At 33.9% G+C, this 72,089-nt stretch overlaps 1 pseudogene; it reads left to right on the top strand.

The window, feature by feature from the left end:
• The first annotated feature begins 27,063 nt into the window (after positions 1-27,063).
• LOC123233092 lies at positions 27,064-57,820 on the top strand (annotated as a pseudogene).
• Positions 57,821-72,089: the final 14,269 nt, after the last annotated feature.

Raw genomic sequence — 72,089 nt, 5'->3', positions numbered from 1 at the left:
ATGGACCAAATGGTAAAAGAAATGGAAAAATCCATTTAAGACAATTCCTTAAAAAGTAAAATTGGCTAAATGGAAAAAGAAGTACAGAAATTTATAGGAAAAATAAACTGTTATAACAGGTAAATTTTGCCTAGTTAGGAGGAAAGAGGTAGAAGAGCTCACTGAAGAAAATAATTCCTTAAAAATTAGAATTGGGCAAGTGGAAGCTATTGACTCCATGAGACCTCAACAAAAAAATAAAGCAAAGTCAAATGAAGAAAAAAAATATAAGAAAATATGGAGTATCTCAATAGAAAACAAAACAAATTTGGAAAATAGATCAAATAGGAATAATTTATGAATTATTGGACTATATGAAAGCTAGTATAAAAATTAAAAGTGCCTAAGATAACATATTTTAAGAAATTATGATGGAAAATTGCTCTAATATCCTAGAACTATGGGATAAAATACTAAATTAAAAGAATCCACCCATCACCTCATCAAAGAGATTCCAAAATGAGTATTATGGCCCAATATAGGATCTTACAGATAAAGGAAAAAACACAGCAAGCAGTTAAAAAGAAAGAAAAGTATTATAAAACCATAATCAGAATCACATAAGATTTAGAGTCTTCTATATTAATGGAGTAAAGGTTTTAAAATATCATAGTGTAGAAGTTAGAGGAGCTAGAATTACAACCAAGAATAATTACTCAGCAAAATAAAATATAATTGTCCAGATGAAATTAAAATGGCTTCTTAAGGGGGATACTCAAGAATTCCTTATGAAAAGACCAGATCTGAATAGAAAACCTGAGAAAACAAGACTCAAATGAAAATTTAAAAAAAAGATAAACATGAAAGAGCAATCATATGAATTGATGGATTTCTATAAGAACTAGAAAGAACTACACGAACTGATGCATATTGAAATAAACAGAACCAGGAGAACATTATACACAGAGACTGTAACTTCATGGGACAATCAAAGGTAATTGACTTTGCTACTAATAGCAACACAATGACTTGGGACAATTCTGTGGGGCTTATGAGAAAGAATACTATTCACACCTAGAGGAAGAATTGTGGGAGTAGAAACCCAGAAGAAAATATATGATTAATCACTTTTTTATTTATATGGGTATATGATTTGGAGTTGTGGTTTTAAATGATTTCTCTTTTACAAAATGAATAATATGGAAATGGGTTCAAGTTGTGTATATATATATATATATATATATATATATATATATATATATATATATATATATATTCCCCTGGAATTGCAACTCCAGGAGAGGAGAGGGATGAGGGGAGGGAAAAAACATGAATTTAAAACTGTTCATATGTCTACCTGTGAAGATAATATATACAATTCCTAAAGACTTTATCACTATTTGGACAGATAATTGGAATTTACATAGGCAGAGGGCATGGGAATAAGTTGAATATGTTGGAATGTTCTCCAAAGAAATTGAAGAGAAAGGCAGTGTGGTACAATGAAAGAAAGGGGAAGATAGAGGTTAAATGAGGAAAATTTTGTAATACAAAGAGTCATTCAAAGTCCAGCTTTTATAATGGTGGAGGAGGAAATGAGAGGAGGGGTGAACATTTTTTTTTAAATTTACTCTCCTCAGAATTGGTTAAAGAGGAATCATTATACATAGATTCAGGAAATGTACCTTAACCATTAGAGAAATAGTAGAGGAAGGGGATACAAGAAAATGGAGGAATGACAAAGGGAGAGAGCATTAAGAAAGGTTGTGTTAGAAGCAAAATAAGGATAGGGTAAAAGGAGAGAGAAAGGAAGAAATGGGTTATTGGGAAGTACACAGTAATCATAGCTAAGAATATGAATGACATGAACTCAATCAGAAAAGAAAGCAGATATAATACTGGATTAGAAACCAGAATCCAAAATTTTGTTATTTACAAGCGACATACTTGAAACAGAAAGACACAAAAAATGTTAATATAAAACAATGAAGCAGAAGTTCATATTCTTCAGAAGAAGTTAAAAAGGCATAGGTAGCATGACAGCATAGTAGCAGTCAAAACAAAACAAAAAACAGGTTCAATTAAAAGAGATACTCTGGTTAACTACATTATGCTAAATGTTACCATAGGCAGTGAAATAAAATTAAAAAAAAATTTACAGTAACTTTCTATGATAAATTCTTCATTTCTCAAGTATATAATGATAATAGAATTGAGTCAAATCATAAAAATAAGAACCATTCTCCAACTGATAAGTTGTCCAAGGATATAAACAGAGTTTTCAAAAGAAGAAATTCAAGTTATCTAATCATATAAAAAAGTTCTAAATTACTATTGATTAGATGAAGGTAAATAAAAACAACACTGAAGAACCATCTCAAGACTATAAGAAATGACAAGAGCTGGAGATGAGGGGAAATGGTATAAAGTAATGAATTGCTGATGGAGCAGGGAATTGATTCAACCATTCTGGAAACAGTTTGGAACTATAGTCAAAGATTTATAAAACTATTCATATCCTTTGACCCAACAATCCAGGTGCTAGTTCTATATGTCAAAGGGAGCAAAGGAAAATGAAAATCAACTCTATGCTCAAAATTATTTGTAGCAGAACTTTTTGCGGTGGCACAGAATTATAAAATTGTGTGGATGTGGAATTAGTTGGGGAATGGCAGAACAAGTTGTGGCATGTGATTGTGTTAGGGTTATGTTGTGTTATAAGAAATGATATGGGGAAAGTTTCAGAAAAAATATGGCAAGAATATATGAACTCATTCAAAGTCAAGTGAGAGAAGAACTTCGAGATTATTGGACATAGCACCAAGAATATTATAATAATGTTAAACTATGAAAAACTTGAATACTCTGTACAATGATGCAAGATAATTACAAAGATGTTGTAATGAAAAACAATGATATTTGCATCAAGAGAACTGATGAATTCAAATGTTATTTTCTCACATTTTTTTCCTCATTTTTGAAATGTAGCTAATATGGAAATCTATTTTGAATGATGTATAATTGATAATATATTGTTTGCCTTCTCAGAGTGTTTGGGAAGGAGACAGGGAATTTGAAATTCATAATTTAAAAAGAAAATAACTTAAAATAACTAAATAAAAATTTAAAAAAAGAATAGGTTAGGAGAGTGAAAAGGGAGAAAATCCAAAGTCATCTTTTACCGCTGCTACAAATTTTAAATGAAATAAATGGAAAGTGGATTAAAAAATAAAACAGACAAAAATTTAAAAAAAGTAAAAACATTAATATGATTCAATCAGCATTCAGATTCCATTATCTTACTCTGGTGCTGGATAGCATTTTTCCTAATAAGTTCTTTGGAATTGTCTTGGATCACTGTATTCATCATAATAAACATGCCATTTCCAATTGATCATCATAAAATATTGTTGTTAATAGCTATAATGTTTCCTAACTTTACTTTTCATCAGTTCATATAGGTCTTTCCTATTTTTTGCCACCATAAGAGTTGCTATAAATATTTCCATACAAATAGATCCTTTTCTTTTTCCTCTGATCTCTTTGGAGTACAGATATTGCAATGGCATTGTTTAATCACAGCATAGGCACAGTTTTATATGCCTTTGGTCATCGTTTCAAATTGCAGAATGTTTGAGTCAGTTCACAACTCCACCAAGAGTACATTAATGTCTCGATTTTTCCATATACCCACCAACATTCATCATTTTCCTTTTCTGTTATGTTAATCAATCTGTTAGCTGTGAGATAATACCTCACTCAGTCTTATTTTAATTTGCATTTCTCTAATGTAAGGTAGGAATTTTGTAGGACTCTTTTGCCTATTTTTTCAATTAATTCATATACTATAGGAACTAAATGTTCTTTAAATGCTTTATTGAAGTCGCTTTTGAATCCATTTTTTTCTAGAGCTTTTTTATTAGGGAACTCATTGATGTCTTGTTCAATTTCTTTTTTTGTAAAATAAGGTTGTTTTCTATTTTTTCCTCAGTTAGTCTGGGCATTTTAAAAGATATTCATCCTTTTCATTTGAATTGTTAGATTTAGAGACAAATACTTGAATACAAAAGTTCCTAAATATTTCTTTAATTTCATAACAATAATGGTGATCATTGTAATTTTTTAAACTGGAATGTTTTTCTTTTTTTTATAAATAAATTAGCCTGTGGTTTATTTTTTTATTTTTTTTTTTAAATCCAGTTTCTGGTTTTATTTATTAGTCCAATACATTTCTTATTTTTAATTTTATTAAATTTTCATTTGACATTTGACTTTCAGGATTTTCAATTTAGGGCTTAATTTGTATTTAATTTTTTTTCTGTTTATTTTAATTTGCATGCTCAGTTCATACATCTGCTCTTTTTTCCCTATTTCATTGATGTAAGTTTTTAGTGATATAAATTTTTCTTTAAGTAGTGCTTTGGCTGAATTTCATGAATTTTCATATGCTAGCTGATTGTCATTTTCTTTCTTTTTAAAAAAAACCTTTAACTCCTATGTATTGGCTCTTTGGTGGAAGAGTGTTAAGGGTGGGCAATGGGGTCAAGTAACCTGCCCAGGGTCACATAGCTGGGAAGTGTCTGAAACCAGATTTGAACCTAGGACCTCCCATCTCTAGGCCTGACTCTCAATCCACTGAGCTACCCAGCTACCCATGTGTCATTTTCTTTAATGAAATTATTTATCATTCTGTGATTTGTTCTTTGAACTACTCATTCATTATTATCTGAATATTTAGTTCCCAATTAATTTTCATTTTCAGAGTGTCCTTTTTAATGTAATTTTATTGGATTAAGTTCTAAAATGTATTGATTTACTATTTCTGCTTTTCTATATTTGATTCTAAGGTGTTTTTACCCAGATATATGTTAATTTCTGTGATAATCCCATGTACATTTGAGGGGAAAATGTTATATTCTTTTCTATTCCCATTGAGTTTTTTTCCAGAAATCTATCATATATAAATTTTTCCAAAATTCTATTCCTCTCCTTAACTTCTTTCTTGTTTATTTGATTTTCAGATTTATTGTAGTTTCAGGAGGGGAAAGCTAAGATTTCTTACTAGCCTATTCAGGTGGCATAGTGGATAGAGTGTCAGGATGGAGTCATGAAAACCTAATGTCAAATTAAGTTTTACATATAAGCTATTTGACTCTGGACATAAATCTGTTTCCTTGCCTATAAAATAAGCTGAAGAAAAATATGGCAAATGATTTTGTTATCTTTGCCAAGAAAACCCCAAATAGGGTCTCAAAGTGTTGAAAATTTTTGAAATGACTGAAAATTAATGAAGAACTAAACATTTCCTCCTTTTCTTGTCATTATTTTTAACTTTTCCTTTAAGAACTTGATGCTCAGCCATTTGGTATATATAGAAATATATATACTAAATGTTGATATTACTTCATTGTATATATTATTGCTTCCTTGAAATGTAGTTTCTCTGCTTATCTTTTTAAATTATATATATATTTTTGCTTTGTCTGAAATCGATTGCTACTTGTTTGTTTGTTTTTTCCTAAGTTGAAATGAAATAAGTTCTCCTACAGCTCCTAATTTATTCTCTTTGTGAATATTTCTGTTTTAAGTGTGCTTCTGGTATACAACATATTGGATTCTTTTTTTTAATCCATTCTGCTCTCTGCTTCCATTTCATTGGTGAATTCATTCCATTCACATTTATGAATACTTTGTATTTCCCTCCATCTTATTTTTGTATTCATCCTTCTCTCTTTTTACTCTATTCCTCATCCAAATATTATTTAGATAAAAATTCAACTAAAGTATTGACAAAAGTGAAATCAAAGTTTTATATTTTGTTTTTTTCTAAATTAAATGAAAGGAAATAAGTTGAGAGATATGGATTTTAACTTGATAAAATGATACCATTTATATATTTATATATACATATACCTCCACAGATGAAAAGTAGATGATAGCTAGCTAACTAGTTAGCTAGATATTAGATGAAGAACTTCCTACAACTGATTCACTGCAGAATGAGACATGTATGATAGAAATTGAGGCCTTGAGCATTTAAATGGCTTGTCCAATGCTATATCAATTCCTATTGAACAGGCTTTAATTGTAAGTGCAAGTATTTGAATAATAACCCCATGAATAAATTCCATCACACCATAATTCCTTGAAGTTATCCTATTCCAAGAAAGGACATGAATGCAATCACTATGTTTTGGGAATTATTGGAAGGAGTGCTCTTAAATTAGCTCAACCTTGTTTAGATATGTCACCTTGATCTCATTTTGTTGTTCTGTCTTTGGGCACTATCTCCCTATACTTTGTGCATTTGGATTGTTGCATAATTCCTCTAGTGTTTAACCCAGAATACATTTATAATGAAGGGTTTTTGACTTTTTGAATTATCTCTGACTTCCTGTCTGCTTTTAGACTTTCCTAAGTATGACTATGTATACCTTACACTTTTGTTTGAAATGTTTACTATATTGTTTTCATCTTTCATAGTTATCATTGTGAGTACTGTATCTTTCCTATCTTGTCATATTATCAATAATCGTCCTAGCATGTGGTATTGTACCATTATCTATGCATGCTGGTCTTTGAATTGTCATGTTGAAATGGTTGCCATTTACAGTTGGCTAGCCTACTGGTAATAAGTTTCTTCATTTTTAGCTTGTGGTTATTGGGGAAGGAATGAGATGGAATCTATATTTTTTGCACTTTTAAATCATTCAGGAGCTCCAAATCATCATCTCACAATGAGGTGCCACAGTAAGAGGTAAAACTGGTGCACAGCCTAGATGTTCTACCCATATCTTCTAAATGTTAATAGGAATCAAGGAAGGTCCAGGAAGAAGGAACAGATGTGTAATACATAATGATCTAGAACTGGAAAGGGCCTTAGAGACCACTTACTGGAACTGCAGTCCATGCAGGTTGTGGTTTTCCCAAGATCACATTGATAATAAATGTCACACACAGAATTTTTAACCTAGGTACTTTGAGTCCAAAGCCAGTAATCATGACTATACCATGCTGCTTCTTTGGCCTTTTTAAGTAGTGTCAATGGCAATGGTTTCATGTGAAACAGCAAACTAGAATCACAGAAATTTTCTCTCATTTCTAATTCTCTTAAAAAATAAGCACTTCTTCCCTTCTAGGAGTCCAGATATATCTCTATTGCTATATCCTCAAATATGTCCTTCTTGAAACAAGGATAAACATTAAGCTAAGGAATTTCAGATATAAAAAGGTTTGTATAAATCATCAAATCAATTCTTTCATCTTTGGAAAAATAAACAAACATTAAACAGTAAACAACTCCATGAGGACAGTAGGGTGAATCATTTTTTGTCTTTCAATCTTCAAGGTCTATTACATTGCCAATAATCTTGCTGAATTTTATACTGAATCCAGAAAATATGAGGCATAGTAATCTGACTCTGAATCCTTGTTTGGACAATTAATATATGACATTATGCAAGGCAAAATCTCTGGCCCTCAGTTTTCTCATCTATTAAGTATAAAGGTGAATTGGATTATCTTTAATATCAGTTACAGATATAAAAATCTATGAATATTTGATCACTTCTAATCTCCAAAAGCCTTAACTGGCAGAGGTTAACCAAGAGCAAGCTTGTGGTGGAAAACTCTGGTGGTTGGGGCAGAGAATGGAGATTTCTCTTTCTTGCAGAAGCAGCCAAGAGACAACTAAATGGCCTGCTTTTAAATGTATTTGTTGACAATATTTGCAAAGTAATCAAAATTACCTTCATCTTAGCTATTTTTGTTAGTTTCTTCTTGGCTTTTCCAAAACAAAAGGACATCACTACTGATGAGTTTCTTTTAAATCATTGCTTTCTCAGGCTGTGTTTTATAAATGGATGTTGCATCAAAGAGTAAATGAAACTTCCCTGAAGAACACACCCCAGCATGCCTTTAGTGTCTTAACTGACATAGCTTTGAAGACAGATGGACCCTAAAGAGCTAGCTACAAACTCAGCAACTCACATTTGTCTCCTTGGAATGTTTTATAGGCTGCAAAATGTGACAAAGGCCATTACAAAGATTACAGTTCCCAGCAATGAATCCCCTGTTCATCCTCTGTCCTCCACAATACAGCAGTGTTTGCCCAGGAAGTATTGCAGATCTTAAAAACAACTAGATGATGGAAAAAATTCCTAGAATTTAATTTTTCTTACTTCCCTCCATTTTGCGTAGTGAATCTCCAGTCAAAAACGATGGATTCTTGATTTTTGTTGTTGTTGTTGTTGTTTTGTTTTGTTTTTTTTTTTGCATAGAAAAAGGATAATAAACAAATGAGAGAGCACTTCCAGAATTCTTAGGAAACCTCTCCAATATGTCCCTGTTTTCTTAATTTGGAACCAACCTTCTCCCTTCTTCTCAGAACTCTGTTACATAAAAATAATGGTGACTTTTTAAACTATGGATTTTATAGTTCATATCTCCCTCAAAGGGTAATCTAAGCAAGTCTTGAGAGAAACAAGTTGGGGAACAGAGAAATGTGGAGAATTTCTCCTATGTATCTGCTTTCTAAAGTCTTTTCTTTCTTTCTATGGGTTTCTCCCTCAAGAGAGTTGAGAACAGTGTTGGAGAAGTATTGGCACACCTGCCAGGCCAGCAGGGTGGGTGGGCTGGGTGGGGGAGGTGTAGCTCCTTCATTTTCTCTCTTCCCAGCACCCAAAGACATTTTTGAATGCCCCACCCATCTGTCCTGCTGCCCAAAATGAGCACTTTCTTCCTCTGATCTCCAAAGTAATGTGGGGGTGGCCAGGAGGCTCACAAATAGCTTGAAGTTGCAGTTTGGGCATACGAGCTCAAAAACATTCACCAACACTTGTCTAGAAGAAAGAGTGTGTATTTTCCTTAACAAAGGAAGGAAAACATATAATTTCTTTATGGAGTGTTTGTGCCAACTGCACCTCTCACCTATGCACACTGCATCCAATCAGTGTTCTAGGAATCTAAAATTAGGCTCTGTAGGCAGTAAGAAGTAAAATGTAGGTAGCACAACTTTGTCCCTCTCCTACCAATTTTGATTGGAATTATCATTTTCTTACTTAAAAATCTTTCATGCATAACTCTGAAGAGAATATGATCTGCTTTTTCTATTTTGAAGATTATACAGTTCATGATATTAGGGTCATGTTTCCTCTTTGTTTTTATCATAGAATATGATATATTATTTTGCTTATGTTTAATTCCTAAAGATTGCTTTCTAGTTTTCCTAGGAGGCCTTAGTGAATAAGGATGCTTTCCTAGGCAATTTGTTTTTTCAATTTTTATTCAACACTGGATAACTGAGTTCCACATTTAATATAATTGATGATACACTTTTGTAGAAATATAATTGTTATGTTCATACATTTTCTTTTTCATATTATAAGTGATTTTTATTCTGCCTTGCTTCTAGAATCATATAGATATGGCCAAGGATTCATGCATAAATATGTAGATAGATAGTTGAATATATTTTTTATTTTGTTATGCAGAGATGGAGCAGTCTGCGACAGAAAAGGAGAGACTCCCAAATAGTTAGTGACTTGCTCTAGGTCACACAAATCATGGAATCAGAATTTGAACTCAAGTCCTTCAACTGTAAAATTAAGAATCCACTCAATCACACAACCTCATGAAATGATTCATATTTGTTTTAACAATTATATATAATTTTAAAAACTCACTGATCATGCTTTTGAAGGCCTTTTTCATCCATTATTTCTTGTCTTCACATGACTTTGCTAATGGATGGTTTTAAATTCATAGTAATAAAAGGAGGGAAAATATTTCATAAAAATTCCAATTTCTTCAAATTTGTATCACTTGCAATGATGATAACCATTACCACTCCAATCAAAACAACAATGACAACAAGCAAAAAACATTTATACTAGAGCTGTGGGAAACATTGTCTCCCTAAAAAGTTAAAATCTCATGTTGGACATAAATAATTAGAAGTGGAGATATTGGATAAAGTTGAGATTATCTGATTTCAAAACTTACTTCTGATTATTAGCTTCATTTAAAAATTATGAAGAGGTTAGACTAGGTGTTGTATTAGCTCTTTTCTGACTCTAAATAATGATTCTCTGACCTCTATGATCCTTAATTTGCTTATTTATAAAATGTAAATAATCTTCCTGTGTTAATATAAAATGAATGTTTCTCAAAATTTTAAGTGTGACATAAATGTCAATTATTATTATATCTTAGAGATAAGAAAACATGTTTATAGGGATTTGGGGAAACCTAAGACCAAATAAATACAACTATGTAGATGTGAAATTCCAGATGTTATGAGAAAATAGAAAAGAAGAGAATCCCATGATATCTGGAGAGCACAAGATTCAGTACTGGGCCTGGATTAATAGAACGTCAAGACTGGAAGGGCCAAGAAAGGCTATCTTTTCCAACCTCTCCTTAAAGTGAATATTGATCAAGTAGCTACCCTGTCTTTTCTGGTTTACCTCTTATTCTTTCCCATTTGTTTTCTAAGAATGCCCATTCCACTTTTAAAAATAATTTCCTGTTGGGGAGTTTTTAAAGGATACCTTAGGTTGAATTTATTTTCATTCCTTCATTTGACAAATGAAAGAAAACAGGTTTGTGGAGTTTGAGTAACTTAGGTCTCTACAGCCATACATTTAGGAATTTGCAAAACGGAAACTTGAGTCTAGGTCCACTAATTCCTTATACCATGTTAGCCATGTGAATAGTCTAGGTTTCTTAAAACAATTGAGACTTACTTTGGGCCCTGAAAGATGGTTGGTTTGACTACTTTTACCAATATCAATAAGCAACTTGCATTTAACTATGTCATATGTAATTTGTTAGTGTTATAATTATGAGGCATTCATTTTATGTATGTACGTGTCAACCCTTTAGAATGTGTGCAACTTGCAAATAGAAATTTTCTCATTTTTTTGTACTTACATCTCCAACAAGCTTACAGATTTTAGAAAAATAGTACTTGACTGACTGACTAAATAACTTTTTTAAACATTTACTAATATTTATTTTTTAGAAAAATTAACATGGTTACATAATTCATGCTCTTACTTTCCCCTTCGCCCCCTGAGATCCCCCCTCCCATGGCTGATGCGTATTTCCACTGGTTTTAACACATGTCATTGATCAAGACTTATTTCCAAATTGTTGATAGTTGCATTGGTGTGGTAGTTTCAAGTCTGCTTCCCCAAACATGTCCGCCTCAACCCATGTGTTCAAGAAATTGTTTTTCTTCTGTTTCTACTCCTTTAGTTCTTCCTCTGTATGTGGGTAGCGTTCTTTTCCAGAAGTCCCTCAGAATTTTCTTGGGTCATTGCATTGCTGCTAGTACAGAAGTCCATTACATTCTATTTTACCACAGTATATTGGTCTCTGTGTACAATGTTATTCTGGCTCTGCTCCTTTCACTCTGCATCAATTCCTGGAGGTCCCTCCAGTTCACATGGAATTCCTCCAGTTTATTATTCCTTTGAGCACAATAGTATTCCATCACCAGCATATACCACAATTTGTTCAGCCATTCCCCAATTGAAGGACATACTCTCATTTTCCAGCTTTTTGCAATCCACAAAAAGCAAGGCTATGAATATTTTCTTACAAGTCTGTTTATCTATGATCTCTTTGGGATACAAACCCAACAATGTCATGGCTGGATCAAAGGGCAGGCATTCTTTTATCGCTCTTTGGGCATAGTTCAAAATTGCCAGCCAGAATGGTTGGATCAGTTCACAACTCCACCAGCAATGCATTAATATCCCAGTTTTGCCACATCCTCTCCAGCATTCATTACTCTCCCCTTCTTTCATTTCAGTCAACCTGCTAGGTGTGAGGTGATACCTCAGAGTTGTTTTGATTTGCATTTCTCTAATTATTAGAGATTTAGAACACTTTCTCATGTGCTTATTGATAGTTTTTATTTCTTTATCTGAAAATTGCCTATTCATGTCTCTTGCCCATTTATCAATTGGGGAATGGCTTGATTTTTTTATACAATTGGTTTAACTCCTTGTATATTTGTGTAATTAGACCCCTGTCAGAATATTTTGTTATAAAGATTTTTTCCCAATTTGTTGTTTCCCTTCTGATTTTGGCTACATTGTTTTTGTTTGTACAAAAGCTTTTTAGTTTGATATAATCAAAATCATTTATTTTACATTTTGTAATTTTCTCTAACTCTTGCATGGTTTTAAAATCTTTCCTTTCTCTGAGATCTGACAAGTAAACTATTCTATGTTCACTTAACTTATTTATATTTTCCCTCTTTATATTCAATCATTCACCCATTCTGAATTTATATGGGTGTAGGGTGTGAGAAGTTGATCTAAACCTAATCTCTCCCATAGTGTTTTCCAAATTTCCCAACAGTTTTTGTCAAATAGTGGATTTTTGTCCCAAAAGTTGGGCTCCTTGGGTTTATCATACACTGTCTTGCTGATGTCACTTACTGCAAGTCTATACCACTGATCTTCCCTTCTGTCTCTTAGCCAGTACCATACCATTTTTATGACCAATGCTTTATAGTATAGTTTAATATCTGGTACTGCTAGGCCCCCTTCTTTCACATTTTTTTCATTATTTCCCTTGACATTCTTGATTTTTTGTTATTCCAGATGAACTTTGTTATAGTTTTTCCTAATTCAGTAAAAAAGTTTTTTGGTAGTTTGATAGGTATGGTGCTAAATAGGTAAATTAATTTGGGTAGAATGGTCATTTTTATTATTTTAGCTCATCCTACTCATGAGAAGTCAATGTTTTTCCAATTGTTTGGATCTAGTTTTAATTGTTTGGAAAGTGTTTCTTAGTTGTTTTCGTATAATTCCTGTGTTTGTTTTGGTAGATAGATTCCTAAGTATTTTATATTGTCTAGGGTGATTTTAAATGGTGTTTCTCTTTCTACCTCTTGCTTCTGTGATGTTTTGGAAATATACAGAAATACTGATGATTTATGTGCATTTATTTTGTATCCTGCAACTTTGCTAAAGTTGTTGGTTATTTCTACAAGCTTCTTGGTTGATTCTCTAGGATTTTTTAAGTAGATCATTTCATTTGCAAAGAGGAATAGCTTGGTATCCTCTTCACCTATTTTAATACCTTCAACTTCTTTTTCTTCTCTAATTGCTACTGTTAGTGTTTCTAGTACAATGTTAAATAATAGAGGTGATAATGGGCATCCTTGTTTCACTCCTCATTTTATTGGAAAGGCTTCTAATATATTCCCATTGCATATGATGCTTTTTCATGGTTTTAGGTACATACTGTTTATTATTTTTAGGAAAGGTCCTTCTATTCCTATACTTTCCAATGTTTTCAATAGGAATGAGTGCTGTATTTTGTCAAAGGCTTTTTCAGCATCTATTGAGATAATCATGTGATTTTTGTTTGTTAGATTGTTGATATGGTCAATTTTGTGGATGGTTTTCCTCATATTGAACCATCCTTGCATTCCTGGTGTAAATCCCACCTGATCATGGTGGATGATTCTCTTGATCACTTGCTGGAGTCTCTTTGCTAGTATTCTAGTTAAGATTTTTGCATCTATGTTCATTAGGGAGATTGGCCTGTAGTTTTCTTTCTCTGTTATTGGTCTATCTGGCTTTCAAATCAATACCATATTTGTGTCATAAAAGGAATTTCGTAGGACTCCTTCTTTGCTTATTATATCAAATAATTTGTATAGTATTGGGATTAGTTGCTCTTTGAATGTCTGATAGAATTCACTTGTGAATCCATTAGGCCCTGGAGATTTTTTCTTAGGAAATTCTTTGATGGCTTGTTCAATTTCTTTTTCTGATATGGGATTATTTAGGTGTTCTATTTCTCCTGTTGTTAATCTAGGCAATTTGTGTTTTTGCAAATATTCATCCATATCTCCTAAATTGCTATATTTATTGCCATACTATTGGGCAAAATAGTGTTTTTTTATTGCTTTAATTTCCCCTTCATTAGAGGTAAGGTCTCCCTTTTCATCTTTGATACTGATGATTTGGTTTTCTTCTTTCCTTTTTTTTATTATATTGACCAGTACTTTGTCTATTTTATCTGTTTTTTTCAAAATACCAGCTTCTAGTCTTATTTATTAATTCAATAGTTCTTTTACTTTTAATTTTATTAATTTTTTCCTTGATTTTTAGTATTTCTAATTTAGTTTTCATCTGGGGATTTTTAATTTGCTCTCTTTCTAGTTTTTTAAGTTGCATGCCCAATTCATTAATCACTGCCCTCCTTAATTTGTTAATATATGAACTCAAGGAAATAAATTTCCCTCTGAGTACTGCCTTGGCTGCATCCCACAGAGTTTGGTAGGATGTCTCATTATTGTCATTCTCTTCAATGAAATTGTTGATTGTTTATATGATTTCTTCTTTGACTAGCTGGTTTTGGAGAATCATATTATTTAACTTCCAATTGGTTTTTGATTTGCCTGTCCAGGTGCCCTTACTAATTATTTTTTATTGCATTATGATCTGAGAAGGTTACATTTATTATTTCTGCACTTTTGCATTTGTTTGCAATGTTTCTATGCCCTATTACATGGTCAATCTTTGTGAATGTACCATGTGGAGCTGAAAAGAAGGTGTATTCCTTTTTGTCCCTATTTATTTTTCTCCACATATCTATTAAATCTAATTTTTCTACGACTTCATTCATCTCTCTTACCTCTTTGTTATTTATTGTTTGGTTTGATTTATCTAGATCTGAAAGAGGAATATTTAGATCTCCCACTAGTATGGTTTTACTATCTATTTCCTTCTTGAGATCTGCCAGTGTCTCCTTTATGAATCTGGTTGCTATGCCATTTGGTGCATACATTTTGAACAATGTTATTTCCTCATTGTCTATAGAGCCTTTAATCAGGATGTAATGACCTTCCCTGTCTTTTTTAATTGTATCTATTTTTACTTTGACTTTGTCAGAAATCGTAATTGCCATTCCTGCCTTCTTTTTCTCATTTGAGGCCCAAAGTATTTTGCTCAAGCCAATTACCTTAAACCTGTGTATGTCCACCTACCTCATATGTGTTTCTTGTAGACAACATATGGTTAGGATTTTGGTTTCTAATCCACTCTGCTATTTGCCTCCTTTTTATTAGAGAGTTCATCCCATTCACATTCAGAGTTATTATTATCAGTTGTGTATTCACCAACATTTTTGTATCCTCTCCTAGTTCTACCCCTTCTTCTTACACTATTTCCTTTTAAACCAGTGGTTCACTTTATGTCAGTAACTCTTGTCCCCTCCCTTGATTTATTTCCCTTTCTACCCCCTCCCTTATTATTCCTCTCTTTTTATTTTACAGGCCTAATGCATTCCCTCCCTCTTCTTCTACCCTCCCTTTTTTGACCTCCCCACTCCCCTGCTCTGCTTGGTTTATCTCTTATGACTTTCTCAGTAGGGTTAGATAGGGTTTTATATCTTAATGAATAAAGCTACTCTTCCCTCTCAGGGTTAATTACACTGAGAGTAAGGTTTAAATATTAACTCTTAATGCTCTCTTCCTCTCCTTCTTATAATAGTATTCATCCCTTCCCCTTCCCATGTCCTTTTTGTGTGTAATAGAATATCCTATTTTTCTTATTCATTCAAGTTTCTCTTGGTGTCCTCTAGTATTCACCCCCCTCTTTCCCACTTCTATATCCTCTTAGACCATTTAGTATTCCAACCTCTCCCTAAGAATAATTCTTCTAATTACTATAATAGTGAATACTATAATAGTGAATAGAGTTCCTTACAGAGAATTATACGTAACATTTCTCCACATAGGAATACTAATAATTAGATCATATTGAAGCCCTTAAAGAGGGAAATTAAAAAAAATAAGAGTTCTCTTTCTTCTCCCTCTGCTTCTTATTTACTTTTTATGTTTCCCTTGATTTTTGTGGTTGGATAATGAACTTTCCACTTAATTCTGGTCTTTTTTGTGTAAATACTTGGAAATCTTCCATCTTGTTGAATGCCCAAACTTTCCCCTGGATGTATATAGTTAGTTTTGATGGTTAGGTGATCTTTGGTTCTAGACCCAGTTCTCTTGCCTTTCTGAGTATCATATTCCAAGCCTTGTGGTCTTGTACTGTGGAGACTGCCAGATCCTGTGTGATCCAGGTTGGTGCTCCTTGATATCTGAATTGTCTCTTTCTGGCTTCTTGTAAATTTTTTCTTTTACTTGTAAGCCCTTGAATTTGGCTATTATATTCCTGGGGATTGTCTTTTCTAGTGTAAAGGGTGATCTATTGATCCTTTCAATATCTATATTGCCCTCTTGTTGTAGAACCTCAGGGCAATTTTTCTGAATAATTTCTTTTAGTATGGAGTCCAAATTTCTATTAATTTCTGCTTTTTCAGGAAAACTAATGATTCTCAGATTGTCTCTTCTAGACCTGTTTTCTTGGTCTGTCTCTTTGTCATTGAGATATTTCATGTTTCCTTCTGTTTTATCAGTCTTTTGACTTTGTTTTATTTGTTCTTGCTGTCTTGAGAGATCATTAGCTTCTAATTGTTCAATTCTAGCCTTTAGAGTCTGGTTTTTGGCTACAATCTTGGTTTTCCTTTTCAATCTGGTCATTTCTGGTCTTCAAGTTGCTTGCCTCACTTTCCAATTATGAAATTCTGCCTTTTAAACTGTGATTTTCTTGCCAGATTTTGGTTTCTAATTTGCTTACCATTTTGTTTGATTTTTGGGCATCTTTCTCCAATTGGGAGTTTCTATCTTCTAATCTGTTAATTTCCTTTTGAACTATTTCCCACTTCTCTCATGAAATCTCTTCTATCTTTCTCATCATCTCAGATTTGAACTCTTCAATAGCTTGTGGCCAGTTTTCATTATTTTGCGGTGGTTTGGATATGATTACTTGTTTGTTCTCCTCTGCTGTTTGCTCTGTTGTTTTGATTTTATCTGTGTAAAAGTTGTTAAGTGTAACAGATTTCTTCTTGATGATTTTTCTCTTTTGGGGTTCTTGTCTCTGGCTTACCATTGTTAGTCCTGTGCCCTCTCAGGTTTATCCTCACATTCAGGGTCTATCTGTGCTCTTTAGGCTTCTGAGGTCTCAGGTCTAGTTGTTCTCAGAGTCAAGCCTCCTAGTGGTCCCCTTGCTTGTTCCTCTGCCTGAGGCTCATTTAATAGTCTCAGGGTACTGCTTCCACAGTTGTGAACCTCTTTTGCACTGGGTACCCACTCAAGGTCCAAGCCTGAGCTCAGGATCCAAGTGTTAGCCTGCTCTCAGGATCAGTGTCTGCACTTGCATCCGTGCCAGCACTCCTGCCTTCACTCAGGGTCTGTGTTCAAAGTCCACATGTTCTTTAGCCTCTTGGGGTCTTAAGTTTTGCTGCTCTCAGGGGCAGACCCTGGTGACCCCAGGTAGCTGCCAAGGACTTAATGTGTGCCCCAAACTTGCTCTAATTCTTGTGAGCTTGCTTTGGCACTGTAGGTGGTATGGTGTGGGGGAGGGGGTTGCTCAGCTCACGTTTTAGTGAGAACTGTTTCACCCCTTTATAGCATGGAAATACCCCAATTCCACGTCCCTCGAATACTGCGCCCTGTTGTGGGGTCCCTTTGTTCCTCTGTATTTGTTTTTATATCTTCTTGAGGAGTCCTATATGTTTTTGGTTAGGAGAGGTTAAGCAGCTGTTTTTTACTCTGCCACCATCTTAACCAGGAAGTACCGGCAGTGGTCCTGACTAAATATCTTAATTGTTATTGTGGTCCTTCATTTTTTTTTTGTCTTTCATTTTTGAAGTCAATTAGTGACATCATGGAGTGATGTCTTGATTTGTTCATGAATTAGATTTAAGTCAGTCAGAGTTGTGCAAAGTCTCACTCCCTCTTTCAGAGTAATTGAAGTCTGGATGAAAGATAAAGGTCAGAATGACTGATGATGGCCCAGGTTTTATTGGATAACCTTGGCATATTCAATGTCTAACCAAAATCTCCATGCTGCAATATGACCGCTTCAGCCCCCTTCATGGCCTTTGGAACGAATTGTTCTCATCTGTTCATTTCACCAATGGAAGCCTTCACATTCTTGGAGTAGGCATCTACCTACTTCAGCAATGGGTTTGTGGCCCATTGGTTATCTCAAATTAGGTTTAGATGGTCTGTTGAAATGATATTCCAGGATGAGACAATTGAGCATTCTGTAGCTTCTTAGAGCCATAAATGAGAGCTGAAAGGCAGATGGAAATCAATGTAGATGAGAAGCCCTGAAAAGAGCTCAGTAAACTCTCATAGCTTATTGCTATTCCTCCTTGAATACTTATATACCCCAATAGAGTGTTTGACTGCCCAAATAGTATCTTAATGGATATTTAGTGGTTGGTTGATTTCAGCATCATCTAGGGCCATGTTGGCAAACGTTTGGCATGCTTGTGGTGGTGGGGCACTCAGAGTCCTCTCTGTGGACAGGTGTACCATCACCCTAGAACAGACTTCACCAGAGCTTATTATTAGAAAGCCAGAGGAACACGGGGCAGGGATGCTCCGCTCACTCTCTTCACACAATTTGCAATCTAGACAGTTGTTTTCTTAAAGTTTGCCATCACTGCTCTAGGGCATTGATAGAATAAGAGATATACCTATTTTTTCTGTCAGCTAGAGTAATTACTTTCAAGATGTAGGACTTGAATCCATTTCTTCATTTGGAAACAAGTGTTTTATCCTCTACAGAGAGGACTTTTAATGTTGTTTGTGTCATCAACAGCTTCATCTACCCAAATGTATATATTGTTAGTCATTCACTGAATCAACTCATTTATTAAGCACCTGCTGTGTTCCAGGTATTGTGTTAAGCCCTGGTGTTATAAAAAGGCTTAGGAATGTACATATGCATAAACAGTTCCTGCTGTCATGAACTTGCAGTCTAATCAGGAAGACAACATGCAAACAACTATGTAGACATAAGAAATAAACTGAACAGGATGGAGTCAGTCTCAGCAGGATAGCGATAAAATTAAAGAAGATTGAGAAAGGTTTCTTGCAAAAGAAGGGATTATGGTTGAGTTTTGAAGTAAGCCAAGAAAGTCAAAAGATAGGCATATGCATGAGAAGGGAAAGTATTCCAGGCATTGTAGAGAGGTGGTGAAAATACTCAGTACTAGGAGATGGATTGTTTAATGTGATTCATAGCTAATATGCCAGTTTACTGGATTCTAAAATTTATAAGGAAGACTATAGAATAAGACTAGAAATGGAGGGAGGAACCAGGCTATAAAGAAATTATATCCATAAATTAAAATGCAAAGGACTACAAAGGAAATATTATTTGGATATAGTAATATAGTAATAAATCATTCATTAAAAATAAGTTCCCAGACCCTAGAATAGGAGCACTTCTTCTAAACTACATTGTTTAGCAATGCATTTCTGAAGTTCAGATTTCATTTGCACTGACAAAAATAAAGAATAAAATGAGCAATTGGTGATTGGATGACCTATTTATAAATACTCCAAGCAAAATAGGCCATCAAACTAAAAATAAACATTCCCCTGAAAGAGATTGTAGAACTAACCTTTGGATTTGGAAGGGTGCTGGATATTAGCATTTTACTTGGATTGTATCTGGTTGACCCCAAGGCTAATGCCAGTTGACCTACATCTACTCAGGTCCAGCAGAAACAAGACATAGACTCAAAGAAATAATGCCTTTCCTCCAGATATCAGGCTAATCAGTAGCACAAATAGGGAGTGAGAAACTCCATTAACTTTTAAATCTGACAATTTCTTCTTTTCAACTGTGGCTTGACTCCACTACCACTCTTCTGTCTTCCCTGGATCCACCCCCCTCTATTTAGAATGCTCTGCCTCCTCATTTGTGCCTCTTATAGAACCTGGTTTCCTTCAAGACACAACCCGATAACTGTTTTCTGAAGAAAGCCTTTCATATCCAGTCTTACCTTCTTTGCACTCCCAATGCTTGGGCCTTTCCCTATAGTTACCTTACATCAATTCTATACACATCTTACTCACTTTTCCCTTTTGTTTTTCTATTCCCAGCAACAAGCCTAATGGCTAGTACAAGTTATTTTCTCTTGAGAGAGATCCAACTGACCCCTCCTCTTTGGAGAAGGCTGTATATTCAAGGAAAGAGGTTGAGAATACAGGGGAGGAATTAATCTGAATCTTCAAAATTCCATCAATGTGTTTTCCAATTTCTCATCAAGTTTCTCTTGGTTTCTCTGACTCACTTAGATCTCAGAACCCTGATTAATAGCTATAGTATTATCTATCAATTACGTAGGAATCAGTGGCCTGTTTAATGAGAGACATCATTTAAAAAATTCATTTGTTCACCTTTATATATTTGTATTTTCCTTTTAATGTCATCATAAATTATCTCTTTAATGGAGAAAAGTCAAGTTCCCAGTATAATAGCTGAGAGTGAGGCATTCCTTAGGCACTTTGCTAGATTACAACTCTTTAGGGAAGGGCTACAAAGAAAACCATTGTACAAATTGAGTTATAAGTTTTACTGCTCCATTTTTTAAATCCAGGATCATTGATTGTTTCCTTAGGTATATACTAACTTCACACTCTAATCCCTTAGGTAGAACTTAAGAAGGATAAGAAGATGGAGGCTGGGGAAGTTCAGGAGAGTATATGTCTAAGTATGTTGGGAAAAAAAGGGTAACCTAGTATCTGTGTGACATCACTTGGCCAAACTCATAGAGATTCTGTGATGCTATTGGAAAAAGGACTAGATTCAGTCAGACGTGCATTCAAAACCAAAACTTACCCATGCCTTACAAGGGTAACCTTATTGAAATCATCTTGCCTCCATGTTACTAATTCCCTTCCTTTTTTAAATCAAGGAGTTTGACTAGGGGGGTTGTTAATATCTCTTTATCTCTTGATGTAGGTGACATTCCCTTTGGTAACAAGGGAAATATATATACTAACACTTCTAGAATGACGAATGATCTCAAAAAACTCATTTAACAGTTCTTATCTGCTTATACAAGATTGGTATATTCCAAAGTTCATAGATTCTATATTTCCTCATTGACCTATATATATTTATTATTATTTATTTATTTTATAATTATACAAAATAATATGTATATATGTATATATATGTAAACACACATACACAAATATATATATATATATATATATATATATATAAACACACATATAGAAATATATATATATATATATATAAAGCCCTTACCTTCTGCCTTAGAATAAATATGGTGTATTAGTTCCAAGGCAGAATAAAGAGTGGTAAGGGGTAGGTAAAGAGGGTTAAATGACTCACCCAGGTCACACAACTAGGAAGTGTCTGAGGCCAAATTTAACCTAGGACCTCCTGTCTCTAGGCCTTGTTCTCAATCCACTAAGCCACGCAGTTGTCCCTGATCTATATATTCTTAAGTCTCTGACAGAGTCAAATGTCATAGGATCACACATTTAGAATTAGAATAAGATGTTGGAGATAATCTAAACCAATCCTCTCATTTTGTAAATGAGACAAAATACCAAAGGTCTCACAAATTGAACATTGGAAGTGAGGTTGAATATATGTCTTCTGATTAGAGGCTTTTTTTCTCTGATGCTTGATGCAAGAAGGAACACTTTTTTATCAAGGCCTGTCAAAAAAGTGAAAATGGAAAATTAGGGATAGAATTTTCTTTACACTACTATCTGGAGGCTTTAAAAGAAAAAGTATATGACTACCTGTCAATAATCCTGCAGAAGAGGTATGGTTGGACATATGACCTTTGAGTTCTCTTTCATATTTGAGTTTATGAGGCCATGCTAGTTAGCTCTGTCTGTCTGGGGCTATACAAAAACATTCTGAAATGTTTGGGGTTCATATCTGGTGGAACTTGTGTTGTTTTAGATTTTTTAATTAAGTTTATTTAATTAATTCATTTAGACTATTTTTCCATGGTTACATGATTCACGTTCTTTCCCTCCCCTCTTCCTGTAGCCAAAGAGCAATTTCACTGGGTTTTATATGTGTCATTGATCAAGACCTATTTCCATATTATTAAGATTTGCACTGGAGTGATCCTTTAGAGATTACATCCCCAATCATATCTCCAATGAACCATGTGATCAGCTGCTTTAGACTTTAGTAAAACAATGAAGCAACATTCATCTGCAAACTGGTAAACGTGCTTCTTGAACTATTTCATCCTTCAGGCTGGTTGGTATTCTATATTAAGATAAATTAAATATAAGTCCAGACTGTATTCTTGAAAACCAGGTCATAAGATAACTATATAAATAGAATTAAGACTCTAATAGGGAACTCACTGGCAAGTATTATTTGGGTATCAGGGTCTTTATTTATGGATTGTGGGTGCCTTTAAATGATAAGGTTTCAAGTAATAGAAATAATAATAATATAATTTTATATGATTTATACAAACATAAATTATATGTAATATATAAAATATTATAATTTAGTAATATATTAATTTTACATATGTATGTATACATACATTTATATGGAGAAATATCTAACATCTTTAGAGCCTCAAGATATGGGAGCACACAGTGAATATTTTAAATATTTTGCCAATTTGAATGTATATATAAAGGTCTTCTCAGGAACATTATGTTTCAACATACAAGGCACTCAGGGAGTGGGAAGCAGCATGCTTTCCCATTTTTTATATGAAAAATTTTATTATATTGGACTAAAATGATTTAAATGATAGTAACCAGTAAGTATATAACACCAGCATGCTACAATACTTCACATCATTTAACCTTACTTAGCAAACACTGCAACTTCCTACAAGTGGATGCAACTGAGTAGGAAATATAACCCCCTATCAAATTATCATTATCTGAGAGCTTTAAATTCCATTTTTCTTTCAGAAAGAAATTGAGATGGAATTTGTATTGAGGAATCAGTATTCTTTTCAGGGCCCTCTGCCTCTGAGACTTACAGGGTGCATTACACTAGAACAATCCATCCAGGGTAAGTTCCTTCATAACAGTCCTAGCCTATGCCATACTTCAGAGTGTTATATATTCATTCTCATCAAAAAGGTCTCCTTTGAAGTTTGTTAAATTAATATCAATTATAGGTAATATATCTAGTCACATATTTCTCTGTACTTCCCTAGACTTTGAAATCAGTACCTGATAGGTTATCATCAAGGTCTATGTATACACTGAATAAGTGACTACCTTAATGGTAAATTTTAGAGATTCTTGAATTAATGAATCAAGCAATCAGCTAAGAATTAAGTGCCTATTTTGCTCCAGGTCAAGATAATTAGAGGACAAAAATAAAATAAAAGAGTCTCTGGCTCAAGGAGTTTACATCTAATGATGAGCCATACTAATCTAACTCCACCAGCTAATGGATATCTGAAATTCCATTGGTACTTCTTCATCCCTTTTTTCTGCCACTCTATTTCTTAATGATAACCCCTGAGAGTCTATTTTTCTTTAGACACCACTTTGATCTATGAAAGCATCTCTTCTTTGAAAAATTGAGCTTTGCAAGAGATATATTACAATTGTCATGTGACTTACCATGATGCCAGCTAGAAATCATCACTTAGGTGAAAGTAGGCTGACTTTGAATGCATATTCCATTAATTCAGGAGAGCCTACAGGGCCCAAATAAACTGAGGCCCTAGTCAGTGGAAATAACCCCTGCTTTGAACTAAGAGGAACTAGGTTTAAAGACTATTTTACCTGTGTGACCTTGGACAAGTACTCAGCTTCCTTATGTGGAATAAGAAGGGACTGAATTAAGTGACCTTAAAATTCCTTCCAGCCATACATTTAGGATTTCTATGAACCTCTAAAAGCAAGGGGAACCATTAATAGGTAAACTACAACTGAAAGACTCTGCCTATAAAGAATATCAAACAATGGGGCCTGAGTCCCTTTTATCATAAAAGTTATCAATATAGTGAGGAAACAACTGAAACTCTTCTAAATGGTCAAAATCTACATAGTATTTGTCTACTCTTTCCTCTCCTCAACAATACAAAAGCCTGTCTCATCCATGGGTATCACATACAAGTACATTTTATAATAAATATTCCAATATACTAGCCTAACAGCTGGAGAGCATTTGAATGGAAGGATTGTTCCAGATAATCACTCCATACTAAGTTTATCAGTTCCAATACCAGAGGAAGGATTGAATAGCAATATACCTGGATGCTTAATAGATTGTGTTTCTTCCTAACTTAAATGAAGCTATCTCTATTCTCTGAATGTTTTACTTTACAAGGCAGTCATTAAAAAAATACTTTCACATTTCTGCTAATGTAACAGGATGTAGTAGTATGTGAGAGTATTTTTATTTAAAAAATATTGTTTCTTATATTACCAAAGTATCTCTTCCTTTCCCAAAGAGCCATCTCCTATAGCAAATATTATATTTTGGAGAAGAAAAAGAGGGAAAGGTTAGCATGATTAATTGATAGGTTGAAAAAGCATGAAAACATTTGTAGTAAAACACCTGGGGATTTCCAATGTTCAAAGAGAGGTAGTTTTGGAAGTGTCTTCTCATGTTTCTTCATTTGAGTCAATTCAACTTTATAATTTCGGTATTTTAGTAATATATTTCTAAATTTGGGGGTATGTAATTTCATTTATATTTAAATTGCTCTATTTAGTGTATTTATTATTATTTTTACTTTTCTCTTCTGTCTTCATTATGCATTAGTTCATATGAACCTCTCCATGTTTCTTTATGTTCATTACACATATCATTTCTTAAAACACAATCATATTCCACTACATTCATGTACCACATTTAATTTAACCATTCCCCAATTGATGGGCATCTATTTTATTTCCAATTTTTAGCTCTTACAAGCAGTGTTGTTATTAATATTTGGGAGTATATAAGAGCTTTTTTTTCTTATCAATGGATTGTATAGGCTTAAACTCAGAAATGGAGTCTGCTTTAAAGGTTATGGGCATCACAGCCACTTTATTTGCATAATTAAAGCATGTTTTCCAAAATGGTTGTATTGTTTCAAAGCTCCACCAACAATGTATTATTAATGTTACTGTACTCATGCTTTCACAAATTCTCCAACATTGAAGAATTACTATTTTCTCATCTTTCTCAACTTGCAATGTGTGCAGTGAAGCTTCTGGATTGTTTGGATTTGTATTTCTCTTATGATTAGTGGTTTTGAGCATTTTTTCATATGGTTGTGAACACTTTATATTTCTTCTTTTGAGAACCAAATATTCATATCTTTTGAAAATTTATCTGTTGGGAAATGTCTATTCATTATACACACAAAACATACACATGCACAAGTGTACATGTCTTGCATACCAAGCAGACATGAAATGTTTTCCCCATTAAATGTATTTTTTTTTTATTCTAGACCTGTTAATGTTGTCTGTGCTTTTCAGTATCATGTTCTCGCTTCTGCTGTAACCATAGCATCTTGTACTTTAAATTACTTTAATCCTTTTTTAAGATGGGTTTGTTCCTATTTTTCTTTCCTTTGTTCTCTTTTTCTCAACATGGAAACCATTTTTTTTATTTACCCCCACCCTTTCCTTTCAGTTTGTCCTGGTTCTTATTTTTTTTAATTTCATTTTTATGCATTTCTCTTACTCTCTTCCTTATCCATTTTCTCTTTTGGTTTATTCTAGACTCTTATTCTTTCATTCGTGACTCCTGGAATTATTTGACTTCTCTCATTTCTCTGTATTTTTTATGCTATCAAAGCTTGCAAGATATCCATTTTTGGCTCTTCTTTCTTACTGTTTCCTGCCACTGCCTTTTACAGAATAATTCATGAATTACCCCTTTCCATTGTTTCTCATATCCATAGTAACTTGTTTATCATTATTATTGTTATTACTATTATTATTGACTATGTAAAGCACTTGCTATTATAGGAATAAAAATGAATAAATAATCATAGTATTTAAAATATATATATGTGTGTATATATATATGTGTGTGTGTGTGATTTTAATAATAATAAAAACGAGAGGGAAAAGAAAAGGATTCTTTCAGTCAAGTGAGCAGAGCAAAGAAAGCCAGAGACTCAAACCTGCAGCACTTTACCAAAGCCAAGCCCAAAAAGAACCCCACTGATTGGGTTTCAGTCAAATTTATCTCTCAAATGACTGTATGTCAAATGAGGACTTAAAACTTAAAAGGATGCTGGGAATGTAGTTCAGGTGTGGCAAATTTTCCACCTACACACTATGTACAAAGTATCATGTAAAGCATTTTATAATTATTTTCTCATTCAATCCTCACAAAAATAATAGCACCTACATTTGAGAGGTAGATGTCATTACCTGTCCCCATTTTATGGGTGAGGAATCTGAGACAAACAGAGGTCAAATGACTTACTCAGGATTCCTAAACTAGAAAACGTCTTGGGCCAAGTTTGAACTCAGGTCTTCCTGACTCCAGATCTATCCTTCTCTCCAGTTTACCACCTACAGCTTCTGTCAATGGTTGGACCTGTCAAACCCCTTCCAATTTACAATGGAGCCCCTTGGAAAAGGGTACGCCCACAAAGTCCAAGCTCGTGGACCTGCTTTAGACAAGGCAGATGCTAGAGTGTTAGCAGAATTCAGTGTTTGAATAAGAGAAACAAGTATTAGGAGCCTGTCCATCATTACCAAAGGCCCTAACAAGACTAAGATCTCCAAGGACATAAAGGTTGGCTTCTATGGTATCTCCTATAAGATCTGAGAGCTGGATTATGAAGTCTCTATAAGTTCAAAGATGACCACATCTCTGACAGCCCCTTTGTGGTGGTTGTGGATTCCCTGGCTGGAGATGCCCTAGTCTTACTATTTCTAGCCTTAAGGTTTAAAAGTCAATCAGCCAGCTTCCTTTTCAGTCAGCTTGGATGGGGTCACAAGTGTCATCAATGCTCCTTAAGGTCCATAGCCCTTCAGAGGCTCTGAAAGAATGGTATGTCACAGAGATTGACCAAAATAAATACACCATGTGCTTCATTTCCCAGGAGAACAGAAAACTACCTGATCAATGTCTACTACAACCCTGGTAGTCCCTTTGAGATTCACTTGGGAAAGCCCAAGCAAGAAGGGGGTACAGGAATGGCGTAGGCATTAAAGGTAGGTTCACCGGAAGCCCAGTTCAGTTCATTGTCACCATGAACAGTTCTGGAACCGGTGCCTTTTCTGTCATCTTTGATGGCTTTTCAAAGGTGAAAATTGATTATCAGAAGTGCTCCAAAGGCTGCCAGGTAACCTACATGCCCAGAGAACTTGGCAGTTGCCTCATCTCCATCAGATCTAGCAGCCCTTATCACATTGTGGGCAACTGCTTTCAGGTCAAGATCACAGGTCCTTGACTGGAAAGCAGTTACAATTTCCATGAGATATCATTTGTGTTTTTGTGTCTGTTTTTGTTTCTTTTAATTCAGTGACCACAGGCAAGGCACCCCTGAAGCCTTAAGATATGCCAAGTTTCACTTGTATGCCATCAAGATTGTGGTCAAGGATCTTGTATTCAGCAAGACTTTCATAATCTAGAAGAATTCTTTGACTGGGGATATGCAGCAAAGCAGGTAATAATATCCTCATGGTCAGAGTGTAGGGCCCCAAGACCCCTGAGAGAAGATCTTGATGAAGTACCTCAGTGGCAGCCTCTACACTATTGCCTACATGATCGAGCAGAAGGGTGACTACATACTCATAGTCAAGTGGGGGGGAGAAGTATATCCAGGGGGCCCTTATTCATGGCATTATGCTCTGATTTTTACTTCTCCTCTTGTTTCATGTTAGTTACCTATCACTTGTTTTGGATCCTCTTCCTTACCCCCACCATTGATTTGTGGATCAGTTTACAAGAAGGAGGATTCACCCTCTTCCCAACACACCCCCTCTACCACCACCATTTCATGACTTTGTGTCCTCCCAGAAACAAAGATCCAAAGCCCACTATCGATTTGGCATGAGTGGGGATATATCCTGATATCAGACTACTTCCTTATTCAGTGTCTATGGATTCCTCCTTGCTTCCATATTCAATCTTCCTGCCTGGGGGTAGAAGATAATGGTGGTGACTCTTTCCTTAGAATATAGGTCCCAGGGGCAGCTGGGTAGCTCAGTGGAGTGAGAGTCAGGCCTAGAGACAGGAGGTCCTAGGTTCAACCCCGGCCTCAGCCACTTCCCAGCTGTGTGACTCTGGGCAAGTCACTTGACCCCCCATTGCCCATCCTTACCAATCTTCCACCTATGAGAAAATACACCAAAGTACAAGGGTTTAAAAAAAATAATAAAAAAAAAGAATATAGGTCCCTGACATTCCTGCTGGATATGGGTCAGATTGGCCTATTGATGTGCAAAAGTTTCCCCACAGACTGATTCCTGCCCCCTGCCCTACACACACTTCTTGAATTTAGGCTCATCAAATAGTTGGTTATTTTGGGGGTTGTTTTTGTTCTTATTTATTTTATTTTGTTCAAAAACCTTTCTATAAGGAAAGGGACATGTGTCTACCATACACATTCCCACCTGGACAGGGATAAAATATTTCCTCAATTCTCAAAAATTTGTAAGACCATCATGTCTCTCATTACTTAGCTGACTAATGATCGATACCCATAATGGTGAATCTATGACATGCATGCTATAAAGGACATACAGAGCTCTCTCTTTGGGCATTCCTGCAGTTGCTAGCCAGAGTTTGTTACTAGAAACCTAGAGGGCCTCAGGATGGAACGGTTTCTCTCCCCCTCTCCATGCATCTGAGGACATTTCTCACTTCATCCTCCCCTCTGCCCAACATTCCAATGGGAGTGCTTCCTCCCTTCCCTGTCTGGGGTAAGGGGTGTGTGGTATTCAGTCTCTAAGGGGATGGACATGGCACTCAGTGTGGGGATGTGGGGTGAGGGCAGGGCCCGATACTCCATCCCTAAAAGGTTCATCATCACTGATCTATACCCTCTCTTGTTCACTTTTTCCCTCCTATCTATGTCTGGAAATCCTCCATTACTCATGCTATCCTAGTTACCAGTTGTGAAGACCAATTCCTCAGACTTTATCTGGTTTATAGTCCCTATATCCCCTCACTGCCCATCTTTCTATACTCATAAAAACATTCATCAGTGGAATCTCATCCCATCTCCAAAACAAGGGCTTTTTATTTCTTCTGTCCTTTCTAATCTTTCCCCTCTCCTCCTTAGACACTTCCTTATATGTTCTTCTTTTTCTGAGGTTGTAGATGTCACCTTCCCTTCACTTATAGCACTTGATTAGAATGTGATACACCTCCTCTCACCTCTTTGTCCCCACTATGCCTCTATTCCTCCTTTTACGTACCCTCTCTTGTGATAATGAAGTTGCACAAACAAAATATTCAAATATAGTCAGGGTGTAGCTAAATTCTGTCCAAAATATTCTGTCTGCCTCTTCACTGTTATCCCTGTTCCCTTATGTACATTTAGAAATAAGTCTCTTCCTGGTCTCTCTAGTGTTGCTCTATCACTCATACAACCCCTACCTGCTGCATTTATTTATTGCACCTGCATTTTGTTCATTGAGATTCTCAAGCAGCACATAATCTGTTCAGTTCTGGTTTTCTTAATAAAAAAAACACTTCAAGGTCTTCTTCAACCCTGAATGTCCATCTTTTGTATTATATGGTTAAACTAAGGTTTCCAGGATAGGTGACCCTTTGTTATATATACAGCTTCATTGCTTTTTAAGACAAATTATTTGACTCTTCCTTTTCTTAATGGATATGGAATAATCTTGTGTTATTATAAATTCCTTTTCATTTGAAGGTCATTCTCTTGATGACTTTTAAACTTGATATTTTAAAATTGAAATTCTAGGTGTCTTTGAATTTAACCAGTAAGTGCTGTGGAATTTTGGAGGCTTTTTTTCTGGAGGCAATATGTTAATTCTTTATATTACAATTTTATTTTCTAGGCTCAGAAGTTCTGAGCAATTATCTTATTTCCTTCAATATTATTTTAATAGCTTTTGCCTTGTGTTTTTTCTAGGAGACTCATGATTCTTAGAATATCTTAGTGTATTCTGTGTCTGATTTTAGTATTTTTTTGCTTGTACAGTGATCATATGTTCTTTTTTAGATTTTTTAGTTTTTATTTTTGCTTCTCTTTTGGGTTTTCAATTACTCCACTGTTTGTATTCCCCCCCCCTCTCTCTTTCTCTCGCACACACAAACACACTTACAATTAAATTCATTTTTTTTCTATTTAGCTACATAAGGCATGAATTTTGATTTCATAATTTTATTCCCCTTTGAAACTACTCAGGAATAACATGTGCTTCCACATTTTCCTCAAATGCCATTGTGTCTTCTGTCTGTATCATCAAGTGTTAAAGAATTTTTCTATATTGTTAGGATTTATTTGTAGATGCCTAAATTCATTTACTAGATGTAGAGGCCATATTTTATTTGATTGCAATTGTTTTTCCTCTTAATTTTTTTATTTTTGTTCAAGGTTTTGAGTTTTCCTCTTTCTGAAATTTTTGGTATTTTCAGTCTTCACCTTTATGTCTCTCACTAGTCATTTCTTGACTCCTTCCATCTTGATTGTGGTTTTTATGGGATCTGGATCTCAAAATTTCCAAAATTCTCCCCATGATGAGGCATTTCATGGTTCTTCAGTCTAGGTATTTATTCCAAATGGCTTATGTTCAGAAATAGCCTCAGCTAGATGCTATAGTCTTTTCTTCTGGCTCAATGGAAGGCTGCACAGATCCTCACCCATGATTATCTTGCCCTGGTGATCTGTTCCACTCCCTCTGTTTCTCAGTTCTCTGGTACTACACTAGAAGTGAAGATTCTGCTTTCCCTGGTGATGATTTTTATGGATTGTAGACCTTGGCAGGCTTTTACTCCTGAAGAAAGGTGCCTTTGAGTCCTAAGCAAATTTTCCACAAGCTGGAACTGGAGTCTCTATTCAACTAGAAAGATGAAGGGTGTAGAATGCAGAATTATATTCCATTGTAATCTTGTGTAATGTCCTTAGGTCTTCCAGTGAAGCCTTAATGTTGATAGCAGGAGATGGGAGAGATTTGCTAAATGAGCTCAGGGTTGGTGACTTCTGTTCCTATGTTTGAGGGAATTTGTTTTAACCTTTCTGGATTATGGGTGTCCTGTACCATGGAAAGCAATTTGAGTTATCTTTGGTGCATAATTCATATTTTATAGAGGTTTGAGAGGCTGTGTGGATCAAAGCATATGCCTAGTCCACTATGCCCAGTATGATGAGATTTTAACAAGTAAACAAGATACATTTTCCCAAATCATTTTACCAATTTCAAATATCTCTCTGACAAAGTCAAAAAAGGAAAAATGACACTTGATGAGTAAATAAATTATCTTTGCTTTTGAAGAATTTAAATAATCCAGCTTTGAGAAGTGTGAGATACTCAAGATATGGAATGTTTATGGAGTAAATGAGCCTTGAATGGAATGTAGGAAAGGATTTCTTTCTTCTTTTCCACTATCATGTATAGAAAGCAGCATCCTGAATTTGAAGATGAAAGATTACTACCTGGGGTCTTCCTGTGGAGGGGAGAGAAAAGTATTTCTATATGCTTCAAAACCATATGGTTTTGAAAAAGGGCATCTGAATTAATATGAGACTACATCTGTAATTAGACAGACACATAGGCTAGACAGCTAAGGATATAATGAGGAAGTCATGAGATAGTGGAAACAAGTTTAAGAAAATGAATCCTTAGAAATATGGAAGAGAAATAGACCATAGGTAGAAAGAGAATTTGAGAGTCACGCTGGGAAACTCACTTAGTAGGGACATGGTACATCAAGGAAGACAGACAATAATTCAAGACCTGGGTATATTTGGAGGTTATAACTAGATATTTTTAATTTTTTAAGAATAAGAGATTGAGACAATTTTCTTTCTCTTTTTCTGATCGCAACATGATCTTCAAAGTCCAATCCTGAAATATATAAAATGGAATATTGATTAGATTAATAATAAGTCAGGCTTTTGTATGTTTTCCAATAAATAAATCCACACCTATAAACACACATATACAGAGCCATAACTTAGAATTTATATTTATGTTGGTTCCCCAGATGGTACCATAGTAACTCATATGGGAGTTGTGATATTTCTTGAGCAAAACTCATTTGCAAAGAAGGCTTTGCATGGATCAAAGTGTTCTTTAAAGAAAATTGGCCTGTCAGGGTTATCACAAAGAATGGTGAAGGAACTTAAAAACATGAAGTACTTTGACATAGAATTCTGAATAGAATTCAGGATCAGTGTCCTTTTTATCCTATCCATGATGAATATAATATGTACACATACACACATACACACACACACAATTATTTATTTATTTTTGGGTATTTTCATTCTTCACCTCCTCCCTTATGTTTCTCACCAGTCATTTCTTGAGTCCTTCCTGCTTGATTTTAGTTTTGATGGGGTCTGGATCTAAAAATTTCTTTAGTTTAAGTGTCTATTCCAAATGACTTTTGTTCAGAAATAGCCTCAGCTAAATGGGATGGAATATATATATATATATATTGTGTGTGTGTGTGTGTGTATGTGTGTGTGTGTATATATATATATATATATATATTCTTCATGCACTAATTGTGGTTGTTCACTTCTTTCAGTCATATTCAACTCATTGCAACCCCCATTTGGGATTTTCTTGGCAAAGATACTGAAGTGGTTTGTCATTTTTTTCTCCAACTGTGTGTGAGGTAATAGATGTGTGTGTGCATATATATTTATATATAATAGACATACAATTTATACACTTATATAATAAGTCAATATACCAACACATATAATATATTACATTATATATTTGCACTCATTCACATGCATGCCTACACAGAAAATGTATATTTTATAAGAATAAATATGGATAAATATAAACTGGAATAAAATAAATAGAAAAATATGTATGTGTATATAAATATAATGTATGCATACACACATTATAATATATATTCATCTACATAGGCAACTGATATATAATGAGTGTTAGTAATAGTAATAGTTGTTAAAAGAAATATTACAACTATGAAACTTCCTACCCTTCCAATATTCTCATATTTTTTCTTTTCACTCTACAATTCATTCATACTAGTATCTTTGCTCTTTGTCATACATGATACTTCATCACCCCCCATTTCTGTGCCTATGTCCTGGTTGTTCCCCATGCCTAGAATGCACCATCTCCTCACCCTTTCTTCTACGAATCCTCTTTTGCTTTAAGATTCAGCTAAACTGTCACCTTCTACTTTAATTAGCTATTTGATTGTGCCCTTCCTTCCAAAAGTATCTGACATTCATTTTTACACATTATGATAATATGTTATAGAAAATGATCCTCTCTTTATAAGCAGATCAAATATGGTTAAGATGACTTCAGTCATCTAACTGATACACACACACAAACACACACACACACATACCTAGTGCTAGAGCTCTAAAGCAATCCAGGAGTATGCTTGAATAGTTTTATTTAATGAAACTTCAGTCCCTTCACTAATTAATTAATTAGCTTGTTTATGCATCCCAGGTTCTTAACTGGAAATTATTTTTGATTACTCTTATTTTTCTATATAACAAATATAAAGGCTGCTTAATATATAATTTTAGCTAAATCAATTTAATTAATTCTGAGAAATAATAATTAGTATAATTTTTGGCTATGAGAAAGATCCTATGTATAGTCATATTTATATCTCAATATAACAATAAATGACTTCTTAATTTGTGAGATGTTTGATTTCTTTTAGTTTATTCTAAATATTGGTAAGTTTAAGAACCTTCTTTATGTTAATGCTCATTTTCTTAAGAATACATCAATGATATAGATGAGAAATTATATGGTCAACTCTTGTCCTCTATTTTTATATTCACACTGATTTTTGGATCTGTTTCCACTTAAATGTATTGAGGTATGTGGTATGAGGTGTTGGTCTAAGTCTAGTATCTGCCAGAACCATTGACAGTTTTCCAGAAGTTCTTATCAAATAGAGTATACCGCTTAAATAATTAGTGCTTTCAATTTTACTTAACACTGGATTATTTAGTCATACTATTTTTCATACTATTTTCCTAGTGTGTTTGATAGATCTAGTTCCCTCTTAAAAATGTAAAACAGTTTTCTTAAGTATTGATTTATTGTATGCCTTCCAGGCTATAATTGCCATTCTTCCCTTAGTGCTATCTTAATCTTTTTTCTTTTTTCATATTCTAAATCACCGTTTTCTTAAAATAATTTTGAAATTGTTTTCCAAATACTATAAAATGTCCCTTTGATGGTTTGATTGGCGTAGAGTTAAAACTATAGTTTAAATTTGGTAGTGTTATCATTTTTGTTGTGTTGGAAATTATCTAATTATTAAAATGCATAATTTCTCTAGTCATTTAAGAAATACTTAATATCTAGATCTATTCACATATTTCTTATGCTTTAATAGGTTGACTCACAAATACTGGGTGCATTTTATAGTTATTTTAATGGATTTTCCCTCCTTTTTATTCCCTTTTAGATTTTTATTGTTATATATATAGTTCATTTGATTTATGTGGGTGTATTTTGGAGGATGCCACTATCTTATTGCTAGTATTTATCTTTATTAGAGCTTTGCTTATTCCCCAGCATCTTCTAAGTAAAATAACATATTATCAGCATACACATAGTTTTCTCTTATTTGCCTTCATTTGTAATTTTAATTTCTTTTTCTTGTCTTATTCTTATTGCTTTCATTTCTAAAACCATAGCAAATAACAGTAGGGAGAAGGGACATTCTTGTTTTATTACTATATATAATGAAGATGTTTCCAGAATATCCCTATTTCATATGATTCTTGTTTATGATTTTAGATAGATAATTTTTATTATCTTTTAAAAATCCACATATGCCTATGTTCTGACATGTTTTGACTGTAAGTGATAGTTGTGTTTTGCAAAGGATAGTTTTCTGAATCCTTTGAAATAATTTTATTTTAAAAATATTTTTTAAAAAATATTATTAATTGTTTCAATAATATTCTTAATGTTGAATCACTTGCATCAGGATGATCCTAATGAATGATTCCTTGGATGAATTTCTGTTATCTCTATGAGAAAATTTAATTTTTTAAAAATTGTATTAATAATGCTGGTCTGTAATTAGTTTTTTGTTTTGTTATTCCATAGTTAGATATTAAGATTATGTTCTTATAAAATTTATATGTGACTTCTCAATTTTTAGAAATAATTTGCAGAGCATTAAAATTAATTGATTTTTAAAAAGTTGGCTAGAATTCACTTTTAAATGTATTAAAGAAGTTTTCCACTCATCTTTTAAAGATACAAAAAAGGTATCTTTTTTTCCTGTTAAAAAAACCTAAGTCAAACTATGTTTATACAAACATAATGTTTACATGCATATGACTTTATTTCACAGGACAGTGATGGAGAAGGTTTTAGAGATGACATAACATTCCTAGTCCACCCAGAGACAACATGTGGTGCCCTGCCTTCCCACTGAATATAAGACACACCCAACTCCACCCTTTACCCCTCACAGGGAAGGGAGAAAGTGCTGCCATTGGCTGTTGGGCAGATTAGTAGGTGAAGTGAGGAATGTCTTCAGCAAGTTCATAGAGGGGGAGAGGAGTGGCTTGAGCATTCTGCTCCCCTCCAGCTCTACCACCTGTGAGTCATCCACCTTACCCACTGTGTGTTCCAATAGGCTGTTGGGCAAAGGAGTGGGTAATGTGAAAAAATGTTATCAGGCACAGTGGAGAGGGGAGCAACTCTTTTTGAGTCCCTTTGTCTTTCTAGTGAAAAATTCTAGGGGGAAAGTAAGGGAAGAGGGGTGAGTGTCCACAGAGAATATTCTGCAAGCCATTTCTGGCACACGTGCCATAGGTGTGCCATCACTGCCATTGGAAACAAACAATAAGGTGGATATAAGAGGTTGGAAATTAGCATAAAAGCTATGTGAATTCAGAATATCACAAGATCATTTTTATTAAATAATCTTACAAAAATTTCTCTGTAGACTGTATTTAAACTTGATTATAGGTAGGAACAAAGCAGTCATAAAAGAGGGCATTATTAAAGGGAATTTCAAGCAAAGGGAATGGACAACAAAATCAAGGATTTTTTTAAACTTTAATCAGTAGAAAATATATAGCCATTGCTATTTTTTTGCAATAAGTGAGAACTAACCTTTAGGAATGTAACTCCAACTAATATAATGGATTGAACTGGGAAGGACAGGACTTTGGGAATTATTTCAAATGATAATAATGTAGGTAAAAGCTATTGGAAGTCTGAAATAAATTAGAGACTCTGGCAGTAGAGTCACTGGAGATGTAAAAATTCATCTACCAGAGTGAGAATTATACACTAACAATTTGTAGTATTTTACTTTGAAAATATATGCATAAGGGCACAGCTGGACTGCTCAGTGGATAAGTTTAAATCTGGCCTCAGACACTTGCTAGCTATATGACTTTGGACAAGTCATTTAACTCCCATTGCCTAGTCCTTACCACTCTTCTGCCTTGGAGCCAATACACAGAGTTGATTCCAAGACTGAAGGTAAGGGTTTCTTTAAAAAAGGAAATATATGCATAGAAATCACTTAAGTCAAGAAAAAAGTAAGAAAATTTAAGGAAAGCTTTACTTCACGCAGCATGTTGGTTTCTTAATTAACCTTAAACTTAGAACAAATTTGGCAATGCTTGGGGAGAGTGAAGTTTGATGCCCAAGAAAATAAAGAAAAGTGTATAATATGTTTGTTTTTGTTTATATGTATATTTGTTACATAACTATTATCACTCAGTAGAATGTAAGTGCCTTGAGGGCATGGGTTGCTTCTTTTTACTCTTTGTGTGATAGAAACTTACAAGAGTTTGGAATAATATAGGAGCTTAATAAAGATCTGAAATGTATTTAAAGAGAACAGGTCAAAAATTAGTAGAAGGAAGGAGAATATAAAATATAATCTCTGTTCAGGCCAGAAATTTATGGAAAAATAAAAACCAGTAAGATGTAAATATTTCTTCTTCCTATTTGAACAAAGGCCCAAGTTCTATTCACATACTTTTTATATCTGTTTCTCTATGTCTTTCTCTAACTAGAGTTCCTGATTTATTGTTTTATTAATTGTCTAGACTTTACAATGTTAATATTGCAGATTAAATTTAAAACAATTTATAGATACTTTTCCCCTTAAAAGGATGGGTATTAAACATTTACTAGCACACCCTTTTGTTGCTCTGTAAATACTGCTTGTTTTCAAAATGAATGCAACAAAAGGATTGGGAATGAAATAATCACAATACTGGAGACTCAGTAATTATGCAACAGTAGGATAACAAGCAGCAGCAGCAACAGCATCAGGAATTTATAAAAAGTACTTTAAGGTTTGCCAAATATATTATATTCATCATTGCATTTAAGGATAAGAAGATCAAATAAAGATAATACAATAAAATCAGTATTAGAACAATCTCCTTTACCAAAAGTGGAGCTAGATTCATTAGTTTTGTACTTAGATATTTCCTCTATTTTTTAAGATGACTACCCATTCATTCTCATCAATCCTGTATGAGTCTTATAAAAGATGCAAGAATTATTATCCATGTTTCTCTTTGCCATGCTTTTCATGGCATGTTGAATGATTTGGGGTTTCTTTAAATAAAAAAAAATCTCATTTGTAAAGGATTCTGTGTTTTATTCTACCAAATTAAATGCATCCTGATTATTTAAAAATAACAATATAAGGATCTTATATTGTCTATGTACTTCATTATTAGTGAGACAGCAAAGATCTGGGATATGTTGCTAAAAATTGAAAAGAAACTATTTTTGAGAGAGGTAGTCAGAGACTAGAAGAGAGAGAGAGAGAGAGAGAGAGAGAGAGAGAGAGAGAGAGAGAAGGAGAGTATTGTATATAGTTAGCAAAGTAGTTACACGAGTAGGTTGTTCATTTTTAATAACTTTTTTAATGAAATAGATTTGAAATTTTAATGTGACTGGTGTTTTTTACCTCTCTGTACACTTTTCAAATCAATCTCTATAATTTTCACAATCGTGCTTCCTTCAACATTGATTACTTCAATATATACTTGATCCCATGGCTGATTTTCCCAATATTGTTTGATTGCATTTCAGTTTTCTCAATAAGTACATGTAAGATTATACGATAAAGGCCAAAGGACAGGGTTTCTACTTTCCATAATGTTAAGAAGAGATTGTTATAGTTCTAGTTACATAGTTGTTGTTTTTTCATTTCTTGTCATTTTTCTTTAAGTTTCATTCAGATGACTTTGCTTAACTGGATCTCTTAGGAAACTTTCTTTGCACTGCTTTTACCCTTCAGTTCTTCTCTGTGTACTATGAAATGTCGCTGTCATTATTTCTCATAAGATTTTGCAAACACATTTATATTCTATACCTGTGTTGCTTTGACAATCATCTCATTCTGCTTTGCAAGCAAGTCAAATGTTTGATGACTCAAGGTGCTTTGAGGGTTCTTTTAGTTTCTCGTTGGGACAATTGTTAAAATTCTAGGAAAAAAAAATCATTGTTACCATTATCAGCTTCTTGCTAGTATGCATTTCCCATTTTAAAATCTACTTATTTAAATAATTTACCATCTAGCTATTCCATGGCACACTAGGGCATGTTTCTATTATCATTATTAAATTTTTGCTAGTTCTAATCTTTATCTTGGGAAAGCTGAGGTATCACTATATGTACACTGAGGGATTATTCTTATATCAAAAACAGTTCTTTTCCTAGATGTTAAATTAAATTAGTTTAATTTTATAATAAATGTCAACACATTTTTTGAGTGAATATTATATGGTAAGCACTATGTTAAATATTAGGGATAAAGGTGCATTTGAAGGAAAAATTATAGATCTCATTTTTTTTAATCTGGGTAGATATAAATCAGCAAGTCTGTGGATCCATATTGGAAAAAAAAATTGCCAGAGCAAGTTGAGTTGCTTTCAGAAAATTGAAAAGTTCTTTAATGATTCTAAGCTTCCCATGAAAACAGACTCTCCATTTTTACAACAAAATTCTGAGTATTGTTCTATGCAATAGAATGAGAGAGTAGAAGATCCTCCAAAGAATTCAAAATGAATATCACACAGAGGGAAATGGAGAGCTTTGTGATGGGTAGGAGCAGACTACCAAAGCTAATGGGCAAGCATGTTCAGAAAAATAAGGGTAAGGATGGCATCCAGGAGCTGTTTGATATGTTAGGACTGTATAAGTGGCATAAATGGAGATTTTGAATCTTGGACTGTATCCTCCATAAGTCCCTTAGTATTTCCCAAAATCCCCTTTAATTTCTCCTGTGCCTCCATGTTTGTGTGGTCACATTATTGTTTTATAAATTCTATAGCTCCTCCTTCTTTTGCTCTCACAAATGAGCAGGGTTAGTTTAGCACCTTTTCCCTCTAGTTTTTATGTTAGTTTATTATTAATAAAACTTTATAAAAATTAATGTTTAGTATTTTTGTATCTTAATTTTAATCTCCACAGGACAAATCACATGGCAAGCTCCAAAAATAATGAGGAAGCAAAGTTCTTATTAGAGTAATGTTGAGATATCATCAGAAAATGACAAATATATCCAGCACATTTTAGGGATGACCTCTGTCAAACTTGTGGGAATACCTGGACAAAATTTTCCCCAAGGTAGTTGATTATGAAAGGCTTATGATCTCTATCAATTTCAATTGTGTTGGATATGTAGATACCTTGGACATCTTATCAAACAAAAATTAATTTCAAATAAACATATTCTATTCTAGTGGTTATCAGAAGAGTACAATGGCAATATTAGTCAACTGGATTTTTCCCCCTCAATTACTTATAAAATGATTTTTTAGCATTTGTTCTCAAAATTTTGAGTTCTAAATTCTCTCTCTCCTTCCCTCTCCTCCGTGTCCTTGAGAAGGTAAGTGATTTGCTTTGGATTATATGTGTGTATACCTGTTCAGTCATGTAATACATGTTTCCATATTAGCCATGTTGCAAAAAGAAACAGACACACATAATTTCAATCATTATTACTCACTCATAGAACTGGCATGCTTTTCATCCATTTCATGCACACTTTTAATTTAAATTATTGCTTCCACAAGGTGTGTGTGTGTAAATATATGCTTGTGTGTCTGGGTCCAAACCTGTGTTTATCTCTAAGAAACACAGTGGTAAGGAAGAATAAATTCCTTAGACTCTGGGACAGTAATTAGAACATCAGAAATGCTATTTATTCTTTGCCTTCCTACACACATACACATAAGCATACCCCCACCACCCATCTTTCAAAAGAATCCAAAGGAATGTGAGATCAACAAGATCCTTAAATACTTATATAAGAACCATGCCTGGAACCACTTTTTCTATCTCTTCAGGAATCTGTCTCAGATAATCTTCCAGTGGTTTGACTATGATCATATCCCAAAAGAGCTGTAATTTATTCCATTCTGTTAGGCATATCATACCTCTTATGTGTGACTTCTAGTCTGCTAGGCAATTCAGGTGGCTAAATACTTGGCTCCATTAGGAAGTTACATCATTGTGCCCAAAAGATAGTGTTTCTTCTGAGTCAATCTTGTTTGCATGTGTGTTGTTGATTTTTTTTGAAACTAATTGAGCTAGAAGGAATGGATGGTAAGTATTGTGATGTGTTTTCTAAATTGTTGTTTTGCATATAAATTGGAAATTAATCCTCGCCTTCACCTGAGGTTGCAAATAACTTTTCCCTACCTCTCTCTGAACAATCTTTGTCTTTGGATGAGGCATGTCCAAATTATTGGAAAATTATAACGTTTTGCTGACAGCATCCTTTAAGAGTGATCAATCAAACTTCCTCCAGAGAAAATGGTATTTTTAAGGAAGCTTTATTAGTCTGATGGTTTCAAAGGTCAAGTTATTTCTTTTCTTCAATTCAAGGACATTTTCTGTAGTCAATCAATTTTAATTCAGCATAAGACCTTACTCCTCCATTTTCACCTCCTAGATTAACTAGCATAATTAAACCTCTGTTGCTAAGCAAAATGCTGATTACTTTTTTTTATTTTGATGGACAAAGTGCTCCATCTGGTTGCTTGTTTCAACATTCATTCACTTGATCATAACTGATTTATTTACCTTTGAACTGAGTATACGGGTTGCAAAATTCCCCCACAAATATGAACAGAGCAAATTAGTTTCTCTTAAATCTAAAGCTTGACTGCTCCTAGAAAAAGGAATGCAATATATTCTAAGGCTCATTCACAACAAAATATGCCAACATCATCTTCATTATTTACCATTTCTGGAACAGCCAGATTTTCTTGTACTTGGAACTTAGCTAATCATGGACTACACAGGAAGCCCTTATATCTGCTATTGTATAAAAGCTGTAATATGCTTACTTTATGAGACAAGTCTTGCTTTTCATGTCAGAAAAATGTCAAAATTATAAATCTCAGAGCTGAAAGTGATTTTGGAGATCATCTTGTTCAAATATCCTGCCATGTGGTCATCTCTGAATCACCTCTCCCAGTTCTTTTCCATTCCCCTATTTTCAACTTCAAGTTTATTTTAACTCTCTGAAAATGGCCTACCTCCATCAATTTCTCCAATTTCAGGTGTTAAGCTTTTTACTGAGATCCCTTGGTTCATATCCTTGACTTTTCCACATACCTGTTTTCACAGTCCAGCATGAAAACATCTCCAAATTTAAAGGTGCCCATATTCTAAATGAAATTATAATAGACATGACATTGAATCCAGTTTCATTCTTATAAAAACAGGAATAAGAAAATTATCATTAATTTAGAATTTATAATATCTTCAAGATAAATTAGATATATGCTTAGGTTATTTTTCTTTATACAGTGACATGCTCAATCATAAATCCTCATGATATTAGTATAAAAAAGACATTCTACTCTGTAGAAAGGCTGGGCATTATAGTGGAAAGAACATTGGACATGGGGGAAGCAGAGGCCATAGTTTTACAATCATTTCTGTGTGAACCTGGACAAGTGATTTTATTTCATAATCTTTAGTTCACATATTTATAAAATTGGAATCATAACACTTGTGTCATCTGTGACAGGCTTGTTATGCTTTGCAAACTTTGAGTTTATATATAAAGGTCATGTGTTTTGAATTAAATGGTTCAAAGTTGATCAATTCTTACAAGATCCACATTAGGAATTATTCTAATATGTTTCCTTTTTCTCCTTTATAAAACCAGTTTCAATTTGGCCATCTTATGAGGTTTCTGTTCTTGGGAAATATTGCATCATTGTCTTGCATAACATCAGGATTTTTAAAGTACCAAATTTATTTTCTTATCTAAAAATCGTAAAGATACAGGGCTGACACTAATCAACTTCATGGAGTGGACAAAGTTGAATGTTGATACTCACTTCCCCAACCCTCCCATAAATATCGGCTTTATAATAATTATTAGAATTCCCTAATGCTTTAGGCTCTTAGAGATGCCATATTTTCAAGGCAAGCCAATAGAATTTTACTTATTCGTCGGTGTTTAGGTGCCTACTATGTACCTGAAAGTATGTTAATTAGTATTTTATATCCTTTTCTATCACTTATATATGAATTCTTGAGAAGAAATATCTTTAATATTCCTTCACATTAAGGTCTAAAGTACTATAGGAATAGTGTAAGCTCCTTGAGGTCATGACCTATTCAATTTTTTTTCCTTTATTTTCTGAAGAGTTCATTGAGTACTTTGAATCTCAGAAACCTAAAAGAGCTGTGATTTTTTTTAGCATTGACAACATGTCTTTTGGGAACCCCCAGAGTAAATTATCAGACATCATACATTTAGTAAGTTTCGGTGATAGGTTTTGAACCCTTGTCTTTCTCACTCTATGTCCAGAACTGTCCACAATGCTAAACTACCTTGCCTTGAAGATGACATATGTATTTTGAATTAACATTTTATGTTAGATTTAATTGAATTTAATGAACCTATTGGTTATTCTTCCTAAGGAGACTTTCATTTTAAGAGGAAATAAAGTCATTTTTTGTCTTAGCTAAGGGAAATAAACATCTAATGGAGCATTTTCTCACTTCAGTCAAAAGGACAAGAAACATAACTTTGAAAGAACAGTGGTATCTTTTTAGGTCTTGAAATCAAACCATTTAGGCGACCACTTGCTCAAAATGATACCTAAATCTTAAAAAAGAAAACAAAAATCTTTGTTACAAATGTGCATAGTCAAAACAATTTTTTATGCTGTACAGGTTGAAAAAATATGACCTCAGAATATTTACACTGTAGTCCATCACCCCTTTGCCAGGAGGTAGATAGTATGTTTGTTTCATCGTGAATCACTGGGAATTTTGGTCAGTCATTGTGCTGAATAGAGTACTAAAGAGATTTACTTCTAATATGTTGAATTATTTCTATTTCTGGGTTTTGAATTGGGTCTCAGGTTTGTCCCTCACAGTTCTTTCTCTCAGTGTGGTTAGCATTTTTTCCCATAAATTCATCATGAATGTCCTGGCTTGTTACATTGCAAAATCCATTACGTTGGATTGTTTCACAATGTTTTACTTTCTGTGTACAATGTTCTCCTGGTTATGCTCATTTCACTCTGCATCAAGTCATTGAGGTTCTCCCAGTTCACATAGAAATCCTCCAGATCATCATTCCTTACAGCACATTAGTATTCCCTCACGATCACTTACCACAATCTGTTCAGTCATTCCCCAATAGAGGGACAATCCATCAGCTTCCAATTTTTTGCCACCACAAAGAAAGTAGCTATGAAGAATATTTTTGTACAAGTATTTTTTCTTTATTTTCTCTTTGGGGTACAAACCTAGCAGTGGTATTGCTGGATCAAAAAATATTCATTCTTTTAAAGCCCGTTGCTCATAATTCCAAATTGCCTTCCAGAATAGGTGGATAAATTCACAACTCCACCAGCAGTGCATTAGAGTCCTGATTTTATTATATCCCCTCCAACATTTATTGTTTTCCTTTACTGTCATATTGGATAATCTGTTAGGTGTGAGGTTGTATCTCAGCATTGTTTTGATTTGCATTTCTCTAGTTATGAGAGATTTAGAAGACTTTTCCATGTGCTTACTGATAGTTTTGATTTCTTTATCTGAAAACTACCTATTCATGTCCTTTGACTATTTGTCAATTGGGAAATGGTTTGATTATTTTTTCTACAATTGACTTAGCTCCTTATACATTTGTCAGATTTTTTGTTGTCAAAATTGTTTCCCAATTTATTGTTTCCCTTCTAATTTTGTTGCATTGGTTTTGTTTGTACAGAAACTTTTTATTGTAATATAATCAAAATTATTCATTTTATATTTTTTAGTGTTTTCTATCTCCTGATTGGTCTAAATTCCTTCCTTTCCTATAGATCTGACAAGTATACAAGCTTATATTTACATAATTTGTTTCTTATTTCCCTCTTTATATTTAAGACATTTGCCCATTCTGAATTAATCTTTATATAGGGTGTAAGATGTTGATCTAGGCATAATTTTTCCCATACTGTTTTCCAATTCTCCCAGCAGCTTTTGTCAAATAGTGGGTTCCTGTCCCAAAAGCTGGGATCTTTGTACTCCTAAGATTATAATTTTTATTACATTAAGAACTGAAAATGTTTCATTTATTATTTCTGCTTTTCTGCACTTGTTTGCAATGTTTTTATGCCCTATTACATGATCAATCTTCGGAAATGTACCATGTGCTGCTGAAAAGAAAGTATATTCTATTTTATCATTTACTTTTCTCCATATATCTATTAACTCTAATTTTTCTAAGATTTCATTCACATCTTCTACTTCCTTCTTGCTTATTTTTTTTGTTTTAATTTATCTAGATCTGATAGAGGAAAGTTGAGGTCTGCCAATAGTATTGTTTTACGATGTATTTCCTCCTTAAGTTCCAATAGTTTATCCTTTAAAAATCTGGATGCTATACCACTTGATACATACATGTAGAGTACTGATATTTCTTCATTGTCAATACAGTCTTTTATCAGGATGTAATTACTTTCCTTATCTCTTTTTATTAGATCTATTTTTACTTTGACTTTGTCAGACAGCATGATTCAGACTCCTGCCTTCTTTTTCTCAGTTGATATCCAATAAATTCTGCTCCAGTTTCTTACCTTTACCCTGTTTATGTCTACCTGCATCATTTATGTTTATTGTAAAAACATATGGTAGGATCTTGGTTTTTAATACACTCTGCTATTGCTTCCATTTTATGGATGAGTTCATCCCATTCACATTTTCTCTTTTAATCCTGCCCTTTCTTTTACTATTTCCTTCTTCACCAGAGTTTGATTTTAATCAATGCCCCCTTTCCATTTATTTTACTTTCCTTTCCACACCCTCCCTTCTTATTCCCCTTCTATTTATCTTTAAGATCTATTAATGCCCACACAACTTTTCCCTCCCTTTTAACATTTCTCCACACACACATCTCCCTCCATATTCCCCTTAAACTTCTTGGTAGGGTAAGATAGAATTATATACACCAATCGATCTGGCTGTTCTTCCCTCTTAGAACTTATTCCATTGAGAGTAAGGTTTTAGTATTACCTATTACTACTCTCTTCCTTCACTTCTTATAATAGTATTCTTCCTCCCCTCCACTCTCCTCTTTATGTGGTATAACTTACCCTATTTTACCTCGTCCTTCAGGTTTCTGTTAGTCCAAGTATTTTTTCCCCTATTTTTTACATATCATCCTAAACAGCTTAATACCACAACCTCTGCCTGTATATATTACTTCTCTCTATAAGGAGAATGAAAAAAAAAAGGTTTTAAAAGTTCTAGATATCATTTTCCATATCAGAATATAATCAATTTGACCTTATTAAATCCTTTATTTTTTTCTCTTTCTCATTTACCTTTTTATGGTTCTATTGAATTTTATATTTGAACATTAAATTTTCTATTTAGTTCTGGTCTTTTCTCTAAGAATGCTTGGAAATCTTCTATTTCATTAAATGCCCATACTTTCTCCTGAAAGTATATAGTACACCAAGAAAAAGGCTTGAATTCTTGAACTGCTGGGTCTGAGGGTATATAAGGGGAATCCCAGGACCCCTCCCCAATGCACTGTGTGGAGTCTCTAGTGGCCCCTGAAATCTCCAGGTGGGCAGGTGCATCAGCCTGGAGAGAGGGCCTTGCTGGTGCCTGACTTGGGGAATTTGAACACAGGCACAAGAGAGATGGCTGGAGGAGAAAGCCAGAGAAACACAGCAAAAAATACTCAGAAGATGGAGGCTTAGATGGAACAAACTTCAGACCTCCTGACTTTGCTATACCGAGATAGAGAACAAAAGGTTTCAAGAGGAAAGAAAACAAGATCAAACAGCAGAACAGAGCAGGGGGACCTTACTGTTGGACAGCACTGCAAAAACACTACATCTTGTCCCCCCACCTTTTTTTTCCCTTTTGAGGTTTTAGACTCAGAACATATTAAGTAGTACATTCTAATCCAGTCCAGGCTTAATATCATCAGTTGGATAGACAAGAAGTCTTCAGAGGGCAGGGAAACTCCAAAACCTCTCCTCCAAAGACTGCAGAGAACCCAATTACAAACTTCCATTGCCAGCTGGAGGAAGATCTTTCATCAAAGCTCATTAAATCCATCTGATTAAATTAACAGAACAGAGAAGGAAAAATATGAGTAAACAACAGAAAAAGAGAAAAGAAATGATAACTGACAGCTTCTTTCCAGGAAATGAAAAGAGCAAATGAAATAGTAGAAGAGGAGTAAGCACCAGCAAATTGGACACAGGCTTTGGAAGATCTCAAAATTCAATAAACTCAAGAACTTCAGGAACTCAAAAAACAATCAAAAGAGGCTGAATACAATTCAAAAAAGAAAATACATGTATTAAAAAAGAAAATAAGGTATTAAAAACCAGAACTGACCAGCTTGCAAAGGAAGCAAAGAAGTCAAAAGATGATTTACAAAGAAAATCATACCAGAAGGAGAAGGATTACCAAAAAAGCCAGGGATGAAATTCAGTCTTTAAAAAAGAGAACTCAACAACTAGAAGCAAATAACTTCACAAGGCAGCAAGAATATATAAAACAAAATTTAAAAAATGAAAAATTTGAGAAAAATATGAAACACTTCATTGATACAACAGAAGATCTAGAGAGCAGATCTTGAAGAGACAATTTGAGAATTATTGGTCTACTGGAACATCACAACAAAAGAAAAAGTTTGGACATCATCCTACAAGAAATTACACAAGAAAACTGCCTTGACATTCTCGAAAAAGAGGGAAAAGTGGAAATTGAAAGAATCCACAGATCACCTCCTACATTTAATCCACAACTGACAACTTCCAGGAATATTATAGCCAAATTCAAAAACTACCAGACCAAAGAAAAAATATTACAAGCTGCTAAGAGGAAGTCATTCAAATACCAGGGAACCACAGTTAGGATAACACAGGATCTGGCTGCATCTACACTGAAGGATGGGAAGGCATGGACCATAATATTCTGAAAAACAAGAGAACTGGGTCTACATGGGATGACACATGAAGAAATCAATGGAAATGCACATTGGCTATGGGGGTGGGGGAGAGTAAGAACATGAACCATATAACCATGAAAATAAAGAAAGGCTTCCAGGGTTTCTTGTATAGTAACCTTGGAATTTTCAAGGACCCCTATATTTCCACCCCATACACTCTTGTACTTTTCGTTAATGACATTTTAGCTCATCTGTTTGATATTTAATGCTCTTCACACACTGCTCCTACTTAAATTTCTAGTTTTCATTATATTTTGTTATTTGTTTAAATTTGGATTTTTGAAAGTTAGACAAGATCCTGTAGTTATGGAGAAGCTAAAAAGATATTTCTTATATGTTCAATGATGGAATCATCTTGTCCAACAATTAACCTCAATGACTTCCAACATAATCCTTACCAGGTTGGTTATAGGCAATGTTTCAATCCTGAAAATATACAAAAACTGAATTCAGATCCTAACCATGACATTCATCTGACTTTTGACAAGGTACATTAAGTCCCTATCCATTGATTTCTTATTTCTAAAATTAGAACATTTGGATAGACAGCATTTGAACTCTCTTTTATCTATCTATTCATCTATCTATCAATCTCTCTCTCTCTTTTTCTCTCTCTCATCTTATCTTTATTGGGCAACTACCATGTTCTTAGCTCTAAATATCTTCTTTGCTGTACTAAAGGTCCTTCTTTTTTTCATCCCACTCCCTTCCATGGGAAGTTTTTTTTGTCTGTGTCATAAGAAGTTTGAGGAAAGGGATAGTGTGTTTGATTTCTTTGCATCATTCTAATTTTAAAAAATTTGCTCATAAAACATACATTTATTTTTTTAAATATATGGGCTAAACAATAAAATTTTTATAATTAACTAAAGAAGTTTGCAACACTTACAACTAAGATGAGAAACTTAGTTGGTTCTGATGTAGAAATATGATATCACTCAATGTACACAAATGTATGAAAATATAATGAATGCTTTTAAGAGTGATGATCATGTCAAGTCTTGGGAAGCTAACAACTTAGGTGCCAGTCACTTAGTCCAACATATCAGAATCATACAGTTAAGCTTTAAAAAAAACTTAGGTAAGGCTAGAGTAAATGATTATCACTGGTTGCTCTAAAGATATAGATGTCTTCACCCTTCTGTATAGCTAATTTGGCTTACTGGTAAAAGACTGGAAAAATGAAGCAGGGAGGGCCTAGATCAGAGCAAATAATCAAGAGGTTACTTTGTATATTGCTGGGAGTTAACTTATGAAGTTAATTATTCTAAAAGGTGTTACAATTTACAAATTTTAATAGCTTCCTAGGAGTTTTAGATAGATTCATGCATGACTGAACATATCTTGTTTTCATTAAAGGATGGTTATGAGGACATCAGACCTTTTCTGCCAACTGTCAATAAGAATAGCCATGGTTTCCAATTACACATGCTGATTGTGAACAAAGCAGTTGGGTTGATACTTGACCAATGTATGGGATAATTTTTTTCCTCAACAGCCTTTTTTCACCTTTTTTCTCTCTTTTTTATTTGCTATTATTCTGGGTGATCTTCCTTCCATCAACTTTCGTGTAATTTCAAGATGATAGGATAGATCACAATAATCAATAATCTAATTCTTTTCTGAGCAAGAAAGAACATTCTTTATGACACAAGTCCAAAATTGCTGTGCCAGATTTTCTTGAAGATCCCTGGGATGGAATACTAATTACTTTCCAAGACAGCTCATTCCACCTATGTGTAGTTATGATTTTTTTAAAATAAGTTTTCTTTAAGGCCTTTTTTTCAACTTGGTCCCTTCCTTTCTGGCCAATTTTCTAACACTTAATTTCCCTCCAAATGCTGCCTTTTTATGTAATTTGCACATATTTCCATCTGCATTTTCCCTGATGATTCCTCATTTTTGAAATGGTGCAACTCATTGTCTCCATATCTTTTCTTCTCTGGCTTCATTCAGATCTTAGAAACTAATCTATTTCAAAATCCCTTTCTGGTTCCCTTCCCACAGTTAATAGTGCCTTCTTTCCCAGAGTAACTCATTGATATTGTATATATCTCATATAAGTGGCATATATCCAAGATTGCAATTACTTGCTGATGTGTTATCTCTCCTTTAGAATGTAATCACCTTAAAACCAGAGACTGCACTTTTCTTTAGTACAGTGCCTACAACACAATAAATGCATGTTGTCTGATTGACTAAATGTTTACAGCTAGACACAAAATACCCTTATGTTGCCTGACCTTGTTTTGCTCTCACAGTGTCAATCTACTGTCAAGAAATGATCCAGAGAGTGAATTCACACTAAGTTATATATGATCAATGTTCCTGAAATCATCAGTAATTCCAGGTATATTTTCATTTTCTAACAGAAAATGAATGCAACTCTTATGGTAGAATATCAGGCAATGCTGAGAGAAGTAGGAGTTGTTAAGGATGATATTGGCAGAGGATCATATTTTTAACCACGATCATGATCTGCATATACCATGGACATGTGACAATTCATAAATTTAAAGGATAACATTTCAGAACTGGAAATGTTATCTATGTATATCTACTAAATCTTGCAACATTAAAAGATATCAGTTCCATTACCAAACTAACAACTGCCTATTGGACTTTGCCAATTGGATATCTCATAACATTTCTTACTTAATCTGTTTAAAATATAACTCTTTCTCTTTCTCCTATAATGCAGCTTTCTTATGACCTTCCTTATTTTAGCGAAAAGCATCCTTCCAGTTACTCATATTCACAAGCTTGACATCATCATGTCATCCTCATTTTCTCACTCTTGCCTATCCCATGTATTCATTCAGTTGTTTTTTTTTTCAAAAATTTATCTTTGTATATTATCTTTTATATCTGCTTGGTCTTCTCTAAACATACAACCACTAGGATCATTAGTCCCTCTATGGAATATTATAAAATATTAATATTTCTTAAAGTGAAACGCTAATCATGTCAAATCTGAAAAACAAAACAAAGGAAAATTTTTCTAATGACCTCTAGTACCTCTAGACTAAATGCTAAAATAATCTGTTTGATATTTAAAACTCTTCACATACTACCAACCTAAATTTATAGTTTTCATATGAATTATGGCCCCTATATCCTTTTTAATGAAGCCATTCTATTTTACTGACTCTTCCATATATATTATGCTCCAGCTCCTTTTTTTAAAATAATTATTCATTTACTCTTTTCTTTTCTGATTATTGGAATGTAATCTTTATTAACATCCTCTTCTTGGGATTTTTTCAAGATTCTTACTAATATCCTTTATTGAACTTTTCCATCATTATTTAATCAATTCTTCCTCAAAGTACTATATATTCATATAATATAAAATTACAAGTAGCTCCTTACTAAGGAATATAAGTTTCTTTAAAGGACTGTTTCACTTTTTAAAAAACCAAGCACTTAAAATACTGCTAGTTATATGTTATATTTCTATTAAAATATTTCTTGTTTATTTAATATCTTCTCTTCTTACATCAGTTATTTCAAAAAGTTTTTACAACACATTCCTTAAGGAGCTACACATTTCTGATGTCCATAACATTCTACATCTTTCAATTTCTTCTCTAAAAAGCAGCATCCAGAAATGTATAAAATACTTCTGATATTGTATGATCATGATATAGTACAGCAACATTATCTCCTCTTTGTTGCGTTTCAATAAAAAGCTTTTTACAACAGAGTTGCCTCAAACAGAGCTTAAATTCATAATTCCCTTCCCAGATATTTTTTTGATAGGAGGATGAAAATCACCAACTAGCCTTTCCTGTGCCTAAAAGTTGATTTTTTGGTGAGGGAATAGAAACTTCTTGGAAGTTGATTGAGCAACCCTTTCCATTTACTCATTTATTCCTTATTATCATTCAGGGAAGAAATTTATTTGCCTTCTCTGGTATTTTTTCTGTAAAGTGCATAAACATCCTTAAAGAGTATATAATAAAGAAACCTTTTACATTAAATATTTTTCTCTAGCTTGTTATATTAATACACTATGAAAATAAATATTTTCATTGAAGCTGTGATTGGGTGGAATACACAATGCAGTGACCTATACCAAACGAAACTAATTAATGACTAAAATTGAGGTCTTTAGAATACCTTCAATATTTGGATGTACTTATTAAATGAGCAATGTACCCAACATTGAGTGAATTTTATAATTAATTTTATGAATTTATTCTTAGTTGTTACAGCATGTAAGTGCTAAAAAAACAAAGAAATTATCTTATTTAACACCTTCTTCCTTCTTATAATTTTATAAGCATATTGAAGACCAGAAGAAAGGGAAGAAGGAAGGAATGAAGACAGGGAGTGATTTGGGAGGAAGGAAAGGAAGGAAGGAAGAAAGGGAAAAAAGGGAGAAAAAAGAAAGAAAGAGAAAGAAGGAAAGAAAGGAAACAGCATTTATTATGTATCTGTTATGTATCAGGCACTGTGATAAGAATTTTAAAATATTCTGTCATTTTTTCCCTCACATTCATGTGAAATAAGTAAGGGAAGAGAATCCATATTTATTAAACACCCAATGTGTGCCAGTAACTTGAAAATACATCCATTCTCCTTGAAACCTTGGTTATTTTAGCTCTATTTTTCCATATATTTTCCTAGCTCAAGTTCAAGAGTACAGTTCAGGTATTAACTTCATAATTAAGGAATTATTGAATGTCCTTTGAGTAAACAATAAAATAATTTCACCCCTTTTCTAAACAGACATTGTCAATGGCAAGATAAAGACTTACTGCCAAGTTCTTAAGAAATAGTTAACTTTTAAATAGGAAGACTTTACTATATATACATAGATACATACAAATGGATTTATGTAATACATACTCTAGGTTCATGATGCTAATCCCCACCCTCACTAGTCATTTGGATCATTTAAAATGAAGCTCCTCTGTCTTTTCTGCGTTATGAGAGAAAGAAATTGTTGAATGGAGAGGGAGATGTCATTTAGTATTATACCTCACAAGCCTCTATTAGAACCCAAACAATATATGTTAATATCAAATTATTCAGTCAGTATTAATAAACTTTTAGTTATAAACTTATTTAAAATTTTGCTGGGGACATAGTAAGAAGAACTGGCACAAAATAATTCCCATCCACCACTGTTACCTTTCAGTTGTTTCAGTTATGATCTACTCTTCAAAACCACATTCTGGGTTTTCATATCAGATTGGTTTATCACAGTGTTTCCCAAACTTTTTTGGCCTACCTCCCCCTTTTTAGAAAAAAATATTACTTAGCCCCCTGGAAATTATTTTTTTTTAATTTTAATATCAAGTAATAGGAAAGATAAATGCACCTGTGACCATCACTGCCTTCTTGGATTGCTGCAGCACCCACCAGGGGGTGGTGGCGCGCAATTTGGGAATCACTGGTTTATCATTTCCTTCTCTGGCTCATTTTGCAGTTGAGATAACTGAGTCAAAGAGAGATAAATGACTTACCCTGTTCATACAGCCAGTAGGCATCTGAGGAGTGAGAGTGAAACTCACAAAAATGAGTATTCATATCTCCTAACCCAGCACTATATTGATTTTTCCACTTAGCTGCTCCTCCCTACTCAACGTCATCTCTAAAAACATCTAAGAACAATTTCACCAAATGTATACTGAGGCCAGGACAATAGACACTCAAGCTAAGAGTACAAGGCAAAGGTTATAAATGACACTTCTTCAATATGCTTTTGCTGGAGTTCTCAAGAATTTTCTCATAGGTAAGGTATAGCTTTAGTGTGGGCATTTTTTTAGATGCCTGAAAATGCCTTTTTGCTAGTTTGTCTTCTCAGATGAAAGCATTGCTGACAATCCCTTGTTTTCTGGAGACTCTCTTAGAACATGGATGAACAAGCCTCATGTTGAAGCTGCACAGATTGATCATGGCCACATCGTGATTCATAGGGAATTTGTTGAGAATACTCACTACTAGCTTAATATCACAATGACTGCCTTCCAAAATAGCTTGTTATTTTATACAAAACTCACAAGGAGTGAATGAATGTTCTCACTTATACTTCCTATGCAGTGTCATTCCATTGTCTTTATTCATCAGAAGTACTCTAATCCTTTCCCACTAAACTATACCATTTATTCTAAGAATATCCTTGATTGATTCAATAAAGATATTCAGAAATTACTAACACATACTCTACCATTGATTGATATATTTAACTTAGAAGTCTAGGCACTCAGTAATGATTGAAATAGAGGTGTTGAATTCATCTTTTTTTCAAAATGCATATATAATTACATAAAGATTATTGTGAGTGAAGGGATATAGGAATCTAGTAGAAAATTTTCAATTTTATTATTACAATCTTTTTCTGTATGTGATCAGTCATGGAGAGCAGAGTTAGAGGAAAGCCTAGAATCTGAAGCTGATATAATGGGAAGTTGTGTTGCTAGTTTCTGAGACTGGAAAGTGGCATGAGTAGTCTCTGTGAGAACACAGGTGTGAACATCTGTATTATATTGGGAAACAAATATGTATTGTATTGGAAAAGAGTTCATACTTTTGGTGAGTGAAAAGATGAGAGGTGATAATAGAGAAGGAAGAGGATTACTTGGGAAATAGACAGATAAGAAGCTAGTCTGTTTAATTCTACTTTTATTTCATGATACAATTTTATGCAAATTCAGTTTCTTTTAAAAATATTTTTTTGTATTTTCATTAAAATTTCCAGGCATATCCCTGGTTGGTCCACATTTAATCCAATTATATCTGCATTCTTCTCCAACTATCCTCCAAGATAATCATACCTGATAAGAATTTTGGTATTGAGGTCTCGCAATATCCTTAAAGAAGGGTTTACATATTTTCATAAGATCTTATGTGAATAAATTTTCAAAGAAGACTAAGGAGTTTTGGGCAGATGCTTTCCTCTCTGTATATATTTTTAATAAATTGATATAAATGCTACTATCCTCTTGAGAATATAAGCTACTTGAATGGAAGTTTTTGCCTTTTTTTTTTAATATTTCCACCACTCAGCATAAAACATCACACAAAGTGCTTAATAAATACTTTTTAATTCAGCATAATTTGTTTAACTCTAAATGAAATTATTGGATTAATAAGAAATTATTTTTTAAAACATTATAGTTTCCTCTGATCAAATATACAAATTCATTTAAAAGTTTTGTTTTTATTTTAATACAATTAATTAGCATTACATTTATTAAGCTTTTTGGATCTTCATTCCAATGCCTTTTACAACATGGTTCCATTTTATCAATTTACATAAAGGAAAGTTTCAGAAAATAGAGAACATGACTTCCTAAAGTGATGTCAAACATCTCAAACATAAACATTAGAAATGTCTGCCTATTTGACTGATGATATAAGTACTTATTCAGTACAATATTTATTGTTTCTGAATTAGATATGTAATGCAGGGTTGCTAGTAGAAGCCTTTTCTTTTGCAAATTCAACTGTAAGCAGCCCTGGCAGTTAGGGTTTTAGAAAGGCAGTTGGAGCCTGAGGCTATAAATAGTGCTGAAGTTCCAACTGGAGGGCTTTTGCCTTTTGGTTTTGGCATTGGCCTGTGCTTATTTGTCTTGGGGACATTTTGGACCTAGCTTGATTTCTCTGGACCTCTCCCTGATCTCACTCCATTTACATTCCTACAATTTTCCCTGGATTTCCCTTTGGGCCCTGGGAGGAAGGGTGGTTTTGGTGGTTGGACATTGTGGATTTAGCTTCTGTAGGAAAGTAGGACATCCTTAAATCAAGCCACCCCCTTATTTAGTGATTTGATAAATACTTTACTTCAGGGCAGTGAATCCTTCCTGACTGGGAGAGTCAGTCTCTCTCAGTCTGACTCCCTTTTCTGTGACCCTTCCCCCAACACCAGCTTTCTCCCTAGTGGCAGTTTCAAAGCCCTGAAACCCTCTCTCCCTCAACTCATCCCTACCATCAATAAATTCCCCTTTGTTTCCTATAGAAAGCCTCTGGTGAATCATTATATTGAATCAATATTAAAAGCAAAGGGTGAAATAGGAAGAAATTACTTTCCTTTTTATTTCTTGATGGAAACCTAGGCTTCCATCTTGGGCAGGAAGTACCCAGCTGAGACTTCCCACAGACATCTATTATACTGACAGGAAGGAGCCTTTGATTCCTCCCTCAAAGGGACATTAGAAATTAACAAGAGAAAACCCTCTAGCCAGATATAAACATTTCTGACTGGACCAATTCCTCCTGTGTCATAGAGATACTTTCCCTGCCTGAAGGATCCAGTCTAATTCCTCTGTCTTTAGCCTCCTGTGATTAGCCTGTTTGAGCTGCCCTCCTGTATACTCCCATCCATTCCCTTACCTCTAGTGTATTTTGTAAATTATTAAAAACAAATCTGGTGGCTCACATCAACTTTGTTACTCTGGGGTGGGGGGTAAGTGTTGAGCATTGGATTTACTTTTAGCCCCAATAATTCCCAAAATTTAATTTTCAACTTCTAATCATAAATATTCATTGAAAAATCACTACGAATTTTTTGTTAATGAATAATAAGAAAGGTGGTTAGAAAGATTTTCTTAATAATTACTTTAATCTCAAACTGTAACTTTCAGATAACATGGGAAATATTCCAGTAGGTTTAGTGGTCATGTAATGAAAGATTTACTGTAATGATGATGTAATACATTATCCCTAGAGTCCTTAATTTTCCAACTATATCTATATTGCTCTCTGACCTTCTTAAGGGGTAATAGTGGAATTCCTGTACAAAATTTCAAGAATATAGCTTTCAGGTCAATAGTTCTTAAGACACAAAGCTGTCCCTGAGGAATCCATTGACCCAAGAGTGAGTACCCTCTGCTGTTTCCTCATTAAATTTGACATATGAGTTCTTAGCCATAGAAAACTTCTAGTGAAGAACTGCCTTCTGACATTGAAAATCTGAATCTGTCATGCAAATTTATATTCTTAAAGAAGAGACTTATCTGGTAATCTTATAATTTAAGCTACTTCCCCAAGATCAGAGCCTTGACTTTAATCAAAGTCTTCCTAATTCCAAGGTTAGATTTCCAAAAATAATAATGATAGCTAGCATTTACATAATACTTTTGTATTTACAAAATACTTTGTGTTCATATTATTTGGTCCTTGAAGCATCTGTGTGAAATTAGTCCTTTTTATTAATGAAGTAAAAGCATAAAGGAGTTTAAGTGACTTTGCTAGGATTAACAAACTAGTAACTGAATGAGGTAGGACTCAAACTCATGTCTGAGCGACTCCAAGGCCAGACTTCTATCCACTGTATCATCTAATTCTTTAATAAATCAGTTTCTTCTTGTCATGATATTATAATAAAGAAAATAGAATTCATAACAATAGAAGTAGAAAACATCAGACCCTTAAAGGAAGCATGATATACAGGGTTTACAATGGTGAGAGTTCCAAGTAATATGCTTTAGAAGATTTGGAGACTGGAATGAGCTCTCTCCTTGGCTGCAGATCCTTCTTCTTGTCCTACTTGGTCCAATGGTCCCTATCCAGCTCCTTGCTACCCACCCATAATTGAAGGTCTGCTGCTATGAGAAGAAGTCCCCAACTTTGAGATCCATGGTCAGCCTCATTAGCTTCTACAACTTCCTCAGAGACTCACGGGGCATATTCTTTTCCCATCCTTGGGCCTTTTCTCCAGTGAACACCACAGAGCTGTACCATGCCACAAACCTATTCCCAGAATTTACCAAGTGAAATGTTAAGATGATTGCCATTCCTATTGACTCTGTCAAGGACCATCTTGTCCAGAGTAAAGATATCAGTGCATATAATGGAGATGCACACATCGAGAAGCTGCCTTTCCTGATCATTGATGATCACAAATGATGGGCACAAAAAGTGCCCAGAGTAAAACATCTTGCCATCAAGCTGAATATATTGGACCCAGATGAGCAGGATGGGTAGGGTATGCCTATGAGGGTTCATGTGGTATTTATTTTTGCTCCAGCACAAAGTTGAAGCTTTCTATTCTCTACCCAGCAACTACTTGCAGGAGGTTTGACAAGACACAGAATTTTCGAGTCCCTTCAGTTGACAGCAAATAAGAAGGTTGCTACTCCTGTTGACTAGAAATCTGGAGAGTGTCATGGTTATTCCAGCTATCTCTGAAGAAGAGCCCCAAATCTGTTTTCTCAAGGAATCTTCACTAAAGTTCTCATGCAGGCAAGAAATATCTATGGTTCACCCTTCAACCATATGATACTTCAGCAAGACCATGCTGGAATTTGGCTAATGCTCCCTTGAAGATATCTATCAGAAGGATACCAGCCTGCCAGTCATGTCTTCCTCTAACAATTGATGTGAATATCTTCAGGTGATGAAAGTATTTGATTTACCCATGGTTTGTTAAATGAAAAGGGCAGTAAAAGTTGCTTGTGTTTCCTCTCTTTGTGTCTTTACCAGCATTTCACTTGGATCATTTTTGGGGGCTTAAATCCTTGTGAGATCTGTTGGAATTTCTGCCATCAGTCAACTAGTATTGTTGGTATTTGAGAAAGAAGCTACTTTAGGAGAACTGCAGGAGTAGTACTTTTTTACTGACTTAATAGACAAATCATCACTTTTTCAAACTGTCTGCTTTAACTCCTCATTGCCTAGCCCTTACTGCTCTTCTGCCTTTGTTTAAGATGGAAGATAATTATGTTTTTTGGGTTTTTTTAAAGAACAGAAACTTTTAGTTTCCTCAGAATTAGTCAGTAATAAGATGAGACATTGAAATAAACTAAAATGACTTGGGCCTAAATTCAGAAAGCCATAGTTTCAGAGTAGAGGGTAGGCATAATCCCACATCAATCAACTTTCACTTGATTACATGCATAGTATAATGTTCATTTCTTAATTTCATGGTTTAAGAAGACCATTGATAAGTGGAACAGTACCCAGAGTAAAACTTAATTTGTTTGGCCTCAGAGTTTGGTACTAGCAGTAATAGTGGCATATATAAAGAAGTTAATTTTAGTTTGATATGGGTGATTGGTAGTTTTCTAAAAATCCAAATCTAACTATCCAAGAGTTGAATGCAATTATCAGAGACTCTGGTAGTATGTTCCCCATCTTTGGACATATCATATATACTTTATGCTATGTTTGCACAGAATCATTAACAATGAATCTTTAATTTAGATTGTCTAATCAATTCTGAATTCAATTCATTCTATTAAGAGTAACTCCATCTCTTCCAAAAAACACTATGGAAATATTGTGAATTGTGGCTCCCAGTCATTGATCTAGCATGGCTCAATGAAGAAATAGATTGAATAATATAGAAACTTGAAGACTTGAGTATTATATTTGAATATGGGTTAGATATTCATGAATGAGAGGGACTAAATATTTACTAATATCTCTTCTAGTTTTCCATTACTGGGATTCTGCAATTTCTGATTCAGGGGCTATTTAATTAGAAGCTAGATTATATTGGGAGTGGTGTATTAAGAATTCCTCTAAGGGGAGGAATTTTAGGCTAGGAGACCTCTAAAGTACCTACTAAAATGAAGGTTTTTTTTTTTAAAGTTCTTGAAATGACACAGAAATTGTATGCAAATTTATTATTGGGGCTCTGAATGATAGTCCTGATCTGCTGTGTTTTTTCTCAGATTACATGTAGAGTATAGTAACTATGTGGCTCCATATGGTTCAGATAAGTATGAATTTAAATATCTCTCGTAGTATAAGTTTATTCTTCCCAAAATGGCATTCTAGTTTCCAAGGTTTTTGAGCTCTATACATTGATACTCTAACAGGAGTCCAAAGATGACAAGCAGCTTGATGAAAGATCTTCAGTGTCTGTCATATAAAATTACTTGAAGTTATTGGACAGGTTGAGGCAGGTGAAGAGAAGACTGATTTGGAGAAAGGAGGCAGGGTAGGAACATGACAAATATGCTCAAGTATTTGTAGTTTCATTATGTGCAGAAGGGAATAGACTTTTCTGCTTTATCCCAAAGGGAAGAACATGGAAAAATGTACAGAGAGATAGATTTTTATTTTACATAAATAAAATTTTACTAATATCCTCTTTTTCCCTCTTTTTTCCCCTTTCTTCTTTCCTTCCTTCCTTCTTTCTGTCTCTCTGTCCCTGTCTCTCTCTCTTTCTGTCTCATATTGTGTGTCTCTCTTTGTACATATTAAAGAAGCATTTATTGACTGAATTGAACTATGGATTCTTTAATGTACTCCTTCGGATATGAACAATAGTTTGCTTATTTCTCTTGAATTTATCTAATTAGTCTTCATGAAGAAAAATGTGTGCATGTGTATATGTGTACAAATATGTGTGTGTGCATGAGTAGATTTAATATGTGTCCCATACGATTTAATTTGAACAAATATATGTTGTGTTGACTTTTTGGAATCCTGTCATGATTTCAGATATTGCTTTTTAATCCTCCTAGAGAATATGATTTTTTAGGTTGAAGAAATCTAATTATCCATCTATTCCTGAATTTTGAACCAGTATACTAGCCTGGATTTAAATTTCAAATATGCTACTCATTTTGTAATGTTGGAAGAATTTTTGAACTTTTCTTGATCTCATTTTCCTGAAATCAAGAGGGGTGGACTAGATGAGCTCAGAGGACTCTTGCAAGCCTATCCATATTCCTATTATTCCATTTTCTTTCAGATCTTTCTAGACTTTCTCAAACTTTTAAATAATTCTTTCCTGAGATATCATACCTCGAATCATATACTCCATTCTCATGTTTATGTACCAGAGAAGGCTTAAAATTCTCTTTTTTTTTTTAAAAAAGGAGGGGTATAGACAATTACTTTTAGCATTCAAATCTACAACCATATATAGTACCATAACCACTGGGCACCCTTCTGTGGAGAAAACATCAACAAGTAAAATAGTCCCAGACTCATGGGAGCCATGATCCCATAAAAGAGAATGTCCTCTTGAAACTGCAAGAAGAATTTTATTTGTTCTAATTATAATTAAAAATAATCAATTCACAAGAGTGACAGGTTTATCACACTGCTTTAGTTTATAACCCTTGGATCCACTTATTAGGCACTCTATTTTGTAGCCCAATTGAAAAATAAAAGCCTAATAGTAGGCATGTACATATTTGCTTTTGGACTATATGATGTGGACCTCATAAATTTAATATTTCTGTTTGAGGATGAATTAATTTTAAAGATACATTAAAAACAAACAACAGTGGTAATTTTCTTAAAATGAAAATAAGCCAAGGAAACAATATTATGCCAGGGTTTTATTTCATTTCTCCCCCTGGTGCCCCATGATAAACTAATTATGCAATCAGTAATTAATCATTTCCAGTCAACAGTGACGATACTGTAATTCTGGAAAATAATGCATTGTGCTAAAATGGGTGGGTAATAACTAACTGAGCTGAAGACAAACATTGGGATAATAGAGGAGAAACAATGGAAATAAGTTGTGTTGCTTGGGAAGAGCCCAACTGAAATAAATGAATATGCAAACATGCAAATCAGCCCATGGGATGGATGGATGAACACTCAAGTGGTACAAACTTTTCTAATAAAAGTTGAGGTTAGGTCTCCACTGAAAGTATTTCCCTTCTTTCCTTGTGCTAGCCAAAGTTCTAAGCTCATCAACTTCATGAAAGTAGGGCTAAAGTCAGAAAATAAAATTGCTTGAAATTATAAAAATTTTTGAAAAATGGAATTTGTCAACAATGATGGGGTGACTCATATTTAGAAAAATCCATAATATCATTTGTACTGATTTTCCTTCCACTGAGGAAGCTTCAAGCTTCTCATGCTGTGTGATTCTTTTCTGTTTCTTTATAAAGTATCCCTATGTTCTTCTCTTTCTCATTTCTCTATTTGTCATAGGGCTGCTAGCTAGTTCTGGGCTCAATTCTTTATAATCCTGCTCCTTTTTCTCTGATTTCATGCCTCCAGTATTTTAATGTATTTCTGAGATACTCTTCAGTATTAGAGACATTGCTTAAGGATGAGCAATTCTTTTAAACAATGATTTCATTTCTTTAAAGATATATAGAGGTCATATTCACATTAGGTCCTAATTAATTCAAACAAAAAGCAATCTTTCCTAATAAAGATAATTATATTTAAGTGAGTAGAATTGTTAGTGGGGTCTCATCCTTATACTAAGTGAAGTTCCCAATAAAGAGATCTATTGATTAGTTTCAGAGGTTCTATGAATTTGGATGAGAAAATAAAATGACTTTATTTTTATTAATCTTTAACATAATTTTAAAATTTTAAATAATTGTTTGAACATATTATTCTGGGAATGGTTCTATAAGCTTCATCATTGTAAAAGAGAATTCTTAGTTCTCTTTGAGTTCTCACTTGTGAAAAGGGAATCCTTTCTTCTCTCTGCTTAGTTAACACTTTTGTTGGCAATAACTTTGAATCAACACAAGTTTTTTGAATCAACAACTCCTGAGCTAGAAGGGAAGAAGCTTGAAAGCTACTTAGTAAGTTCATGCCTTACTTGATGCTAGGTGAGAACAAGCCTGAAAGGAGTGATTGCAAAGGTGAGAACTCAGATGATTTGGAAGCTGTGATTGTCTCTTATGAAAAGGGGAAGGGACAGGAAACCATCATAAAAGCCATGAAGACAGGCTGGTGAAGGAATCTGGTGATGGAGGCTAGTAGAGACTGAACTCCAAGAAGAGAGGCACTCCAAGAAGGAGAGAGTGAACTCCAAGAAGAGGGTCACTCCAAGAAGGAAGTTGACTTCAAGAAGAAGGTAGGCTCAAAGAAGAAAGTCAGCCTTAGGAGTCACCTTTAGCTCCAGTCATTGTCTTGGGTGAGTGGATAGCTGGTTTTTCATTTCTTTCTTCTGGAGAGAGTTTAATTCTGATTGAAGGTTAACAAGTTCTGGCTGAGCCTAGTGTTGGAACAAATATTTAATTAGATAAGCTAATGTCTTTTTCTATCCTTTTGTATTTCTCTACTTTCAACTCTTTTATAAATAAAAGACTTATAATTTTCATACATGTAGCCAAACCATCAATTTTGACACTTACATCAGTCTCCCAAAAGGGTCCATGACACAGGCACACATTTAAGATAAGAAATGATATTTTTTATATGTTGATATAGTAAGGATTATAACCTTATTTCATATAGAATCAAAGTGATAGGAAACATAGGATTACATCTGGAAGTGATCTCTAACATAATTTGGTCCAATTACTATTTTTAGACAAAAAAAAAACCTCAAGGTCTCAAAAGTTTAATCTTTTTCCCTCAGAATTAGACAAAGTGTAGGTAGCAAAATTGAGACTGAAATGTAAGTATTCCGACTCAATATGTGTTGCTTTTCAATTGTCTTTACATCACTGAAATACTAAGAAGTAGCATTAATATTTTAAGGCAGATGTGCTGTCTACAAATTCAGTGCTTTTCAGCCTGCTGTTGTATTTTGTTAAAAAACATAGAATTAAATGACATTGATAAGAATATCAAGTATATTTATATTTCTTATTTATTATAATGTCTATTCAAAAGATATAGATGAAATCATTCCATTCTGTGATCTGTAAAACAGAACTAGAGTAGATATAAGACCTCTAAGTTTTCATTTCTATAATCCTATTTTCATTTTTTTCCAGAAGACTTCTTTTATCCCTTAGTCTATATTCTATATTGACCTTTTCCTTAGATTTCCCTTAAATTCCTTTTTATTTAAATTGGCTTTACATTTCTATCTCTCATTTGTGATATTACTGCCTTATTTTATTAATTATATCATGGGATTTAGTCTTATTTACCTCCACAAGCACCTCAGGGCAAGAGCTACAATCTATGATTTGTTTTCCTTTTGTAGGCCTTTACTGACACTATAGGCTCATTTTTTTTCTGGCATATCTACCATATAATCCTTTTGGTTATATTTTCCAATAATGTAGATATGGACCCATTCATGCCTGTCTATCCTTAAACAGTTTTATTGATGTTTTCATGTAACTTTTAGATTGAGAGGAGTAGATCACTTAGTACTATGTGGACCTTTCTGAATTGAAAAAAAAATACTTTTATATTTCTTTTTGAATCAGACTTTGAGATGGAAAGGGAATTTTCAGGTCATCTGAAAGATTTTCATTAAAAATGAAGAAAATATTTTCAGAGTTTGTTTGATTGATCCAAAGACATACAACTAGTTTGTAACTGAGCTAGGACTAGAATCCAGAATCAGAATCTCCTGATTCCCAGGCTATAATTTATGACATGATCTGTTTGTGATTAATGAATAAGAAAGGTACTATCATGGAACTAGTTTGGCCCATAGGAGAGGGGTGTGTATGTGTGTGTGTGTGTGTGTGTGTGTGTGTGTGTATGTGTGTGTGTGTGTGTGTGATTGCAGGTGTGAAATTTAGTTTAGGGGCCCAGAATTTTTGTTTCTTCATTTTACTATATAAATTTTTGAAAGAAAGAAAGAGAAAGAGGGAAAGAAAGAGAAGAAGGAAGGAAGGAAGGAAGGAAGGAAGAAGAGGGAATTAGGAAGGAAGGAAAGAAGAAAGGAAGGAAGAAAAGAAGGAAGGAGAAAAAATGAAAAGTAATAAAACAGGAAAGGAAGAAGAGAAGGAAGGGTTTTTCAGCCACTCCTCTAAAGAAACTCTGTTCTACAATCCCAGAGAAAAGTTTTTTTACTTGAACAATATAACTGAAAATCCCTGGTTCTTCAATCTGATAGTCTATGGTTTTAAGTCACTCCTATAACACAGAAACTATGAATTTGTAAAACAGATTATGGTAAATATAAGTCTCTCATAATCAGTTCTATTTCATCAATATGTCTATTAAGAAATATTTGTTAATATTTACCAGCATCTTACCATATATTGGACACTCTGGTGGGTCATGCCAAAATGAAACAAGCCCTACTTATTAGAGCTTGCAAATGGGGAAGTATTCTGCATCCTCTGCAACAACCAAGAATGAAGTAAAACTCCAAGCCCAAGTCCTATCAGATGGTAATGAGATTCTTAGAAACAGAATTAAAGAAGCAATTTTACTCTGCATCCCATTGATTTTTATTGCTGGTCTGAAATAAATCCCAAATTCTGGAGAAGGCATGAAAGAGAGAGAAACCAAGAGAAAGCTCATGCAGTGTTAATAGATGAGCAATTTTCCAAACCCATACCCAGTGATTATTGAGTCAAGGCCCCAAAATCTTGCTGTGCACAGAGAGAGAGTGAGAGTCAAGAGTGAGCATAAGTATGTCCTAATTCATTCCTGGAACAGATCAATAGTAAGTTCAGGCTTGAATTTTGATAAACTATTGACCGCTTATTTCAGCAATCATGGAAGGAGCCATGATGTTTAACAAGATTTATCAGAAAGACAGAGTAAAGCACTAAAAACAATGTGATGTTTAGGTTTCCATTTTCTAGAGTTTTTTTTTTCTTTTCTTAGGATCCTAAATCTAATGGGGAAGGGATCTCTCAAAATCTTATGCAGTGCTTCTAATTTGTTATTCATGGATAAATTTTAATGTCTATGGATAGATTGCAGAGTATTGATGAAATTGGATGGAAAGTGCATCTGTATTACGTTATGTTTGATTTTATTTTGTGCATTTAAATACATTGCCTGCTTCATCATACTGTCAAGGGAGAGGAAGAAGCAGAGACAGAGACAGAGAGATACAGAGACACAGTTTAGAAACATTGATATAATTAATCTCTTTATTTTACAAATGAGAAAAATGAATCATGCAGAGGTTAACACCTTTTCTTACGTCACAAAATAGGCATCATTCACAAGATTTAAACCCAGATTCTCTGAGTGTTATCATTAAATTATGTGTTGGACTGAATTATATAGGCAATTATAAAGGCCATAGGCAACAGAATGCTTCTATAAAAATCCAGGGACAAAGCAAGTGTCCTTGAATGACAGAAACCATTTTTTTCAATGCACAATGACTTATTGAATCATTTTGGAGTCATAATTAGGAGAGGGCAGCTGAATGTTTGTTGCAAGACACTAAAATTTAGTAGTCCAAAAAACACCAAGCATTGCTCTACAGCTTAGAAGAGAACTGAATAATTCTGGATTAGCTAAATTTATCTTAATTGCTTACATTATTTTTAGTTTATAAATAACAAAATTAATTGGAGCTGTGCCTCCATCTCATTTTTAAAAACTCTTTGCCTCAGGTGGTCATATGGCTAGTCATGTTTCCTTATCAAATTGTCAAATTGTCTTGTCTCTCTGGGAATTGATTAAAGTGCACTAATTGACCATTATACCATTATAATCTAATTTTCTACTGTTACCCATCACATGTGTGCTGCTTCTTCCAGGTCCCAATTATATTTGTTAGAGGTGGGGAGGGATTAGAGAAGGATAGTTCTCCAATATTTGAGCAACCACCATATGTAAGAACACTAAACAGAACTGAGAGCAAACATACCCAATACACTGAGCTAGGCAAGTTTGTATCACATGGCATGACCACATGGCATCTCGTCTCCTCTCGTCTTCTCTCATCTCGTCTCGTCTCATCTTGTCTCCTCTCCTCTCCTCTCATCAATGCCTGAAGATCCTCAGTGATACTTTTTAATTAACTCTTCACATTTCTATAATTCTTTGGCAAAATTATGTTAACTGAAAGATGTACCAAAGTAAAAGATGGATCATGGGACCAAATTCGTTCCCACCCTTCCCCTGCACCTGCTGGAACTGCAGAACAAAGCAAGTCATTCCACCTCATAGAGAACTGTTATTTCCTATGTTGTTACCTTATAAATCCATGACGGATTGATGTTCTGGATTTACACTGCATTTACCATTCTAAGAACTACATGAAACTGGGAACCAAAAGCCCCCACCCCAAAGGCAACCTCCTTAAGACTATCCAATTTTCTTAACTCAAGTACCCCAACTTTGCCCAAGTGACAATCTAGATTACCAAATCCCAGAGCACCACCCTATAAAAGAGTTTCCCCTTCTCTACCCCAGTGGAGACTCCTAGTCTTCTATTGACTGACAGCTTCCTTCTTGCCCTCCTTTCCTCCTTCCCACCCCTCCTTTCCCACAATAAAGCCTTGCTACATTACTCAACTCTCTGTCACTTTTGCCTCCAGTTGGGCCCCCTATATGCCAAGTCTGACAGTAAAAATATGGTGTTAATGGTTGGAGGATATTGTTGTTCAATCGTTTCAGTTATGTTCAACTCTTCAGAACCCTATTTGGAGTTTTCTTGGCAAAAGTACTAGAGAAGTTTGTCATTTCTCTTGCCAGATTATTTTACACAGAGTTAAGTGGTTTACACAGGATCACACAGCTAGTAAATATCTAAGGCTAAGTTTGAACTCTGGAAAGAGTCTTCCTAATTCCAGCATTCTTTCCACTGTCCCAACCAGTTTCATGTTGGGGGATTAGGAAAGGCAAAAATATCAATACTCATTTACTATACACTTGCACCTATGGGCTAACTTTACATGTAAATGTAAATGTAGAATGTGTAGATGTAGAATCATCATTTAATCTCTCCCTAAAAATCCTCTAATGAACAGATTCAATTCTGAACATTTATCTAAGATCTTTCTTTTGCCTATAATTATACTTATAATTGGATATAGGGCAAGCTCGATTCTTTGTCATTACTAGTCTAATAGGCATCCCTTCAAGCATTCTTTTTTCTTTTTCTAATTTTGTCATTTAACCCATATTCCTAAAATGAGTGGGACCTCAATTTGTGCTCAGTCTTAATCCTGCTTGAACACTGTACTTGGAGAAAGAAGCCTCAAGTTGCAATTTTTCTTTGACCATTTCTTAGGTGTGTCAACTTGGGATGATCTAAACCTTTCTGAGTATCAATTGGCTCATCTGGAAAATTGAAAATAATTTCCATACTGTCTCCCTCTCAAATTTGTTGCCACTTCAGGGACAGGGACAGAATCTAGTAAGATGATGTGTCAATAATACCCAGGACCTATAACATTAGAGATAGATACACCTCTAAATTTAGAACTTTTGCATGATACATATTCATCTATGCATTTAGATAGACCAGTGATTCCCTAAGTGGGCACCACCACCCCCTGGGAGGTGCTGCAGCAATCCAGGGGGGCAGGGATGGCCACAGGTGCATTTATCTTTCCTAATAATTGCTATTAAAATAAAAAAAATAATTTCCAGGGTGCTAAGTAATCTTTTTTTCTGGAAAGGGGGTGGTAGGCCAAAAAAGTTTGGGAACCACTGAGATAGACACTAGTCCTGAGAATTCCTTGGTAGAGGGAATTGTTGCATGAGGAAACTTCTTCCTCCAACCCAGGCCAGAAATTACTCTAAAAGGTATTATCTTAGAGAGTTGCCTAAACCACTGAGAAGGTATATAATTATACAGGATTACATAGCTACTAAGTATCTGAGATAAACTCTTATTCAGGCCTTCTTCTAGCTAAGATTGGCTCTCAGGATCTGTTACTCCATGCTATTATGTGTAACCCTAGGGAAGTGACTTAACTTTGTCTATATCTGTTTCCTGAAATGCAAACGGGGGTTAATGATAATTATCTACCCTAATAAAGCCATGGTTCTAGGAGAATTTGTAAGATTAATAAAGATATATGAGTGTTTATATGTATGGTAAAGGAATTTGTCCTTTCTTAGTTTAGTTTATAAGTGATAGCCACCTTATAGTGTTTAATTATGGCCACCTAAAGGTAGTTTTGCCCTTTATGGTTTTTCAGTCTTTTTATGCATTAGTCTTCTCTATTCATTCCACTAACTTGTCATGCCAAAATATTTACACACACACACACACACACACACATGCACACACTATTTCACTCTTTGAATCCATACATTCATAGTCTTTCTTACTTAAGCCTAGAATGTTCTTCTTTCTCATATAAGGCTTTTAGAAAGTTTGACTTCCATCATTCTCAAATTAAACATCAGATTCTTCCAGAGGCTTTTATTGGTACATCCCTTAAACTACTAGGGCTTTTATCTCAAAAGTCCTTTTTTATCTATTCTATGCATTTCATATTATCAATTCTTATACTTGCTGTCAACCTCATAGAATGTAAAATACTTTAGTATCAAGATGTGTGTGTGTTTTCTGAAACCACAACACTTAGCACAATGCTTTACATAGCATAGGCACTTACAAAATGTTTTTTACTAATTGATAGATCAGTCAATTAGATGATCAATTATAAAAATGATGAATATTTATAATTTATAATAATGTTACATAAATTCAACCACTTTGTTGCATAATCTGTTCAGGCTCCTTAATGAGACATTTTCTGTAATTTCAGGCAGAAACGAGCTCATCCTGAATCATTGTTGAACTTCTCTCTCTCTCTTTCCTCCTCTCTCCCTCCCCAATATGTATATGTGTATATATACATGCAATATATATACACATATGTAGATGTACTTCAAGCAAAAGAATCTTCAGCTTCCTTTATTATTCAATCTAAGTGTTACCTCATTGTTTTCGTTTTTGTTGTTCAGTTGTTATAGTTATATAGGACTCTTTATGATCCCACATTTGGGGTTTTCTTTATTAAGATAGTGTAAAAGTTTGTCATTTCCTTCTCCAGCTCATTTTATAGATGGGTAAACTGAGACAAATAAGGTTAAGTTACTTGTCCAGGGTAGCATAGCTAGTAAATTAACTAAAGTCAGATTTAATCTCAGGTCTTCCTACTTCCAGACCCAGTATTCTCTCCATTACATCACTTGGCTGCTTTAATAGGTCCTAGTGAAGAGATATGGCATAATAATTGTTTGAAATAGTTGGATAAAGTGAGGGGTTTTGGAGGATGGGGGAAAATGAGGAAAATATTTGTATTTAGAAAGGAAATAGTAGATGGAGAAAAATGAAGATAAGTGAAAAAGTGAGGATGTTAGGAGGGGTAATCTATTAGCTAACACAGATCTGAATGCCATCTCATGTAGATGAAGAAGAATAGCTTTGCAAGGAGAAATTGTAAGCTGGAAAGTATCCTACAATAGGATATACTACAACGGCTCTACTTATTAGTTCTCTGAATTATTTTTAATTGATTTGTCCTTTCCTGAAGGTTTATCTCTCAAAGAAAGAAAAGCTGCTAAACCCTAGAGAATTACTTATTTTTCCTTTATTGCTCCCAGCAACAAAGCAATGAATTGTACAAAGTCAATGCTCAAATAATGTCTGATTAATCATTGAATAGAAATCATATCTGTGTTCCTAAATGAAAGTAAAGTACCCTCTTTGTAAATGTCATGGTCAGTGAATGACTGAGTAAACAAATGTTCTGATTAAGAGAAAACTGCTTCAAAGGGTTTGCTAGTTTTGGAATTGGGAACTTTGTTTCCAATTTTAGCTTCAAATCATACTTGACTCTATTGCCATAAATCAGATACTACAACTTTCTGATTCTCTTTTTCCTCATCAATTAAATGATTATATCAATACATGGAGTACACTGAGGAATCTGCCTAAAATGTCTATTCTTTCTTTATATTTATTTCAGAATTACTAAGGTACACAAATTTTAATTAATATCATAAAGGTTCTCTTCTGCCTCTAATTTATCTCTGCAAAGGCAAATGCTTCTGTTATCTACTAATGATCCCAATCCTTTCTGTGTTAAGTAGATTATCCCCTTTATCATATCACTTTCTCACTGATCTTTCATCTTTCCCTACTACCTGCTTCCTCATTGCCTACAAATATTTGTCTCACCCATCCTCAAAAACTCTCTATTTCATCCATGCAGCACAAGTAGAAATCATATCATATCTTTCCTTCATGTTATAGTTAGACTCCTTGAGAAGGCCATCTCTAATAGATGGCTCTATTAAATTTATTTATTTATTATTTCATTAAAATTTTCCCAATTACCTATAAAAAATAAGCACTCATTTTACAAGATTTTGAGTTTCAAATTCTTTCCTTCATGCCCCACCCCTCTATTTCAGAAGGCAAAAATTTTAAATGAATTCTACATACAAAATCATGGAAAGCATATTACTATATTAGCCATGTTATGAAAGAAAATACAAAGTAAAACAATCAAAACAAAGAAAGAAAAATATACTTCACTTTGCATTGAGTTCTTTAATTCTCTCCAGAGGTGTATGACATCTTTCATGAGTATTTCTAGAATTGTCTTTGATCATTGCCTTGATCAGAGTAGCTAAGACTTCCACAGTTGTCCATCCTTACAATATTCCTGTTACTATGTACTGTGTTCTTGTTCTGCTCCCTTCATTTTGCAAAAGGTTACATGGGTCTTCTCAGATTTTTCTGAAACCATCCTATTCTTCATTTCTCATGTTTGTATAATATTCCATTACTATCATATACTACAACTTTCCAATTCCCCAATTCCCCAATTGATGAGTATTTCCTTAATTTCTAATTCTTTGCCACTACAAAAAGAGTTGCTATAGATATTTTTTCCAAATATTTGCTTTTCTATTATTTTTTATCACTTTGGGAAACAGGTCTAGTAGGTTTTGTTAGGTCAAAGGTTATAGAACAATATAATATAATTAATATAACATAATATTATATGTATGTGTATGTATATATATATATATATATATATATCTTTGGAAGTAGTTCTAAATTATTTTTCAAAATAGTTGGACTAGTTCACAACTCTATCAATAGTACATCAGTGTCCTAATTATGCCATATCCCCTCCAATAATCTGATATATATATGTAAGGTGGTATCTTGGAGTTGTTTCAATTTGCATTTTTCTAATCAGTATTAATTTAGAAGATTTTTCATGGGGCTATTCATAGTTTTTATTTGCTTTTCTTCAAACTGCCTATACTTATGCTTTGACCATTTTTCAAATAGAGTGTAGGCCTATTTAATTTTAAATATTTTGTTCACTTCCATATATAATTGAGAAATAACACTTTAATTTGAGAAACTTATATTTTCCCCAGTTTATTATTTTCCTCCTAATTTTTACTGTGTTAGTTTTATTACTTCACAAGTTGTAGGGTTTTTTTTTTGTTTTTGTTTTTTACATTTCATGTAATCAAAATTACCTATTTTATTTTCCATAATCCTCTCTCTCTCTTTGGGTCATAAAGTCTTCTCTTATCCATAGTTCTGACAGGCACATTTTTCTGTGCTCCTCTAATTTGTGATACCATTCTTTATGTCTAAATCATTTATCCATTTTGACCTAATCTTGGTATATGGTGTGAGGTTTCTGTCTATACCTAATTTCTGCCAAACTGCTTCTCAATTTCCACAGCAATTTTTGTCAAATGGTGTTTTCTTTCCCCCAAAACTTGCATCTTTGGATTCATAAACACTAGATTACTATGATTATTTACGGCTGTATATTGTGTATCTCATCTATTCCTCTGATTCATCACTCTTTTTCTTTGCCAGTACCAGATTGTTTTGATATTTACCACCTTGTAATATAATTTTACACATGGAACTGCTAAGCTAGCTTCCTTATTTTTTTTTTAATTTATCCCTTTGATATTCGTAACCTTCTCTTTTTCCTGATGAAATTTGTTCATCTTTTTTCTAGTCCTATAAAATAATGTGTGGCAGTCTGGCTTGTCACTAAATAAACAAAACAATTTAGAGACAATTCTCATTTAATTATATTGGCTTAGGCTGACCTT

The sequence above is a fragment of the Gracilinanus agilis genome, chromosome 2 (assembly GCF_016433145.1).
Source record: "Gracilinanus agilis isolate LMUSP501 chromosome 2, AgileGrace, whole genome shotgun sequence".
Taxonomy (NCBI): domain Eukaryota; kingdom Metazoa; phylum Chordata; class Mammalia; order Didelphimorphia; family Didelphidae; genus Gracilinanus; species Gracilinanus agilis.
Note: the sequence above shows the minus strand (reverse complement) of the source record. Positions and strands in the feature narration are given on the sequence as shown.